Source organism: Haematobia irritans, chromosome 1, assembly GCF_050003625.1.
Source record: "Haematobia irritans isolate KBUSLIRL chromosome 1, ASM5000362v1, whole genome shotgun sequence".
NCBI classification, from domain to species: Eukaryota; Metazoa; Arthropoda; class Insecta; order Diptera; family Muscidae; genus Haematobia; species Haematobia irritans.
In genome coordinates, this window is record NC_134397.1 from 85,753,425 (window position 1) to 85,825,513 (window position 72,089).

General features: G+C 35.9%; 1 protein-coding gene and 1 long non-coding RNA gene across 2 annotated transcripts; one reads left to right on the forward strand and one right to left on the reverse strand.

Annotated features, from left to right (window-relative positions):
- Positions 1–8,972: 8,972 nt before the first annotated feature.
- On the reverse strand, positions 8,973–58,337 carry Ythdf (YTH domain-containing family protein). The gene is made up of 6 exons (XM_075297520.1): positions 58,220–58,337; positions 55,220–55,347; positions 55,002–55,157; positions 54,258–54,940; positions 44,971–45,880; positions 8,973–9,613 (listed from the first exon to the last, which is right to left on the reverse strand). Exons 1-6 carry the CDS (start codon positions 58,335–58,337, stop codon positions 9,566–9,568), a joined length of 2,043 nt encoding a protein of 680 aa, XP_075153635.1. The 3' UTR covers positions 8,973–9,565.
- Positions 58,338–60,844: 2,507 nt separating this feature from the next.
- On the forward strand, positions 60,845–62,001 carry LOC142221342 (uncharacterized). Its single transcript, XR_012717998.1, has 2 exons — positions 60,845–61,033; positions 61,100–62,001. It is a non-coding gene; the product is annotated as an uncharacterized LOC142221342 (long non-coding RNA).
- Positions 62,002–72,089: the final 10,088 nt, after the last annotated feature.

The window sequence follows — 72,089 nt, forward strand, 5'->3', positions numbered from 1 at the left end:
TTTATGCGTTTTTTTTAAAAAAAAAGTTATCAAGCTCTTAACAAATCACCCTTTACTAAAAGATCAACTATACAACAACTAAAAAAATTGTATTTCTATAGAATTTTTTTTTCAAAATATATCTATAAAAAATATTCTCAAAGTGTTATTTCTATGGAATCTCAAAATTTTATTTCTATAGAATTTATTATCAAAATTTTATTTCTATAGAAAAATTTCTCAAACAAATTTGTTTGCAGAAACTTTTTCCAAAATGTTATTCCTATAGAGATTTTAACAAAAAAAAAATACTAATTTTGGTAGAATTCTACAAACTGTGGCAACCGTGGTTATATACGTTGCATTTTCATGTTTTAAATTTAACGAAAAATATTGTAGGGAAAATTGTTTGGGAATGTATGGGAAATTAGGGAACTTTTTTGCCCTTGTAGGGTAAACCGAACATTTTCCCTGGCAACACTGACTATGACCTATAGTCAGATTGAGACAATGCACCCATAAACATGTACCCCTTAATTTTATTAAATATGCAACTGCGGTTTATCTCCCATACCTATATCAATGTAACCCCAAAAATGCTTATGATTACTAATTCAGTAAGGGAGATTTAGGGTATGATATCGTCGGCCCCGCCCGACTTTCTACTTTACTTACATGTTTTAATTGGTTTTTATTCGGATTTGATTAAATAATTAATTGAATCAATTAACATGTTAATTGAATCCGTTTCTAAATTCAATTAAGTGTTTAATTGGAAAAATTTCGGTGATAAAATTTTGTATGTAGTGTTTCAACTTTCTCAACGCGTTCTTTCATGTTTTTGAGTTCACATCGAAAGTCACTGATTCTCTTATCAATCTCATTTAACAAACGTGACTCATTATCTTTAATCAGAGCTTTAATAAATTCGTTTAAATTGTAATTTATTCATTTCTACTAGTCCATGAAAATAAAAATAAATAAAATAATAATATAATAAATAAAATAAGATAAATGTTTTACGTAGATTATTTTTGGTATAAACGTGGGTATTGCACACGTAAAATTTTTTTCTGATTCAATGACGAAATTAATTGATCCAATTAATTTTTTAATTGAAATGTATTCAATCACAGAAATGATATTATCAGTTAAAAAATTAATTGAAAGTCAATTAAAAATTAACTGATCCAATTAAAAAATTAATTGATACATAAATTTTTGTAATTGATTTTTGTTTCAATTGAAAAATTTGTTGAATCAATTAAATTTTAAAATTTTTTAAAACTCAAGATTTTAATTGGACAATTTTTCGTGATTTTTTTTCTGTGTAAGTTCGAATTTAGCCGCTAAAATTGGAAAGATATCAACAAAAAGAATATAAAATTATATGTTATATGGGGAATACTATAAAGCAACTTTTACAAAGTTTATATTCTTTATAGTGGATTATTAAAGAAAAGTAATAGCGAAAAATCTCGAACTTAATACCCACCTTAATGGTGGTTAAAATGTTAACAGGGAATGTAGTGAAACAAAAAGTACATCCGTACTTTCCCCACCATAACAGGTTGGCTGATAAGTCCCCGGTCTGACACATAGATGGCGTCGCTGGTATTAAATGCATATTATTTTTATATTATTTTTATATAGTACCAACCTTCAAACGATCCGTGTCAAAATTGAACGTCTGTAAGTCAATAAGTTTGTGAGATACAGCGTCTTTTGTGAAGCAACTTTTGTTATTGTGAAAAAAATGGAAAAAAGGGAATTTCGTGTTTTGGTAAAATACTGATTTCTGAAGAGAAAAAATACGGTGGAAGCAAAAACTTAACTTGGTTATGAGTTTCCGGACTCTGCCCCAAGGAAATCAACAATAATTGGTATGCAAAATTCAAGCGTGGTGAAATGAGCACGGAGGACGGTGAACGCAGTGGACGCCCGAAAGAGGTGGTTACCGACGAAAACATCAAAAAAATCCACAAAATGATTTTGAATGGCCGTAAAATGAAGTTGATCGAGATAGCAGAGGCCTTAAAGATATCAAAGGAACGTGTTGGTCATATCATTCATCAATATTTCGATATGCGGAAGCTCTGTGCAAAATGGGTGCGAGCTCACATTTGACCAAAAACAACAACGTGTTGATGATTCTGAGCGGGGTTTGCAGCTGTTAACTCGTAATACACCCGAGTTTTTCCGTCGAAAAAATGTGACAATGGATGAAACATGGGTCCATCACTACACTCCTGAGTCCAATCGACAGTCGGCTGAGTGGACAGCGACCGGTGAACCGTCTCCGAAGCGTGGAAAGACTCAAATGTCCGCTGGCAAAGTAATGGCCTCTGTTTTTTGGGATGCGCATGGAATAATTTTTATCGATTATCTTGAGAAGGGAAAAACCATCAACAGTGACTATTATATGGCGTTATTGGAGCGTTTGAAGGTCGAAATCGCGGCAAAAAGGTCCCATATGAAAAGAAAAAAGTGTTGTTCCACCAAGACAACGCACCGTGCCACAAGTCATTGAGAACGATTGCAAAAATTCATGAATTGGGCTTCGAATTTATTCCCCACACACCGTATTCTCAAGATCTGGCCCCCAGCGACTTTTTCTTGTTCTCAGACCTCAAAAGAATGCTCGCAGGGAAAAAAATTGCCTGCAATGAAGAGGTGATCGCCGAAACTGAGGCCTATTTTGAGGCAAACCCGAAGGAGTACTACCAAAATGGTATCAAAAAATTGGAAGGTCGTTATAATCGTTGTATCGCTCTTGAAGGGAACTATGTTGAATAATAAAAACGAATTTTGTCAAAAAAATGTGTTTTTTTTTGTTAGACCGGGGACTTATCAGCCAACCTGTTAAATGTGTACGAAGAAATCTTTACGAGAGGCGGTAATTCCTTTTGAATTTACTTTGTAAGAAGTCTAAAACCACCATAGAACTCAATCGAAGAATACAAGTTGATACTAGTGTTCAATGAACGAAAGCAATTCCGCTAAAGGATCACAACGCGGCAAAAACACACCACATTTATAGCCTAGAAATAAATGTGATAATTGCATCATATACACAAAGAATTTACATACATGTTTTTGAACATTGTCACTGATGTTAAATGGAGCATCTTCTTCATCCTGTATATTTTTATCTGGTCTCCCCACCGACATTGTATTATCAAGAATGGTTGTGGTGATTTCGTATTCATTATTCGCCTCTGATATATTAAGTTGAGCTGCAGCTACAGATAGTTGATTTGAATTTTCCTTGGCATACGAGTTCTAAAAGTACAATATTTTTAGTAACTGGATATATTTCCACTTTTATAATTGATATCAGTATTTCTCGCCAAAAAAGGCATTCCAGCCACGGTTGCCATAGTTGGAGGAATTCTACCAAAAATAATATACTTTTTACTGTTTGGAAAATTGGTACAATTCTTCATGTTTTGGTAGATTTTGCAAAATATTCCTCTCCAGCTAAACGTACCAAATTTTCTATAGAAATAAAATGTTGACAAAATATTTTATAGAAATAAAATTTAGACAAAATTTTCTTTATAAATAAAGATTTGACTAAATTTTCTATAAAAATACAATTTTTACAAAATTTACTATAAAAATAAAATTTTGACAAACTTTTCTATAAAAATAAAATGTTGACAAAATTTACTACAGAAATAAAATTTTGACAAAATTTTCTATAAAAATAAAAAAATAATTATTTGTTTGGTAGGTTTTTGGTTTTACCAAAAACTTTTAGTTTCTCCAAATTTTGGTAGATTATTTTTAGCTCGATTGGCAACCGTGATTGCAGCCGATCGCATATGAGATAAGTTAAATACAGCCGCGAGAAAATTAGGCATATCCATAAAGTCAATTTACTTACGTTCAAGTTAATACGTTGATCTATAAACGATGGCATTCAGTTAAAGTTTTGGTATATCAAAATCCTCAACAGTTACAAGCGGCTCCAAACGTCCTGACGGACTTGTACTTAGATTGGTATAGTTTAGAGAGGCGTCCTGCACCTTTTTCAATGCACACATTTTCTTTATGCCAGACCAGAAGGTGAGTTATTGAAACCAATAAAATAATTTGTGTCCCATAGTTGAATTTAAGGACGTGAAATTCGTGTCCGCTCATTTGAGTTGAACGGAGTAAACGGCGATTGGATTAGGTAGGTGAACCATTGTGTCTCCTGTAGACGTATTGGAAATATCACCTTCCTTCTCAGAAAATAATGACTTACGGCTAACTGGGGTAGTTCGGACATTATCAGTACATATAGCAGGTTTGGCTTGTGTGCATCGCGATTCGGCTCCAGCAACAATTACCGAAGGTATATCATCACTGTATGGTGCTTGATAACACTATTCCTAATCTAAAATATATTACTTTATACCTAGGAATCTGTTGAAAGTATTACTACTATTTCATGTTTTCGTATCAATCAATGACAGACGTGATGGCCCATGATGGCCATCTTGCATTTCCAATTTTATTGGCGGCGTTGAAACATATTTCGGTAGCAGCGTATTCTCTATACCAAGTTTGGTTTATTTTTCCTTGAGTTAATAACCATCAGGAAATCTGTGAATTGTTTTTCAACTTGCTCCAAGTCTTTTCGAACATCGGAAATTCTTGTTTTCACTAGCCCAGTTTAGGCCGTTTATTAGCAACGGACAATTTCGCTTGTAATGTCGATGATATAGAATTAAACGCTTTAATCACTGTATTGATGTTGGCACCTTCATTGTTTATAATAGAAGCTAGAGAGAAGAATCAAATCATTTTATCGTAGAAGATAAATAAAGGCTCCAGAAAATTGATATTTGCTCAACGATATCATGAGAATGTAGTGCGACCATAATTCATAAGATGTTTGAATTATTTGGTGACCATAATTATAGTACTTACCTTCCAATAAATCCACGGAAAAAATTATCTCGAATTATCCGTAATTGCTGAGTTATCTTCTGCTCGTGGCATCTAAATTCACTGCCACAAAAACTATCCATACTTTCCTTCATTTAAAAATTTTGCTGCTCCATTTCTTTAATCATTCGCGTCCTTTCCCTTAAGCTCCTCTCAATTAATTTTTCATTGCTATCATCAAAGTCACTGAAAAATTTATCATCGACCAATAAGTATGTGGGCAATGACGTCTTATTGACCAACTCACTCAAAAGATGTATCAACATTTGAATTTGTTCATTGTATCGCTCATTGTATGATATCAACGCTTTCCAGCCATGTGGATGCCATCTCCTTCAAACAAGTATCCTTTCTACATAACATTCGCAGTTACAATCCCAACATATTGTGCAGAGTCTACATTCAATTGTTTTTCTTTTTTGCTTGATGAGTTCTTGTATGATGAAATGAAGCAAATCCAGTAGAAAACATGCATTTCATACCACCGGGCATTACAACAAAATGTAGCTTGCGCCATTGTGATGGATACAATGTGCTGCGTAAGGATCGCACTAAAAATGGAGGTGGTGGCCTGGCTTTCATATTATACCGTTCCGTGCAGTATAGGCCTATCCCGCTTGTGCCAGACACTATTGACACCTACATGGAATGTACGGTGGTAGCAGTCAAGTCTGGGGATGCCGAGAAAGAGCTATACAATGTGTATACACCGCCGGTTGGTAGATGTGCTCCAGGTTACAGCCCAAACATTGAGCGACTGTTGTGCGGGCATAACCGATTGGTTCTAGGAGACTTTAATGCCAACCACGAACTTTGGCATTCTCTCCTGGGTAATGACCAGAGAGGTATAGCTTTGGCAGAGCAGGTAGATGACTCCACATTTTGCACGGTGGACGAAGAGGCCCCCACGAGAATTATGGGTGACTGCAGCAGTTCGCCAGATTTATCTTTAGCATCGCCTGGTCTGATAAATGGCAGTTCCTGGCAACCCGTCATTTCCTTGGGTTCAGACCACCACCCCATAATTCTCACCATTAACCGACCCTCCGATTTCATAAGCTCTGAACGCCGGACGTTTAGAAACCAAAAGAAAGCCAATTGGGAAAGCTTCAGAGAATATACAGACCGCTGCTTCAGTGAGCTCTCGTCTCCCTCTCATGTTCATTTTGCCCAGAGGGCGTTCCGGGACATCATCAACGCAGCAGCCGCTCGCTTCATTCCAGCTGGTCGAATTGCCCAAGTGAGGCCCAGCTTCCCAGCCGAAGCGGCGGGACTTGCAGACGAGCGTGATGAATGCCGTCGTGCTTACCCTGCTGACCCTAGAATCAGGGAACTGAATCTAGAGATTAGTAAGAAAGTCGACGGGCACTGTGACTGATCCGAAGAGATTCGCTAAATACTTCAACCGACAGTTTGTCCCGAGAGAGACAGAGCGAAAAGGAGAGCCCCTCGTCACATACGTGGTCTCCGAGCGGATGACACACCACAATTCACCACAGCCGAAGTTACCAATGTCATCAACAGCGCGAAACCATCCAAAGCGCTGCGCCCCGACGGAATTTCAAAGTAAATGCAGAAGCATGTAGGAATTCTGAGAGATGAGTACCTGACCAGACTTCTCAATATGTCCTTGGAATCACTAATTATACCCGATGTCTAGAAGATGGGTAGGGTGTTTCCACTACTGAAGTCAGGCAAAGATTCGAGTAAAGGTGAATCGTACAGACCGATATCCCTTCTCTCGCCAGTAGCCTTGGACACTTGAGGCACTACTCCTCCCCAGCCTTTTGGAGAATTTTCCAGCTGCCCACCATCAACATGGATTCCGTAAGGTACATCGTACGACGACAGTCTTGCATGCCATTTCGACACATATTAATAATGGACTTAATCAGCCCAAGCCGTGTCAAAGGACGGTCCTCGTGGCGCTTGACATCGGGGACATCGAGAATAAAGGCCGAAACACAATGAAAAAAAGCAGGCGTATGCTTTAGCTTTTTTCTTTGCTTTAAAGCTGCTTTATTTTTTCCAACACACATAGAAAAGCGCAAAGCTCGCTTCATAAACATAAACAAATTTATATTTTCAATTACAAACCTGGAAGCAACAAATGTTTTTAAAGTCAAAACCAAAACAGCCTACCAAAGCCCAAAAAGTTAAAATATTTTAAACTTTTTTTGAAGCTTTGACGCCAAGCTTACATTTATTGTGTGCAGGCTCATATAATTATGTGTGCTTCAACTTTTTTCAAAGCAAAGAATATAGCGAAGAATTAAGCGACGTGTTCATTGTGTGTCGGCCTTAAGTGCCTACCGGCAGGAACGAAGCGTTGGGTGCTGAATTATATGTGCGGACGCCAGTCGTACGTGCAATTCAGGGACAAGAAGTCGAAACCCGGTAGAGTTAAACAGGGAGTTCCCCAGGGTGGGGTGATATCTCCGGCACAGTTTAATCTCTACCTGTCCTCGATTCCACCTCCTCTTGCCGGCGTCGAGATTGTATCATATACGGACGACTGTACAATCATGACATCCGGGCCCATTGTTGATGACATATGCGACCATTTAAACGTCTACATTGCTGATCTTACCGGTTATTTCACTGCTAGGAATTTGAGGATATCTGCCACCAAATCCTCAGCCACACTGTTCACTACATGGACGGCGGAAGTACGTAGGCAGTTGAATGTTAGAGTCGATGGCGAAATAATTCCGACAGTAAACTACCCCAAGATACTCGGGGTAACATTCGACAGCCTGTTTAAGTCGTCTTCCCATGCCACTGCAATTTATAACAAATTCCGCGTTAGAAACAAGGTATTCAAGTCGCTTGCCGGCATCACTTGGGGTGCGGACAAAGAAACCTTGTTGACTACTTATAAGGCAATTGGCCGGTCAGTGTAAACTATGCAGCGCCAGTGTGGACACCTCAAACAAGCGACACGCAGTGGAATAACATCCAAACCTGTCAGAACGCTGTCCTTAGAACTGCAACAGGATATCTCCGGAGTACACCCTTGGATCACCTTTATGCGGTGACCAAGATCATCCCAGTGCGTCGACACAATTACATGTTGTCAAAGCAGTACCTCTTGGGTTGCTTTCGAATCTGTCTTCCAAATCACCATCTTGTGCACCCAGAGAAGGAATATGATCCCGTCAACCATGTTTCGAGAGCAAAATGTTATTTTTGGACGGAGAAATTGTAACATGTTTGCAGCAACCATGTTATTTTCTCAAAATGCATATGTCTTATTTTGGTAACCATATATATGTTTGCCGAAAAAACAACATTTTTGCGATAAAAATGTCCCATGGTCACCGTTCAAAAATAACCTTTTGCTCTTAAAACATGTTTGGGGTGATCATATTCCTTCTCTGCGTGTGGATAGGCAACCTCCTCCCAGGAATGCAAGGGTTGATCTTCACCTTCTAGAGCGCGAGATCCAGCGTTATAAAAGTAAGGCTCTAGATCAGGCAGCATATCAGACAGGTCTGAACAGGATTCATGAGGATACAGTAGCTGAAGCGGAGAGAAACTACAAGGTTAATCCTGTTCTCGAAGTCCGACCACCGCCCATAGCACCGGAGAAAAGAGACATCCACGGCAGACAAGGGTGCTTTTAGCACAGCCGCCTCAATTTCTACTTATCAGTGATTGATAGCAGCGTAGCTGACGTGTGTCCCATCTGTAACCAAGGGCCACCTGTCACCTTTTCGCTTGCTCACCTAAACCTACCCGACTCACCACCAGATCACTCTGCACGCACCCACCCTTGTCGCAGAGTTCATAGATCTGGACACCAGTTGAAGTACCAAATCATAGAACAAAATGGATGAAATTGCATTAAAAAACTACAAAATGAACATATCGTCTTTTGGTGGGTTCAACGGTGACAGTGAAATAAATTTTTGATTTGTGTGGTACCGCAATGACTAACATGTCCTTACGCCTGATTTTTTCCAATTCTACTTCCGTTTTAATTTTACCCATACATGACCTATAAAGTGATTTCTTCGCAGAGATATACGGTATCTATAATAATAATAATTGAATCTGTTTTCACATATTTTTATTTATTTCTTTTCTTGGTAATTATATAAGATGAAATTAATATACATAATTAAATGATATCGAAGTCAGTTCAATCATATTGTGGATTGTATTTATTTGAACTGTGAATAGATGTACATGTAAGTGATTTAGGGATTTTCTATTTACTTATAACAGTGCAACTACAAGGCATCGCTTTAACAGCAAACCTTTATTATCTTGTCAATTAGTTGGGCAATACGTCATTACATGAAATCTTATAAGAATTACAATTACATACTAGTAAATAATTATGTAAAAATATCGTTAGTTTCGTTTTGTGTTTTGTTATTTTTCAATAATATATCCTACATATTTTCATCGTACATACTTAATTGCGTTATTTTGAAGTAAAAATAAGATTTTCAAACCCATACAAAAATCCCTATGAGGGAGTAAAGGTTTGGGCATACATAGTAAATAATCATTTTGTTATCATGCATGTGTATGGAGAATCCTACATATTGATTCTTGTCATTGCCGGAGACACCACAAGTTATTGAAACTGCTCGCCCGGTTTTGGCTAATAATCTTAAAATCTTGCAATGCATATCGATCAATAGCCATTGCCTCGATTACGATCCATATTAGAATATTCGTTGTCCTAAAAATAAAAAAAAAGTTTACAAATATTACATAATAGTTTAGAAATAAAAGTAACGATTTAATTAATATATGTACACGGACAAAATAAAATTGTGTTTTTCCTATACATGTACAGTACTGTTCAAAACATTGACAACCACGTAATAATGAAAATAAAAATATTAAAACCTAAGCTTTAACGCAATGATATTGCTTATAATGTCGGTATTAAATATTGTTACGAATTTGATAATTATAGATATAAGTTTATTTAAATTAGTTTCCGTTAATTTAAAATTTCAAATTGTAACGATAAAATTTCGCTATCACTTGTTGGAATCATCTATTCATTTTCTAGTATTTTCCTGAATTTCTTTTATGTTCTTTTGTTTGCTTATCGAAATGTTAGTTCTTACTCTCTCATAGAATAACAACCCCTTTGCTTTGTTATTTTGCATTCTCATTTCATCTCATTGTCTATTGTCATTATTGTTGTTTTTGTAGTAATGCGAGCATATATCTATGTGAGTGTGTATGTGTTTGGCAGCCACCAGATGAATAACTTAATAGTCGTAGATCCTTCTAGGATTGTCTAAGAATGTTCTGGCGTTGCCAGAATATTGTAGTGCTACCAGAATGTTCTCGTATTGCAACACCGTCATATATAAAAACGTAACAATTGGTGTCGGAAGTGAAATAACGGAAAAAAAATCTACAATGAAGTTTAATGAGCTTCGTGTGGAAGATTTAAAAAAGGAATTGAGCAAACTGGAGCTGCCGACAACAGGCAATAAGGCCCAGCTTCAAAAGCGTCTACTGGAAGAGTTTGAACGGCGTAATATGGACATTGCGACGCATGAGTTTGATTATAAGGAAGAAATTGATGAATCAATACTCGTCAATACAAGCAGCGTAGAAACTCCATCTGTGGCTTCGAGTGTTGTGGATTACACATCAATGCTCAATGTTTTGAGCAAAATGACGGAAGAAAATTCTAGAAAAATGGAAGAAAATTCTAGAAAAATGGAAGAAAATTCTAGAAAATTGCTGGAAGAAAACGCTCTAAAAATGCAAGAAAATTCTATAAAAATGATGGAAGAAAATTCTCTTCTTTTGGTGGAGAAATTTGACGAAAATTCTAGAAATCTTAATGAAAAGTTACAACAAATTTCGGAAGGTATGGAGAAACGCGTAGACCACATTGAAAGTCAAATTGTGGAATTGGATAAGAAATTTGTGGTTCACGATGAAAAATTTCTACACCTTGAGAAAAAAATGTCAGAACTAGAAATGAAAGGTGGTCCAGTGCGCGTAATCGAGGGCCCAAAAATCAAAACTCCTGTTTTTGATGGCTCATCTTCATTTGATGTTTTCAAATTCCAATTTGAGACGGTGGCATCCAGAAACATGTGGAATGACAACGACAGAGCAATTGAACTTCTGTTGGCATTGAAGGGTAATGCTGCCGATGTAATACAAAGTATCCCAACTTCTTCCAGAAATAACTATAACGAAGTAATAGCTGCACTACAACGCAAGTATGGTGGAGAACATAAGCAAGACATATTTAGAATGGAATTAAGAGGTAGAGTCCAGAAATCAAACGAGACTCTACAAGACTTTGCAACAGAAGTTGAGCGGTTGGTGCTACTGACATACCCAGGAGAGACTCACCCACTTGTGGACCGCATCAAGATTGAGACTTTTGTGAATGGCATTCGAGACCCTGAGATAAAATGTGCAACAAATGCCGCACAAAAAGCTACATTCACAAAAACAGTAACATTTGCACTTGTACAAGAGACTGCGAGATTGCTGGCACGGACTCAAATTCACAAAGTACGCAGAGTAGAGACCGAGTGTGAAGAATCGAAATCGGTCATTGAATTGGTAAAAGAGGCTCTAAAGCAGATAATGCAAGAAATGAAGCAGCAGGCAAATAAATCTAGAATAAAATGCTATAACTGTGATAAGGCTGGACATCTTTCCCGGGAATGTAAAGCGTGGCGTAAAACGTCGGGCTCAATCTCGCCATCTCCATTAAACAATAATCAGAAGAAGGCGACCACAAACCCAAGCGACTCAAATTCAAATTTTGCGGATAATAGAAAAGGTGGCAAACAAGTTATTGATCAAGCCTTGACACGACGACATTGCAATGTAGAAAACAGACGCTACTCGAAAGCTGAACCAAAGGAGACAGTTGTAAATGTCAGGCAGTTACACATCGAATCTGGCACAGACTGGTCAACAGAGCAACGTAAAGATCCCATTCTGAGAAAAATTATTTCGGCAAAACAAGAAAATAAGAAACCCAGCAAGAAGGACATCGCAGCCGAAAGTCCACTTATGAAAGCATACTGGGCTCAATGGGATAGTTTAGTTCTAGTCAATGGATCCCTGCAACGTAAATGGGAAAGCGAAGATGGCAAGAGCAGCCGAAATTTGATCATCGTTCCAGATTCCAAAATAAGAGACGTTTTGGTGGAGTTCCATAATGGTCCCAGTGGAGGTCATCTGGGAATAACCAAAACTGCCGAGAAAGTGAAGCAACGATTCTTCTGGGTTGGATGCCAGAAATCAATTGCTGAATGGGTAGCCAATTGCGAGAAGTGCATGAAGGCGAAAGGTCCAACAAGGAAAAGTCGAGGTCCTATACAAGAATATAGACCAGGAGCCCCGTTTGAAAGAATAGCAATGGACGTTGCAGGCCCTTTCCCAGTAAGTGATTCTGGAAACCGTTATGTCCTTGTGGTCATGGATTACTTCAGCAAATGGCCGGAGGTGTATGCAATTCCAAAGAGGCAAAAACGATTGTGGATGTTGTCAACAAAAACTGGATATGTCGCTACGGTGTGCCGTCCGAGATTCACTCAGACCGGGGAAGAAATTTTGAATCGGCCATATTCAAAGAGATGTGTGAATCCCTTGGTATCAAGAAAACGAGGACTACAAAATTACATCCGCAATCCGATGGCATGGTAGAAAGGTTTAATCGCACTCTGGAAGAACATCTTCGAAAAGTAGTGGACAACGGCCAGAGGGACTGGGACGAGCATATACCAAAGTTTTTGCTGTCGTATAGATCTGCCATTCATGATTCCACCTCTCGAACACCGGCCAATATTCTATTCGGAACTGAGTTGAAGTTGCCTGGATATCTGATATTCGGTGCTAAACCTAATGAGCTCGCCATGGAAGAAAACAGAAACGACATCCCAAACACTTTCGGTGAAGTTTACGAATCAGTGCGAAACAAAATAAAAATGGTCAGCAACAGAATGAAGGCGAGATACGATCGTGCTGTAAATACTGAGGGCTTCAAAGAAGAAGAATTGGTTCTGCTATTTAACCCGCAACGAAAGAAAGGATTGTGTCCTAAACTGCAAACACAGTGGGATGGCCCATACAAAGTCATCAAGAAGATCAATGATGTTGTATACCGGATTCAGAAGGACAGCCCTAGATCAAAGATGAAAGTTGTACATCTGGAACGATTGGCTCCTTACGGAACAGGTTCTGTGCCTGTTCGGGACGAACAGGCTTAAGCGGGAGGCAGTGTTACGAATTTGATAATTATAGATATAAGTTTATTTAAATTAGTTTCCGTTAATTTAAAATTTCAAATTGTAACGATAAAATTTCGCTATCACTTGTTGGAATCATCTATTCATTTTCTAGTATTTTCCTGAATTTCTTTTATGTTCTTTTGTTTGCTTATCGAAATGTTAGTTCTTACTCTCTCATAGAATAACAACCCCTTTGCTTTGTTATTTTGCATTCTCATTTCATCTCATTGTCTATTGTCATTATTGTTGTTTTTGTAGTAATGCGAGCATATATCTATGTGAGTGTGTATGTGTTTGGCAGCCACCAGATGAATAACTTAATAGTCGTAAATCCTTCTAGGATTGTCTAAGAATGTTCTGGCGTTGCCAGAATATTGTAGTGCTACCAGAATGTTCTCGTATTGCAACACCGTCATATATAAAAGCGCTCGCATGCTGCTAACGAGTCAGTCTTAACAGTGTTGCCAACTCCCCAAGGCCAAAAAGCACCAAAAATATTTTATAAATTCTAACATACCACCTTCCACCACAAAATCGAAAATTAAATGCTCTACTAAAAAAAAAAAAAAAAAAAAAAAGTTCCGAAGATGAATTATGAATTGAATTTTAAGAAGTTAAGGTGGGTATTAAGATCGAGTTTAGCTGCTAAAATAGTCATTTTTCAACAATTACTTTTCTTTAATAATTCATTTTAAGGAATACAAACTTTGTGGCTATTCCCCATTATAATAAAATTTGCAGCAAATATGCATAATTTTATACCGTTTTTACTGATATAGTTTTCACTTTAGCGGCAAAACTCGAACTTAGTACTCACCATTATGAACCGCTATTCATTTTGATCAGTCATGTTTTTCAACTTTCAAAATATTAATATATGGAAGAAGTCTATTGCTTATTCCAATTCTGCGTGCTTTTGTGAATTTAATACAACGTTTTTAATGACATCTTTACCAAATTAAAAAATTCGGCACTCATCGTTCGACTTTCCTACAGAATACCCTAAATAACAATATTAATTAAAAAATAATCAATACCAACTTCATAACAATCAAATTCTATATTTGGCAATAAATTTGAGTTTCTTCGGCTCTTGAAAGTCTAATCAAAATTTTTGTATCAATTAAACTTAATACTGTTCAAAATAAAAAAGCACCAAAAGCACTAAATGAAAATGCCAGAAAGCACCAAGTTGGTGCTTTTTTTGAAAAGGCACCAAAAAGGCAATTTGGTGCTTTTTAGAAATCAAAAAGCACTAAATTTGGTGCTAAAAGCACCAAATTGGCAACACTGAGTCTTAATTAAGCGTCAAACGAATAACTTCAGTGTGAACGAATTGTAAAGTGTGAAGTCATAGTAAATAAATTGTTGATTGTCGTTATTTAAAAGAACTGTGTTTTAATTGTCGGGTAATTAAAAACGCCTAAATATAAAAACGTAACAATATTTTACAGCATAAGGAAACTAAATTGGGATTTTACTCTGTAAATAAATGTAAATACTATTGTAATTGAAAATATAAATTTGTTTATGTTTATGAGGCGTGTTGTTGGAAAAAATAAAGCCGGTTTAAAGCAAAGAAAAAAGCTAAAGCATACGCCTGCTTTTTTCATTGTGTTTCGGCCTTAAGTGTCTCATATATTTAAACAAACTGTTTGTTACTTTTAACGATAAATGTTAATAGTTGATATAGCTATACCGTTTGATGACTTCTGTACATGTTCTTGGTTAATGATATAATTGAAGGCGCGCTAATCTATTTTTCTTGGAAATAAGTGCTTTACTAACATTTTTATATGCACGAAGTCTGACTTCTAAATCTCTTGCACATCCAGATTAAGTTAACTTTAGATTTCTTTATATAATATTTGAGGGAATTGTTGTATAATTCTTTTAAATATACCATTTTCTTGTGGCGTAGTCTTAAGACTTCTGCTACCTCTGTGCACAGTTTTGATGTTTCCACTATATATGACTAGGGACACAGATGATTTGTGAACATTGTTCTCTTCCGAAATTATGCAATGAACTAAACGATATTCCCTAGATTCAATTATTGTTAGGGTTTTCTTTTTCCCGGATTTTGCCATTCCCGGTAAAGGGGGTTTTTTCGAATTTCCCAGGATGTCGGTCAAAGGGAAGCCTGCTTTGATGTGGCATATGTTTAGACATTTGAATAAATTAGAAATCGCCTAAAGCTACGGTTATACGGCGCTGTCTGGACAACTTACAATATATATTATGTTGATCTCTTACATCAGCCATATATCTAAATATACGAAATATTTTGTAATAAACAAATTTTACAATGTTTAAAAGACAATCTCTTTCGGTATAGTTTTCGGAAGAACACTATTAATAAAGTGGGATTTTTTGGAACATTAAAAAATTGGTTGGAAATGAAAGATACTTATTTCTATTTCATCATCGAAAAACGGGGTCACTATATTCGGTCAAAATTCCCAAAAGGGAAACACTATCATGTAATACCTCACTCACATTACACTTCCAAAATCCACTTTAACTAGATTTCAACTGTCATTTGCCTTATAAATAAGGGATTTAAAATCCACTTTTAATAGATTTCGAGCCTAATGTGTACGAGGTATAAATTTGAAATTAAAGTAACTATCTCAATAAAGGTTGGAATTTACATATTTCATAACAAAATACTTGCAAAAATTATGAACTTTTGAAATTATACAATTTCAAACGTGAGATAAAAAAAGGTAAAATATCCTGTTGTTTATAAAGGTTTACTCAGTCTACGATTGCGATAGACTGCAATGTTGGTTTACGGAAATATGACAATCATAAATTTAGAAGTGCAATCTTCTTTTTAACAATTGGGAGCCCGTTAGAATCTGGGCTAGAACCCACGGCTATGTATGTCCCACAAGGCAACTACTACTTGGTACCATATTCATACACATTACATTTCCAAAGTCCACTTTAACTAGATTTCATCTGTCATTTGCCATATAAAACCCTCTATTATGTATAAAATATTGTAAAGAAAATTTCCTGGGAATTCCAGCACTTCAAACGGGAGCGAAAAAATATCAAATTCCCGGGATTCAGTTCCCGAAAAAAACCCTAATTATTGTACGTTTAATATAAACAGAAAAAAGTAGCTCGTAATTTATAATAAGTTTTGAAATTCAATTTAGTTAATAGTTTTTGAAGGTGCATCTTTCTGTGTTTACAGATTTTTATATCTGTCCTAGATCGGAAATACAGAATCGTGCAAACAACATAAGTCGCGAATTTTAAACAAACAGATAAAACAACATATCTCATCATATGTTGTAAAATAAAATCGAAATACTTGTATGATACTTTTGACAAAGCAAAATAAGTCCACATAAGGATTGCGTAATTGATCGATTTTTTTTTTACGAAACAACATATTACGAGTCATGGCGTTTTGACGAATAGATAAAAGTAAATGCACATTTAACTTCAGTTGTGTTGGTTTTTAGTCAGTATATGATCGGGATGCAATGCGACAAGACACTATAACTAGAGGTATGCTATTTTCATTTTTACTACCATTTAAGAAAAACAGTCAATTGTTTCTATAAAATTGAATTGACTGGTATGAAAATATTTTGGAATATGTGTAAATATAAATGTCGTTACTGCCACGAAAAACTGACCAAATATTTTTAATTTCAAACTATGTCATAGTACCCAACTTTAAGTAAAATGTTTAACTAATTTTAAGTAGTCGCATGAACTTCAAAAGAGTTCAAAATAATAATTATTACGAGATTTTCATAAAATTCTTGAAATTTGAACAATCTAGGTAGAAGTGCGATTAATTTAATTGAAGTTCAAAACTTGTTATAAATTACGAGCTACTTTTTTCTGTGTAGCGATAGAAATGCAAAAAATAAGTCATTAAAGAAGAAAATAATACTTGGTGTTATTTGCAATTGATTTGAACCGGTCGAACCATACGATTTTTTACCTCTTAGGGAATACCAACATATTCATTTACCGAATCAGAATTTGGAAATCCACTCCATAAAAATTATTTTGTAATTGGCTTGTAAACTATAAAATTGTTATTATGGGAGTTATTACGTTGATTAAGTTCATGGTAGGGTTCGTTGCAAATCTTTTGGGATTATCCCCACTAGTAAAATTAAATGGCGCTTTGCCGAACGTGGCTAATAAAAAGGGCATTGGAAAAGATGGAGACGTATCTGCAGCCGGTGCAAAGTTCTTAACCCTCTCACGACGAATAGGGTTAGGTTACGTCAAGTTAGGTGGCAGCCCGATATATCAGGCTCACTTAGACTATTCAGTCCATTGTGATACCACATTGGTGAACTTCTCTCTTATCACTGAGTGCTGTCCGATTCCATGTTAAGCTCAATGACAAGGGACCTCCTTTTTATAGCCGAGTCCGAACGGCGTTCCACATTGCAGTGAAACCACTTAGATAAGCTTTGAAACCCTAAGAAATGTCACTAGCATTACTGAGGTGGGATAATCCACCGCTGAAAAATTTTTTGGTGTTCGGTCGAAGCAGGAATCGAACCCACGACCTTGTGTATTCATGGCGGGCATGCTAACCATTGCACCACGGTGGCTCACGACGAATGGGACATATATGCCCCATTTCGTATTTCCGTTGTAAAATCTTCATTCATCAACCAATTTTCAAAAAAATAGATTCTATCGACGCAGAACACATGTAGCTATGAAGTTGTAAATTTATGTTGGGGTATTTGTGCATACTTTGTGTGTGGAAAAATTATAAACATGAAAAATCTGGAATTTTTTCACAATTTTTTTTTTTATATTTCAAGTATTGGTTGTCTGAGGTGGCTATATTTTTGGTTTAATGTGTATCAACTCATCCTCTATCGATAACGGTTTAAATGAACTAATTCGGCTTCCTAGTTTTTTCCAAAAAAGTACCGACACTAATGGGATATATGTGTCCCATTCATCGTCTAGGGTAAGAAAAATGATCAACCAAAACAATGTGGGGATTGTATGGATACTCATTACTATTATTAATCCAAAAAATGTCTAAACTCTTCTTGGCTTAACGGAAAAATAACAAGCATGCACGCACGTTTTTTTCGTGCGAAAATGTGATCTTAGTACTAGGCTTAAAGGGTTAAAGAAGTCATAAACATATTTGAAGAACGCATATGTCCAAAGTTCATATATTTCATCAAAACGGAAGAGGAAAAAAGAAAATTTCATGTTGACGGGACGCATGTCCGTTTATTGTACCTATATTATAACTGGAAGGAGTACTATAATTTAAATGTAAAGCTTTTATTTTATTTTCTAAATATGCAAGAATTTTTAATATATGTACAGATCTGTGACCATGAGATAAGGATTCGGTACGTGGATGCATCCCATTCTGGAGCATGGCACGACTCTTTCATTTTTTTCTTTTTTATTTGAGGTTTTTGACTTGAAATTACAGAGAAATGAATGGAATAGGGAAAAATTCCCACGAACTTGTTATTCAGAATTGGGCCTTTATGAACCCCTTAACTTTTAATATCAGCTATTGGGATTGTGCAGGAGCCAAAAATAAAAAAACGGGCGGATTCAATGTAAAAACTGTAATAGCAACTTTTCTTTACACTTTAAGCACATTTTTGGACATGACCTGTATAAAGGAGTATCTTTTAGTCCTTCACGGCTTAGGGTATCCAGTACTAAAAGAAAGCAAGCCTATTCATAACTTACTGTTTGCTATTTCAGCAGATTTTACTGTTGTGTCTATGTTACCCTGCCAGCATTTCAAAGTTCGATTTCGTCTCCATCTCTACCGTAGACTCGTAAGTGGCACTAACATACAACAAACGACAAGCATTAAAGCATTTTGCCATTATTGTTTTTGCAAGACCCATTTTAATATTTTATGGAACACCAAGCGCAATTAGCTGCTTATAAATTATTTGAATAAAAACAAAAATTAAGTGCTGAAAACATAGTTATTACGCTTAAAATTTTGAAAAGTATATTGGTGAAAATTTTTCGACATTCCAAATGACATGCTGGCAGAAAGACACTGACAGCAACAACAACAACAGAAATTGTAGCCAAAGTGCATGATATGGTATTAAATGATCGATGAATAAAAGTGCATGAAATTGCTAATATCATGGGCATCTCAAATAATAATAAAATTGATTTTAAGCGTCGTTTCATAAATGTTGATGAGACATGGATCCACTGCTATACTCCAGAGACAAAAGAACAATCCAAAAAATGGACTGAAGCTGGAGGAAGGCAAAAACAATTCAATCGGCTGGTAAGGTTATGCCACAGGTTTTTTTTGGACATCAAAGGTATTTTATTGATTGACTATCTGCAAAAGGGTAAAACAATAAATTCAGAGTACTATTGCAACGAATTAAAGTACGAGTTGCTTGACCACCCACCTTATTCTCCTGATTTAGCTCCCAGTGACTTTTACTTGTTCCCAAATCTAAAAAAGTTCCTCCTTGCTGGCAAGCGTTTTACCTCAAATGAAGATGCAATTACAGTTGTAAACCACTATTTTGAAGACCTTGAGGAAAACTATTTTAATCAAGGGATAGAATTGCTAGAAAAGCGTTGTATTGAAGTTTCAGGAGATTATATTGAAAAATAAAAATATTTTTGAAAAACTAATTAACTAAACTAAACTAAACTAAACTAACTTTCATTGATAAGCTAAGAAGTTTCCGAGCCGCCCTCGTATAAGTTGAAATTCTGCTATATTCGGCTGATGCTCCAACGTTTATCAGTGTTTATTGATGGAGGCAGCGTGTCTGGAAAAATATCGGAAAAGCCATCACTTCATTCCATTTGGAAATCGAAAATTTTTCACCAATATACCTTTCACAATTTTAAACGTAATAACTATGTTTCCAGCACTTTATTTTCGTTTTTATTTAAATAATTTATAATAATCTAGTTGCGCTTGGTGTTTCACAAAATATAAAGTGGCGTTTGTGACAATAGTTATGGCAAAATACTTTCATGTAAATACGTTTCACCCATCACAGTTGGCGATTGTCACTTACGAGTCTCTTGTAGCGATGAGGATGAAATGGAACTTTGAAATGCTGGCGTGGCAATCGTGTTGACTTGACCACAATTATTCTTTTAACCCTGGACAGTCATCCTTCGTCAAAATGACGACGCGTAATTTCATTTTCGATTTAAAATGCATTTTAGTCGATTAGGAAATGATAAATTTAAGTAATACTAATTCAACAATTTTATGAGTTTTTGTTTTATACTAATTAAAAACAAATTGAATAAGAAAATAAACTCAATTTTGGTTGTCATTTTTGCTTACGATGTAAATTATAGCGTCTTGAAATAAGCCGTAGTCAAAATGACGAAGGATGACGTTTGTGTACAAAAAATAAGGATGACTTTCCAGGGTTAAACTATCTTAACCCATTACCGCACTCTGTCCCCATATGAGCACACCTGTTTAAAGTCAAACAACTATGAGCTACCCCTTATTTTCGTAATTTTAAATACATGTATGACAGCTTTATAATGCATTCGATGCAATAAACAAAGACACTCGGTCGTTTTTGATAAACATATTCAGTGCGTTATATTCTTGTTATTATTCGGATAACTTTCGCAAAATACTTTCAATAGTTTTATGTGTCAAATCTATAATTCTTCGCATATAATATCTCCATTGTGTGCAGATAAAACTGTAGAGTTTATTGTAATAAATAGTTAAAAATTGTACTATCAGGTAATGGAAATTTCATACTTAATCCGCCCAATGTCCCCACGTGGGGACATCCTATTTTTCTATGAAGTGTCAGATTTTTTATTTAAATCTTTTTATTTAGTCACTACTGAGTTAATTAAAACCCATAATACCATTTTTTGTCCAGCAGTTTCAATTTGGGTGTTAATGGGTTAAAATCCACTTTGTTTGAAGGGACTATTATTGGTTACGTTCTAAATTTATCCTAATAATTACACCCATAGTTAGGTTAGGCTAAAGTGGCAGCCCGATTAAATTTCAGGCTCACTTAGACTATTCGGTCCATTGTGATGCCACATTAACTAAAAGTACCTATTACTTATGGGCACTTCTAGTTTTAACCGCTGAACCTTCTCGATTATTTGTTCTGTTGAACCAACCAGATTGTTCCAAAAACATTAGCAGACTGCTTAGATCAACGTTTTCCAGGTCCGCCAGTAATCTAAAGCTATATGCCACTAAAATTCGCTTATGCCTTACACAAAATACAGCACAGTCACAAAAGAGGTGTTTAATCGATTCCTTTCATGACAGCTCATACAGTGATCATTATACTTCGCGCCAATAGTTTTTGCAAAATCGCCTATCAGGCAGCGACCCGTTATAGCAGATATCAGGAGTGATATCTGACGTCTTGAGAACACTAGCATATCTAGTGTGCGGTTTAAGTTTAAATGGGGCCATATTTGCTTGGCGTCGTTACAACCCTTGCAATTCTCCCGTCGAACGCAATAAGAGCATGCAAGCAGCCATAGGCATACCAACAGATTTTAGTTCTCCTGGAATATGTAAGGTAGATCAACATTTGTTGGAACATTAATTCTCAGCCAATATGACACCTCTTTTATTGCTAATATTTCAGCCTAAAAAACACTACAGTCATTAGGTAATCTTTTCGCTATTCGAAGTTCCATCCAATTTGGAGCCATCAGTGTAGAAATATATATATCGTTTATTCCCCGGCACCTGTGTGCACCACGCCTCACTGTTGGGAGTTAGAGTTTCAAACATTTTGTCGAGAACTGGTTTCGCCAGAGTGTAATCCACTACGTTTGGCACATATGGTATTATTTTGAAGACCGAACTACCGCACAACCGTTGTTTCAGTTGACTGTTTAGCCAAAATGTCTAAAGTCAATAGATGCAGCATGTCATTAAGGGAATTTGTTCCTGTCTTACTGAATGCGCCTGAGATACACAAGCACGCCATACGCTGTCTAAACTTGTCGTCTGCTGAAGTGCCGGCCACCAGACTACAACACGATATAGCATTATAGGTCTAACCACCGCCGTGTATAGCCAATGCACAATTTTCGGTTTTAGTCTCCACTTTTTTCCTATTGCCTTTTTGCACGAGTACAACGCTACCGCGGCTTTTCTCGCCCTTTACTCAATATTAATCTTAAAGTTCAGCTTCTAAAATAACGACAAGGAATTTTGCACACTCACCAAAAGGAACTTCAATACCCCCTAAGGATATGGGCTTAACCGTGGGAGTTTTTCGATCTTTGCAGTACATTACTAGTTCTGTCTTTGCATGATTTAGCCCAAGACCATTCTCTTTCGCCCATTTCTCAGTCATCCGAAGGGCTCTCTCTGATTGTGGATGGGAATTTTCCCCTGACTGCTAGAGCGACTTCATCTGCGTATGCCACCACTTTTATCCTTTTTTTTGGGAAACCAGAAGGTTGTTTATAGCAACATTCCAAAGAAGAGGTGATAGAACTCCTCCTTGGGGAGTGCCTCTGTTCACATACCTTTGCTTGTCCTAGTGTAACTGAAATACGTCTCCTCATTAGAAGTTCGTTTAACAGCCTAAATATACCTGGATCAACATTCAGTCAGTCATGTCTAGAAACGCCACGATTGTGTATTGATTGAACGATAGTGATCTTTCAATAAATCTGACTAGTTCATGCAATGCGGTCTCAGTAGACTTGCCCTTCGAGTATGCATGCAGTCGTTTCGAGACCAAACTTGAATCGACGCTAGTTCTAAGATAAATATCTATCATCCTCTCCAGAGTCTTAAGTAGGAATGAATAAGCTGTTTGGTCGGAAATCCTTCGCACTCGAGTGAGAGGCATTTCCCGCTTTTGGTTTGAAATTGACTTTTGTTTCCCTCCACTTTCCTGGAATATATGCAAAGTTGATACATCCTGTATATATCGCCGACAACAGGGGATAATTCTGTCAGTCACTGCTTGTAACTCCGCCGAAGTAATTCCATCTGGTCCGGCGGATTTGAATGGTCCAAAACTATTTTACGACCATTTTATTCTAGATTCCGATAAGATATCCTCGATAGGAAGTGACCGCTGTGGCACCGCCAGGACATTGTTCAACCGTCTGATTTCCAGGAAAATGTGTGTCTAATTGCTCTCAGGTGTTTTAATGAAACCTGGAGCGGAGTTAATGGATGCTAGTACCTTCCGTAGTCTGGAAGCCTCAGACGTATTCTCAATATTGCTGTAATAATCATTCCAAAAGTTATGCTGAGCCTTTCTCTGTTCTCGATTGTATCCTCTTACCCTGCCAACATTTTTTGAATTTGTGAATTTGACGGCGCTTCTGAGAATCCCATCCACGTCGAAAACGGTCGTATACGATATCCAAAACTCCTCGTAAAAGTGCCGTCACTATTGAGAAGTTATACCACGCCAAGTTACTACAAAAAAGTATCGCATGAGTGCAATTATTATGTGCCTTTTTAGATAAATTTAGAACGGCGCCAATAAGAGACCCTTCCAACTATCAGAAAAAGTGATTTTTAAGATGGTTGTAAAAGAATCATTGTGGTCAAAAACAACACGATTATTTAGATGTTTTTTAATTTCATTAAACATTTATAAATTTTTATAAATATTACATTTATACGTCTATCACAACACATTTAACATAATATTTTGCATTAATAAAAGAATGATGTTTAGTTACAGGTTATATTATATAGTATATTCTCGATGGAAGCAGCGTGTTTGGAAAAATATATGGAAAACTATCACTTTATTCCATTTGGAAGTTCACCAATATACCTTTCACAATTTTAAGCGAAATAACTATGTTTTCAGCACATCATTTCGATTTTATTTAAATAAATTATAATAAGCTACAAGGCATATTAATATGCCTTGAATAAGTTAGTTGCGCTTGGTGTTTCACAAAATATAAAATGGATCTTGTAACAATAGTGATGGCAAAATACTTTCATGTATATTTCCTACTTTTTCATACGTTTCACCCAACATAGTTTCGCGATTGTTGTAGTGTCACTTACGAGTTTGTAGTAGCAATGAGGATGAAATGGAACTTTGAAATGCTGACAGGCAGATTCTTCTTGTAAGCGTCCCAATCCTCCGGAGCTATGGTGGACTTTGCTTTGTTAAAGAGCTTCCTGCAGGATTTCCTCATATTACTTAACTCCGTAGACCACCATGGCGGCCGATTTTCCCCCTTGGCTTCCCTCTAGGGCATATAGATTTCAGTGAGATGTTGAAGGCCTTAGTAATCCGCTTCACTGAGTTTTCTATATCTTGTACAGTGCTCATATTTGTCTGTGGTATTTCCGGTATCATCATATCGAACGATTCCCTATACCTATTCCAATCAGCTTTCCTAACATTTGGCGGAAATATGTTCTTGGTGGTATGAACATCAAATTTGAAACTGATGTAGCGATGCACTCAAAGTAACTTGGTGTGGAACAACTTCTCAACATTAACGGCACTTTCGCGACGAGTTTTGGATATTGTATAGGACTGTTTTGGACGTGGTGGGGACTCTCAGAAGTACCGTAAAATTCAAAAAATGTTGGCGGGGACCCTAAACCGCGACGGATCTAAAGAAAACAGAGTACTCGCTTATCCAGGACATCTATATGCAACACATAGACCAATAAATATATAGATGTCTCAAGTCCATTCACATCGTTGTAGTTTGTCTGCACACCGTACACGCAGAGAAGGAATATGATCACCTCAAACATGTTTCAAGAGCAAAATGTTATTTTTATATGGTGACCATGTAACATGTTTGTCACTAAAATTTTGTTTTCTCGTCAAATATAACCTGCTTGCCGAAATCAGATACATGATTTCCGAGAAAATAACATGGTTGCGAAAACCATGTTACATGGTCACCACCCAAAATAACATTTTACTCTTAAAACATGTTTGAGGTGATCATATTCCTTCTCTGGGTGTAGATGCAATTTTTCGTCTGCAAATGAGTAATTTTTTAATTTGAATTTAATTTGTTTCCTTTCCTTTGTTCTTTTCATGGAATACCAAATATTGTAAAAGCATATAAATTTCTGTACATCCACACCTTTTTAATGCAAATTGACATATTTGTACGGCAATTCTCGTTTTCCAAAAAGAAATTGAGTCACTTGACTGCGCACTGCAAATAAACAAAACCATGCTGAATTATCAAGGTATGTCTCTATTTTAATTGGTCTATGGACACTACTTCTTTGTTTTATCACGGTTGAGACATTTGTAGCATACTTGAAAAACATAACATAAATAAACACTAACAAGTAATATGCGTTGCTACACGCACAGAAAAAACATGTTTGGACATGGTTGCCGCATGGTGGATTGTCCCACCTCAGTAATACCGGTGACATTTCTGAGGGTTTCAAAGCTTCTCTAAGTGGTTTCACTCCAATGTGGAACGCCGTTCGGACTCGGCTATAAAAAGGAGGTCCCTTGTCATTGAGCTTAACATGGAATCGGGCAGCACTCAGTGATAAGAGAGAAATTCACCAAAGTCATAATGGACTGAATAGTCTAAGTGAGCCTGATACATCGGGCTGCCACCTAACCTATGGTTGCCGCATCCATTTAATGCTTATTTAGAGTATGTAATTGTCGCGAAAACCATGTATTTTGTCTTTGTGAAAAAAACTTTCGACCATTAATTTTTTTGGATTTTTTGCAGAGAAAAAGTATTTTTATAGTTTACGTATAGACATGTCTACAACCATTACATGGCCATAAAGACCATGTACATTGTTTTCGTGACCATTTAATTTTTTTGCAGCGACAAGAATTTTATAAAAACATTGAGCAGGTACACACGATTTTCATTTTGCGCGTCAGTCGTGTGTTGATTGTTTCTTGGAATGGACGGAGAATACGGAATTATTGTGTTTTGTGTTAATTATTTATTCAGAAATGGCACGTGGTTTTATGTGAATATAAAAAAGGAAAGTGTAATTGAAACAAATGTACCTGGTTTTTGTTCTGCATTTTGACATATGGTATAATTTATTTTTATTTGCTGTTATATGATGTCTGTGTTTGTACATTTGATGGGCACGAAGTAAATATGGAATGATTTCTTATTGTTGAAATTGAACCAAACTAGAGTGTGTAAAAATATGTGATGTTTGCTTGCACGACATTATAAATACAAATAAACAATGAATTAGTTTATAAATAAATAAAAACAAATAAATAAAGTTGATTTTGTGTTTTCTTTTCTAAAGTGGCGTCCTTTTTTCGACGACGAAAAAAGTTTTTTCATAAAAATCAAAACATTTTAGGTTGTGACCATGTTCTTTTAACTAGAAGAAAAACATTTTTGACGAATAACATAACATTTTAGATCGTGACCATTGTCTTTTAATGGAAACAAAATTCTTTTTATCAATATAATAACATTTTAGATGAGGACAATTGTATTTTTCTTAGAACCATGTTCACTGAGCCAACATGGTTGCAGGTTAAAATGTTACATGGTCGCCGCAAAAATAGCTGCTATCATATTATTTTGCTCTTCGAATATGATTGTGACAATAATGTTTCTTCTCTACGTGTAGGTAATAAACTTGAAAAACATGAACAAAAAAGTCTTCTTCATTGTTTGAGAAACCACTTGTTGGAGTAAGAACTTGTGTTTGATAACATTCAACTTGACATTTAGAGAATAGAAAATAAATGTTTTTGTAGAACAGAGACTACCTCTCTTATTCTATCACGGTCGCATCCATTGCTAAAAGAAAACAGGCCTTCAGTTGACGTTCCTGTTGATAAGTGTTACCGTTGATAATTTCTAAAAAGTATTACTTGCACACTTTTCCATAAAGAAAAAAAAAAAAAATAACAAGTAAACGCATATGCAGTATGTCAAGAATGACCTTTCACAACTTAAATAAATTGATATTTTTAACTTCGTATTCAACAAAAAAAAACACATTTGTATTTCCTTTAAATTATTTTTTCTTGTTTTATTATGCTTATATGTAGCTACATCAATGTTGGAAACTAAAAAATAAATATTTCCTAAAAAAGAGAAAGCCAAAATAAAATTTTACCCATTTTTTACTCCGTCAAGAATCACTTTTCACAAAAAGAAAAAAAAAAAACTAAGAAATACTTTCTAAAATCAATATTCGTATTTTTTACCTGTTTTAGTGTTTGGTATGGCCACTAGGGCTGTCACCCAAGATAAATGTCGGGATTTCGGGACGGATTAGTCCCGAATTCCGGGATTTCTCGGGATCCCGAAAAAATAATTCCAATTTGTTAAATTTGTTGCTTTTTAGCATTATTTGTTAATAAATCTTTATTCAGTGAAAACGGCCTTAGATTTCATACCTGACAAATTGAGTTAATAAACACCTTGAGTAACAATATAATTTCATCAAACCCCGAAGTAAACGAAGTACAAAAGGATGGGATCGGCGAAATAAACCAAGAAATTAATGAAATTGACTTTGAGATGTTCTCAGCTGGCTGTTGTTTTAGGCATTCTAAAGATAAAATTTTAAATGCAAAAGGCAAGAAACTAATAGAACTGTGTTCAAACCATAATTTGTTCATATTAAACGGAGTGACTAGAGGTGATGTAGATGGAGAGTTCACATATATAAGCTCGATCGGAAACTCTGTAAATGACATTTGCACTATCTCACAGGACTTATTGCCTTATGTACAATCATTTCAGGTCGATTTGAAATCCTGGTCAGACCATTTGCCAATTTTGTTGAAGTTAACTCTGGTAACAGAAGGACACACAAAGAAGTTAAACCTTTTACCAAAACTCTTTTGGCGAGATTCCATGAAGCAAAGATACAAATTAAGATTAGACCGAGCTCTACATGAAATTTTGAGCGACAATTCAGAACCGAAAATAGCTGATCTCAGCAAAATTATCAAACGATCCGCAACCACAACGCAACCTCATGCAGTCGACTTCCAGGCTAAGCAACCATGGTACAATGGAAACTGTAACAAAGCACGAAATAAAAGCTTTGATTTACTCAAAAACTTCCGTAGGTCGAACTATCCACAGGATAAAACAAATTACCTGAACGCTTTGAGTGAATATAAAGATGCATGTAGAAGGGCCAAAACGAGCTACTATAACGGACTGATTGTGAGACTAAATTTCATTAATGATAGTAAAAGCTGGTGGAAACTTGCTCGTGAACTTCGTGGACAAAGCTTCAAAATAAGCAGTCATATTGATGCAGTCGAGTTCAAATCCTATTTTGAAAACCTGTTAAACCCTAGCCGAATTGTTGAACCAATATTATATGCACCTATGTTAAACATAGATGAAGATTTGGACGCACCAATTACGGTGAGGGAATTGAGAAAAGTACTGGATAATGTGAAAGCAAATAAAGCGCCAGGAGAGGATCGAATCCCTTACGAATATATTGCAAATGCTTCAGATTTATTTCATGAGTTATTAGTTAAATCTTATAATTGTATCCTAAATGGAGGATCTATTGAAGAAGCTTTTTGCAAAACAATCATATTCCCTATCCATAAAAAGGGAGATATTAATCAACCACAAAACTATAGGGGGATATCATTTATGAATTGTATAGCTAAAACAATGATGGGAATACTAAATGATAGATTATGCAAATGGACTGAGAAGTTTCAAGTTCTACTGGAGTACCAGGCTGGATTTCGACGAAATTACTCTACTGCTGATAATATATATAATTTGGCAGCTATAGTTAATATCAAGCTAGCAGAAAAAAGAAAAGTTTATGCGTTCTTCGTCGACTTTAAAGCAGCGTTCGACAAAATTTCCAGATCAGCTCTAATATACAAATTACACGCAATAGGCATCTCATCTAAGTTCGTGCAGGTAATCAAAAATATATATAGTAACACAATTTCTGCGGTGTGGACTGGAGATGAAATTTCAGAATATTTTCAAACAAAAGCAGGAGTTAAACAAGGGTGTCTTCTTTCTCCGTTGCTCTTCGCACTTTACATAAATGACCTGCATGAAATGCTAGGTGGAGGAATAACAATAGAGGGTCACACTATACGATTGTTACTCTATGCAGATGATATAGTGATACTGGCGGATGATGTGAAAATTATGCAGATGATGATAAATAATTTAGAGCAGTATTGCGAAATGTGGAACTTAGAGGTAAATACAACAAAGTCTGAGATAATGGTTTTCCGAAATGGTGGAGCACTCCGCAGAGATGAAAAATGGATATATAAAGGAACTGAAGTTAAAATAACAAACAAATATAACTACTTAGGAGTAATACTTACACCAAAATTGAGTTTCAGGCAACATATCGAAAATAGAAATAATCAATCAAAAAATGCCATAAATTGTACATGGAGGAATTTCTTGGGAAAAAGAGAAGTGCAATTGAGGATGAAATGGAATATCTACTTAGCAGTATGTAGATCAGTACAATCTTATGCGGCCCAAGTGTGGGGATTCAGTCAATTTGAAGAAGTTCACTCCTTGTTGAGATATTTTCTTAAAAAAGTATTAGAACTACCAAGTCATACTCCAAATTATGCCCTCATGTTGGAAACAGGTGTAGACGATGGTCACCAATACACATTAGGTCTACATCTTTCATATATCGGAAAAACTTTATATTTATATAACGATAGTAGACTTCCAAATAAGTTCACTAAACTGCTTTTGCAAAGGGAATTATTTTGGGTTAAGGAAATAAAACTACATGCTGCTAGAATGGGCGTTGAATGGCCAGGTCAAAATATTACGTACAATGAATGGAAACGATTCAGTAGAAATTTGCTGGCAAAAACCAAAGAACAGTCTCATAACACATATTTACAACAGAAGGAATCTAGCCAATCGAGAATATATCGGCATCTCAATCACAACCGAGCACAATATTATATGAACGAGACATATTCACAAGACTGCGTTTCAATAATACTAAAGGCCAGAGCCGGTGTAATAAGCTTAAATGCTAATAAATTTGGTGCAACAGAAGAAGACAGAAAATGCAAGCTTTGTAATCTAAATGAATTGGAGAACATTAATCACCTAATTGGACGTTGTCCTGTAATGAATGAAAACAGAGTTAGCATTTTTGGAAAGTCATTGCTTTCAGATAGAGAAGTAATTGATATTTTGGATGGTCAAGAAGTTGAACACTGGAATAAATTAGCTCTTTATCTTAAATACACTCTAAGATACAGAAAATTTTTGATATCAGAATATAACTAAGATATATTATATATTAAATTTAAAGACAGACGTTACCATGTAGCATTGTCGTTACAAACAATATGTTTTGCACTTCTTTATGGCATACTTTTTAAATTTTTCAAATTGTAATAACAAAAAATGTAATGTATTGTAATGAATTCAATAAAGAAGAACTACTACTACTACTACTACTACTACAAAAGGATTAACACAAGTGTACGAAAATATACCTAATCTAATCAAAATCCTTAAAATGTTCTGTTAAGTAAGATAATTTTTGGTTCTCTAATTTTCATATTTTTAGTTGGCCTTGTTTTTTTTAATTTACTCTTATGCTTTTTTTTGTTTAAATTGAATTAAACCAAATTGGTTTTGGCGTTACATTTAAAGAATCCCGAAAATACCTGAAAATCTCGAGATTCTATATTTTGAAATCCCGAATCCCGGGATTTATAAAAATCGATCCCGAATGACAATCCTAATGGTCACCCTTTGCATCTAGAACGTATTGCAACCGTTTTTTTTTATAGAATGCTCCAATTTCCATGTCATACTGGCTAGCTATTTTATTCCATTATTTAACAGTTGTTGTAAGCCACCTTCTTCGTCAAATAGGACCATAAGACCAATACGATTAGGGTTCTGTGCTGGTGTATCAATAAATTTACGGCAGTTATAAAGAGGCCAAATACGCGCAATATGCGATTTGTGTTTAGGATCGTTATCCTATCCCACAAACTTTCTCAAGGACACTTGCAAGGGAGTTTGAGGAGGAGTCCGTGATTTCTGTTTCGCATGAAACTGTTCCCCATTTATGCATAACGAATATTTTTCCAGATGTTACAGTTGGAATTATATTACAACTTTTCCATATCCTACACATCGTTGTAGTACAACATAATTTTTGGTCTGAGGAACAGTTTCATGCGAAACAGCAATCACGGACTCTTCAAACTCCCTGGCAAGTGTCTTGGTGAAAGTTTGCGGATTTTGGTTAAGTTTTCTAATCAGAACACGTTCAGCGCATTTGGTAATCTTAGGTTTTGGACCACCTACACGGATTTATTGTCCGTATTGGTTATTGATACACCAGCACAGAGCCCCAATCTAAACCCTATTGAAAATTTATGGGCCTAATTGAAAAAGAAGGTGGAGAAATAGCAACCCATAAACATGGCAGCTCTTAAAACAGCAACTGTCAAAGAATGACATAAAATACCTAGCACGTATGACATGAAAAAGCGGTTGCAGTGCGATCTAGATGCAAATATACGAATTTGGATTTTAGAAAATATTGCTTTTGTTTTTTTCTTTTTGTGAAAAGTTCTTCACAGTAAAAAATGGGTAAAATTTTATTTTGGCTCTAACAGGAAAAAAATTAAAATAAATACAAATGTATTTTTATTGACATACTGTATATTGGAATTTTATATATAATTGTGAAATATTATTTTTTTTGATTTTTTAGATCCTCACTAAAGGTAAGTACTATGTTCGCTTTGAAGTTTTCGCGGCTACTTTATTAAAACAGTTCAATATAAAGCAGATAGATTAACTCAACTGACGTGCAATTTCTTGTTCCTCTAGATTTCGACAAGACATTACAGGAATATGTCTGTTTCATTTATGAATTTGATTTTTTTCAGAAAAAGTAATCGCGAAAATAAAGTGATTTTCAACTCGAAAATCTAATATTGTACACACCTTAAACTAACAATCATGTTAGTGCCTGTTCTGGTACACACCTGTATAATTTTTGTGTGGTGTCACTTAAAATGTGTTCTGGACTACACTTTACATTGTCACAGACCTGAAACATGTACACGAGCATTCATTCTGTGTAGGCTTATTTTACGGCGATCATATAAGTTAATACGAAATATATTGTACGTAAACATAATTAATTGTCTTTCCTAAATTCATAGAATTTCATTTTCATTTGCTTCACCCATGCCCCATGCAAGTGTTGCAAAACTAAAAATTTCGTTTCTCATGTTGAATCTTTGAAATTCCGGGAATATTGCAACCCTAGAGCAACTCCTCGTTGCAGCTGCAATAGTGCCAACATCGCACTTTTAGCGTGCGAATCACAAATAGATCAGACAAGGCATCTTTTATCAAACATTTTGTATTTCAGTTTTTAATTAAATGTCATTCAATAAAGAACGCTCGCGCGTTGTCTTTTTTTAAAAACATTAAATTGTTTTAATTGACGCCCAACATGGGGCCCGCGCGGAACAGTCCTACCGTAGTAAGCAGACCGCAGTAAGCCGATCATTCACAATATAGTGACCAGAAAGTGACCGCTGTAAGCCGACTCAACGGTGTCAAAAAAGGAAAAAACCTGCTGTTCCCGTAGCAAAGCGTAAAAGCGGACCCCGTAAAAATGTTAATGACGTGCGTAGATAATACCACACGACATTAATTTAACTATAAGTAAAATAGCTCACCTAACAATAACATACCAACTGGGCCCATAGTAAGTCTTGAAAGTCACAAATGGTCAACCTCATTGGTATGGTTAGGCATCATTTAAAAATAATCTTAAACTCATAAATACCGAAATTAAGAAGTACAAAACATACAAAATTACATTGAAAACGAAAAGTTACTAAAATAAGATTTTTTTTACAAATTAAGAAAATGATTAAAGAATATTGACAAAAAAGAAAAAAAAATATTTTTTTAACATAACAGTTAGAAATATTGATGAAAATTGAAAAAAAAATATGTATATGAATATAAAAAAAAATCAGAAATGGAAAAATATTTAAATATGAAAAGTTTAGAAAATGAAATAAAAAAATTGGAAAATAGAGGAAAAATAATGATAACACTGTGAACTAAAAGTGAAAAGAGATTGAAAACCATGAAATTTTGTTCAAAAGGAATGTTTTAAAAACAAAAAGTGAACAAAGTCTTTAAGATAAAATTGATAAAGAAAGGAAAAAAATTCTAAGAAATCTAAAGAAACAATCAAAACAATCAAAGTGACTCGTTTAAATGTAAAGAAAAAAGAATCCATTGAATAGAATATTGAAAATATTAAAGAGAAAGAATATTATCAAAATTTATTGAAATAAAAAAAATATTCACATAAAATTGTGTTATTCCCAAATATTTAAATTCAAAGGAATATTTGTAAAGTATAATATAATTTAAGAAAATTTGGAATTAAGAAATGGTATGAATAGAATTAAAAATTTTTTATATGAATTTATGTATCTTCTTACAAATACTAAATTAATAACTTTATTTGAGAAAACAACATTTTAAAAATAATAGAGTTTATAATATTCATTATTTCTTGTGGAAATCGACAGAATTTTGTTAAAGGATCATAATTTTTTCCAAAATTTTTAAATCTTGTACAAAGGTGTCTAATCCCGACAATCTTATTAGACCACCAGTCTTGAACACTGGGAATTCTGATGCGTCTTCCAATTCTCAAAATAGGAACGTCAGTATAGAAGTACAGAATTTTATCGTAGAACAGATCAGGAATGTATACATTCCACAATTGGCGCAAGCTATTGCCCAATATAACACTCAGACAGGACACAATGTAGATCAACCAAATATAGATTTAGGGAGACTGGACCAAGACGATGACAAAATACCTGACATAGTCAAATGTATCAGGGAATTCTTCGGACAACCGGGACAATTTGGGTCCTGGCGGAAGAGTGTGGAACGATTTTTGAATTGTTACGAATCTGTTAAAAATTCTGCAAAATATTATTGTATCATTCATGCAATTAGAAATAAGATTACAGGAGAAGCAGATGCAATTATGGAGTCTTCTAATACTCCACTTGATTGGAGAGAAATCTCTAATTGCTTAATAAACCATTACGCGGAGAAGAGGGATCTCAGAACCCTAGAATATCAAATGGGTTTTTTGAATCAGGGCAATAAATCCGTAATAGAATTTTACCAGCAAGTTTACAGTCACTTATCTCTGATCTTAGAAAAAATATCGTGTATGGATCTATGTAATGACTCCTTGAACTTATTTACATCTTCCTACAGAGACAAGACATTGGATACGTTTATTCGTGGTCTGAAAGGAAATCTTCTGACCTTACTGGGAATAAGCGAACCCAAGGATTTGCCCCAAGCCTTGCAAATTTGCCTAAAACTAGAAAATCAAAACACCAGATCAGACCAATTAGATAATCCAAAGAAATCGAACAATCCAAATAGTTTCGTAAGGAAAAATAACCAATACCAAATGCCACAATCTACGGCTCAATTTTACTATCCTAATCAATATCGATACCACCAATATGGGCTACTACATCAGGTAAATGGTTATCCAAACAATTATCCAAGAAATGGAATCAATTTCAATTCGAATCGTCAGGGTTTCGCTCTTAACAATTATAATAATAACACTCCACCACCTATACCAAGTGCGCCAAAACCTGTGCCACGTCCTAAACCAATGGATATAGACGCCTCAATGAGGTCGCGAAATGTAAATTACATAAACAAACCAAGGGACAATGACATATATTTTGGTAGAAGACCACCACAGGATACTACAGATCAAAACAAAAGACAGAGAAATTATCATATAAATACTGGCGAGATACAAGATTATGAAGAAGAAATTCAAAAATCCGATGAAGACTTCCATCAATCACTCGAAGAATATTTAGACCCATCGATCTTTCCCCGTAATGAAACTAACGAAGAAGAATATCATGACCGCACAAATACAAATTTTTTAGACATAAACGTTCCTCATTGCCCTACATCGAATTGAAATAGGGAACAAAATTATTAAAAATATTGATAGATACCAGGGGGCTAATCACGGCATTCGATATCGAATTCATAATCGTATCGAAAAAATTGTCGATACGATTAAAAGTTTGGATCACGGGATTCGATCGAAATTTGATGCAATTTCTCAAGCGTTGCCAACAGCAAAAAACGAAGTAGAACAAAATGAAATGACAAAATTAAGTTAGCGTCACAAAATAGAATGTAGAAAAAAACATGTTTTTGGAGGTTTCAAAGTAAATTGTATTGCATTATATCTTTTTACATTCCTTCGAATTCCTTCCTAATTGGAGGATGATATGAATATAAAATATTTCGGCGACAAATAAGGAATAAAAGTGCACATTGTTATTGGTGTAAGTACATGGGTTTGAAATGGTGTGCACTGTTATAAAGTCACCTTTTGCAGGCTCAATGGACGATTTCGGCTGACGAAGGAGGCGTTCCAATGGAAAATAATTTTTGGTGGCATGTCAACGTCAATTCTATCACTTTACAATTGTCTGCCGTCTTAAAACTTTTTGCGAGTGGAAGCCTTCATAATTCACTATTCTTATAAGGTGGTCCAGAAGCGTTATGTTGTCACAGAATTGTACGGTATTTGGTTGATCACAATCTCTTGGATATCGATCTAGCATGTTCACTTTATATATGGTTCTTTGGCAAGCTAGGGTACTCGCTGCCGAACTCGACTATGACCATTTTTTGTTTAACTCTTATTGGAGTTGCATTTGTCCTACATATTCAAAATATGTTCATTATATGTAAATTTACTACAAACTAGCAACAATTCGAACTAAAACTAATATATTTACTATTCCTATATGGCGAAAACAATGTAAAAAACAAGTGAAAAATGTTTTACGATTGCAATTTACCAATCGAAAAAATTGTCGATCAAAAAAACTCGATATCGACTCCCGTGATCCGAAAAATTTAGATTTCGATCAAAAGTTCTCGATGTCGAATGACGTGATTAGCCCCCAGATCTAACAAAAATTATATTCAGTCTAGACACGTAAAATATCCAATACCGAATAATTCTGATTTTTACACAGACTCCGCTGGAGGAGAACTTAAAGTTAGTAATCATACATTTGTAGAACTTTTTCATCCTGACAGACCAATGAAATTTTATTTGCTCCCTTCTCATACATCTTTTGATGCAATAATCGGTAATGATACTTTAAGAGATTTGTCTGCTGTAATTTATACTAAATATAATTATATGATCATAAATGATAATGTTAAGGTTGAAATGAAACAAGCTCCTTTTGTGAATGTTAATTCAACTATATTGAGAAACCACCACATGACATCACATCAAATAGAAAAACTGAACAGTTTATCGACTAGAAATGCGTCACTTTTTGCAGACCCAAATGAAAAGTTAACATATAGCACCCAAGTGGTAGCTGAAATTCGAACAAATACAGATTCTCCCATCTTTTCTCATAGCTATTCATATCCTATGTCACTAAAAGATGAGGTTGAGTCGCAAGTTCAAACCCTTCTTCAAGATAGGATAATTAGACCTTCACGATCACCATACAATTCTCCTGTATGGATCGTGCCAAAAAAATTGGACGCGTCTGAAGAAAAAAATGTAGATTATAAAAAATTAAATTTGGTAACGATACCAGATGCCTACCCAATTCCAAATATAAACGATGTCCCAGCTCAATTAGGTGAAAGTAAACTATTTTCTATATTGGACTTAAAAAGAGGATTCCACCAAATTCCTCTCAAGGAAACTGATATAGAAAAAACCGCTTTTTCCATTAATAATGGCAAATACGAGTTCACTCGTCTTCCATTCGGGCTCAAAAACGCGCCAGCAATGTTTCAAAGAGCTCTCGACGATATATTACGAGAACACATCGGAAAAAGGTGTTTCGTCTACATAGACGACATTATAATTTTTAGTAAAGATGAAGAGACACATTTCAAGGACATTGAAATGATATTCAAAACACTCCACACAGCCAATATGAAATTTCAAATAGATAAATGCGAATTTTTGAAATCTGAAGTTGAATTTTTAGGATTCGCAGGTATCAAAAGATATCCTAAGCGGGTCGAAGCAATATCGCAAATTCCTCCACCCAAAACCTTGAAACAACTAAGAACATTTTTAGGTATGACTAATTTCTACAGAAATTTTATACAAGATTACGCAAAACTCGCAAAGCCACTAACCAAACCGAAGAATAGTTCCACAAAAATTTTTATTAAACTGAATGATAATGCGTTGAGTGCATTTTTCAAACTGCGTAGGACTCTCATGAATGAAGTAATCTTGGCGTACCCCGATTACACAAAGGAATTCCAACTTACCACCGATGCCTCCAAATACACTATTGGGGCGATATTATAATATAATTACGAAATGCAATATAAACCGAGACTACCGCAGGTAAATCAGATGAATATGCTTTCCGATACGATACATAGTGAAGATAGTTCTCCGGAACGGCTCATATAAATTGCAAATGAACCCATTAACGTGTTTAAAAATCAAATATTTCTCAAAATAGGCGAATCGTCTTCATATCAGTTTCAAATAATTTTGCCTACATACCATAGACATATAATAACAGAAAGAGATTTTACTGATCAAATCATTATAGACATATTCAAAAGATATTTAAATCCTTCAGTAATAAATGGACTAAATACCGAGGAATCAATTTTGGGGAAAAAATACAGGAAATTTATCCAATACATTTCTCCAATTATAGAATCCGTTTTGCTAGAAATTTTATGACCGATTTAACGGATCAGATTGAACAAGAATCAGAAGTCATTAATGAACACAGAAGGGCACATAGAAACTCCAGAGAAAATAAATACCAATTATTGAGAAGTCTATTTCCCAAAAATGCAGGAAAAAATAGAGCGAGTGGTAAAACGGTGTACGATTTGCAAAGAACAAAAGTATGATAGACACCCTAACAATCCTATTTTACAAAATACCATTGTATCCTGGACATATAGTTCACATTGATATTCATCACTCAAATAGGAGAGTAATACTCACCGCGATTGATAAATTATCAAAATATGCAGGCAAAGATTATTAACTCCAGGGCAACGGAGGACATACGTCAACCATAACGAGAAATCTTAATTAATTTCGGAGTTCCCGAAAAAATAGTTGTGCACAATGAAAAGTCGTTAAGTTCCGCACCTGTTCTACACATGTTACAGGACCAATTGGGTATAGAAATTTTTAAGGCTCCACCATACTCCAGCACCGTTAATGGTCAAATTGAAAGATTCCACTCGACACTATCTGAAATAATTAGATGTGTAAAGAGTGAGAGGATTCACTATTCTTTCGAGGATCTTATTGATAGATCGATTTTAAAATACAACTATTCTATACACTCTACTACAAAATGAAGACCCGTAGACCTATTTTTTGGTAGAGAGGTTTCAACTGACCCGGACAAACTAAATAATATACGAACTGAAACGATAAAAAGACAAAGACAAACAGGACTCCGACCTACAATATCACAACAAGACAAAAAAACCTTTCAAACAGTATATGGCTGGGGATATCATTTATGTAGACAAATAAAAGAATCGGAAATAAATTATCTCCAAGATATAGGAAAGAGGTTGTAAGAGAAAATAAATCTAGTACAATAATTACAGAAAGCGGACGGATAATTCATAAAAAATTAATAAGAAATTGAATTTTTGTTTTCAGATTACTCTTTATCACGATAACGATATGTACTGCTGAAATTCAGATAATGGAGTATTCAAACAGTAAACTAATAACTATAGACGATGGGGAAGCATTTATAGAGGACGGAATATTTCGACTAATCCATGTAATAGATATCGACAAATACGAGACATTGATACGAATGACTGAAAGAGACATAAAAAGACAGGATCTATCCAAACAACATGCTCTTGCCAATAGTTCAATACGAACTAGCGCAATCATTAAAGTCAGTAGAAAGATTAAGGACAACCCATAAATCCAAAAGATCAATTGACTTATTAGGAACGGCATGGAAATGGATCGCCGGTTCCCCTGATCACTTACTACTTACAGACAAAATCAATAATGCATTGACGAATAACAACAATCAAGTAATATTAAACGGAGCAATATTTGACAAACTAAAAGGCGTGACAGACAGGATTAATTCCATTTCGAACATTACTGCAGAAGAGGACCGAAACATTTTGGCATTGGACTTAAAATATCGACTTGAAATTATAAATAAGGAACTCACAAACATAGAATACGCAATACAATGGGCAAAATCAAACATTCCAAATTAATTCTTACTTTCGAACTCTGAAATGTATAGGATTAAAGATGTGTTAGACACAGGATTAAAGATGTGTTAGAAGAAGTATTAGAGTTTGCACACGTCAAAATCGCATCAAATGGTAGTAATATTCTCTACATTATCAATTTTCCAACCGTTTCGAAAACCCCGTACAAAAAAATTTGATTCTTCCAGTAAAAATATTTGACACAATAACTAAACTTGATTTTAATTATGTATTACAAAATAAAATGTATGGTATAAACCCTATTTGTGAAAATCATAATAAAATAACTATATGTAAAAAAGATAGCTTGACTGATCTAAGAAACGAAACTTGCGTATATGCGTTATTAAATAACAAAATTCCAAAATGTTCTCTAATAAACCATCAACATATTCCAGAAGTGAAGGAAATAAATCCAAATTTATTATATTTAAACCAACTCCAAGGACAATTAATTGTGAATGGACAGAATGTCCCACTAAACGGAACTTTTTTGGTCAAACATAATAATATTTCGATACAAATTTAAGATAAAACATATTTTTCTAAAGAAATTTCCTACTCTACCCCCACTTTTTCAATTTAAAATAAACCCTATGAATACAAAACAAATACTTTCATTACAAATGATAAAACAACTTCAAAATAATAACACAGATCAAATAAAATTACGCAAGTCAGATGGATACATCTTTTTCAATTATTTTTCATTAATTTTATTACTCTTAAATTTTGAGCTAAATCACTTATATATGGCACAAAACACGATTTAAAAATCCATCTACAATTTGAAACAAAATTTCTTCTCACTGGTGTGTAAATTTAGGGGTTGTTTTTTAGTGTGTTCGAAACTGTAATGTTGCCCCACCTATTGACGCAGTTTCGTCCTCTTGTATTTTTATTCTCTCTGCAAAGTGCTCTCGGCAGAGCTAATGAACAAAAGCTAACGCATCCAATATCTTTCTGTTGATGTGAGCCGTCGCTATCAAAAACTTTTTGCAACATTATTACAAATATTTTAGAAGTAAAAAGGTGTGAAATCACAAATAAAACTGTCATTTTGATCATTACACATAAATGCCCGGACACAAAAGACATAAAGAATGTAAAAAATATTTCCGTCGTCAAAAATGAATGAGCGGCACGACGAGTGACTTCGCAGATTACGCATGTTGAAGTGGAAAAAGAGTTCCGCTTGAAAGTATTCAAAGGAAATTTTCTACAGTAGATACATTTCCCCTCACAGACGGGAAAATTTTTCACGGATTCTTTTTTAATGAAACCTTTATTTCCAAAAAGAATGATTTGAAACCGAAGTAAATCTTTCGGCATGTTCTGGGTTTCACATGAAAGACTTGCGGGAAAATTTCCCTAGGGGTTGTTCTGTGAGCTACTTTCCCCCTCACAGACGGGAAAAATTTTAACGGATTTTTGTTAACGGAATCTATCTTATTTCCAAAAAGAAGTATTTGAATCCGAAGTAAATCTTTTGTTTCAATTTTTCATATATTTTCTGCATCCTTGATAAGTATTGGGTGATACAATAGCATGAAAGCCCTTTAAAAACCAGATTTAAAAATATACCACAAATTGACCAAGATTTCCCTTTCTCTTGTTGCAAAAAAAAAAATCCGGTTGCTTAAAAGCAGCTGATTATGTCTGTTCGAGAGTGTTGCAAGATTTTGAGAAAACACATTGAAACTTCTGTAATTGCAAATATGTGTGCTTTTTAGATTACAACGAAGTATTTATAAATATGATTATGCTTACATTTTAAATAAAAACAAATACATTTTTGACCCAGATAAAACAAATTAAAACAATATTTTTGATCACAAAATTGTTATAAACAATTGGCCAACTTAACTTCTGCAAAGCGTCTCACGCAAGAGTCAGTCACTTATAATAAACTGCGTTAAGAGTCGTCGCCATCGGGAGAAAAAAAAATTCATAGAAGCATGAAATAAAAAATAATCAGCAATTTTGGATTTAAAGACGATGAAAATTCACAAATTACATTTGCAATATATTTTAGTACGAATATCAATATTTTTTCTAAAGGCGTTAAATATTTTGCGTGCAGTCCTAGCTTCTCAAAATTGAAGCTTGGCTCTCAACTCTTACAATAGTAAACAAAAGATAAGTGGCCAAACAGTGTAAGAACGATTTCATGGTTTTTACAAGTATTTTACAATTCGGTAGTTTTCCTATAAGATGAGTATTAAGTTCGAGTTTAGCCGCTAAAATCACTAAAGTGAAAACTAAATCAGTAAGAAAAATGCATGAAATTATACGTATTTGTTGCAAATTTTATTATAACTTGAGAGGGAAAAGCCCAAAGCAAATTTTCACAAAGTTTGTATTCCTTAAAATGGATTACTAAAGAAAAGTAATCGTGAAAAATTACGTTTTTAGCTTCTGCAAATCATATTATTAGCAGATTTTTATTTTTCGGCAAGCGATTTCGAAAAATCTTGTTTCACGGGAACTCCCGACAACCAAAAATTTTTGTGGGAAATCTATTTGAAGGAAATCCAGAATATACCCGAACAGGTTATGCCAGTTTTACACGATTACTTTTCTTTAATAATCTATTATAAATAATATAAACTTTGTGAAAAGTTGCTTTGGGGCATTCCCCACCAAGTTTTACTAAAATTGACATCAAAGAGATATAATTTTATACTTTTTTTTAATGATTTGTTTTCGATTTTAGCGATTTTAATTGATCCTCACATAAGAATATGTTTTAGTGCAAAAGATATATGGAGTGCATTGGTACTCTACGAAGACAACGGTCTGGTAATAAGAGTTGGTTCAATTCAAAAATTCTGCTCAACAAAATTGAACGTTGAAGAATAATAATCAACTCGGCGCACAAATTACGAGGGCAGTTAAGAAACTTCTTAACCTAGAACAAAAAGCGCGGTATAAACAGAAAAAGTTAAGTGTTTTGGAAACTTCCATCTCTGTTATGAACACATGTTAAATTTTGTTTCTATCTGGCAACTACTTCATATAGAAACAGGTGTTCAAAAAACACGCATCCGCAATTTTTTTACAATGTAAAATTAGAAATGCGCGCTGTCATTAAATATTTACATAAAAAAGGTTTATCGGGACAAGAAATTCATTATTATATGGTGAATGTGTTAGGAGAAAGTGCTTCTTCATATGCAACAGTAAAAAATTGGGTTGCTGAATTTAAACGTGGTCGTACAAGCATTGAAGATGAACCACGTAGTGGACGTCCAAAAACAGCAACCACAACAGTAATTGTAGCCAAAGTGCATGATATGGTATTAAATGATCGACGAATAAAAGTGCGACGAATAAATTGCTAATATCATGGGCATCTCAAATGATCGAGTCCATTTAATTTTGCATGAAGAACTACATATGAAAAACCTTTCTGCAAGATGGGTGCCGCATTTGTTAACAGTGGATCAAAAACGAATAAGAATGCACATTTCTCAAGCTTGTTTGGATCGTTTTAAGCGAAATAAAATGGATTTTAAGCGCCTTTCATAACTGTTGATGAGACATGGATCCACCACTATACTCCAGAGACAAAAGAACAATCCAAACAATGGACTGGAACTGGAGGAAGTGCCCCAAAGAAGGCAAAAACAAATCAATCGGCTGGTAAGGTTATGGCAACGGTTTTTTGGGACTTCAAAGGTATTTTATTGATTGACTATCTGCAAAAGGGTAAAACAATAAATTCAGAGTACTATTGCAACCTTTTGGATCAACTACAATGTACAAATTCGAGAAAAACGTCCTGGCTTACAACACAAAAAAATAATTTTTCATCAAGACAACGCACCAGCGTACAAGAGTGTTTTAACAATGGCTAAAATCAACGAATTAAAGTACGAGTTGTTTGACCACCCACCTTATTCTCCTGATTTAGCTCCCAGTGACTTTTACTTGTTCCCAAATCTAAAAAAAATTCCTTGCTGGCAAGCGTTTTACCTCAAATGAAGATGGAACTGCAATTTGTAATAAGCTCCGTGGTATAAACAAGGTCCTCAAATCACTTGCCGACAGTACTTGGAAAGCGGACAAATAAACCTTGATAACTACCTATAAGGCAATTGACCGGTCAGTGGTAAACTATGCAGCTCCAGCGTGGATACCGCAGACTAGTGATACGCAGTGGAATAACTCCGGAGCGCACCCCTGGATCACCTTCATGTGGAGATAAAGATCATCCGTGAAGCGGTGAAGCGCTATAATATTAGTGAAACCTTCAAAAGCAAAGCATCCCATAAACTAAGTAAAAACCTCTTCATGTACAAGTATGTAGTTAAAAAGTGTCAGGCAAATCAAGTGAGTTAATGGCATCACGAAGCTTTCTTTTTCTATCCTTTGGGCATTGTTACGTTCTTCAGCAACTTGGCAGTAAACATTTTTCACGTTTTTCGCGTTTAACTCAATTTTTACATCCCCTTACTGCTTAAAATAGGAGGATTTTAGTCCCGGGGAAAATGAATTCTCAGGGAACACATTCTCCAGGGAATATTCAGAATTGGGCTATACGTTACATTTTGCACAGTGGGTAGTATTAACATTGTAACTAGGCATGCCAAATTTGGTTGAAATCGGTCCAGATTTAGATATATCTCGTTTAAAACTTACTTAAATTTTCCTATATTTCTAATACATATCTATGGACTGATAAATCATAAATACACTTTTGCGATGTTCCCTAACTAGTGCTTCAGATTTAAATGTTTCCCAGGACATTAGCCGACTTAAATTTTAAGTCTATAGATTTAGGGGAAGTCTAGAAAATTTTGTTCAGATCGAGTCAGATTTATATGTATGTATTTGAGACAAAAACCTTTATATATAGCACCCAACACATTTGACGTATTTGATATGGAATCGATAATGTGGATCTACAAAGTGATGCAGGGTATAATATAGTCGGCCCTGTCAGACTTTAGACTTTCCTTACTTGTTTAATTTGGCACAGTGTATTTGAAATGTAAAAATTACAACAAAAAATATTATTTACTTAATTACTGCACTCGAATGTACGCGATTATCTCTGATTTCGATGATATCCTCAGAAATCTTTTATGAACACTACAGCTTAAAGGTGAGTACTAAGTTCGAGTTTAGCCGCTAAAGTGAAAACTATATCAGCAAAACAGGCGTAAAAGTATACAATTTTGTTGCAAATTTTATTATAACTTGATGGGGAATAGCTCAAAGCAAATTTTCACAAAGTTTGTATTCCTTAAAATGGATTATTAAAGAAAAGTAATCGTGAAAAAATTACGATTTTAGCGGCTAAACTCCAACTTAGTACCCACCTTAATATCTTAATGTAGTTATTTCTAGCGAAATGATGATTTTGTACACTTCGTCTTTATATGCACTCCACAATTATTTTTCGCATAAAGTTTTCTGTAACATAAACATGCACACTAGTATTTTTAAGTTAAAAACTAGGATTGATAATGACTTTTTGGGTTTCTCTTGCTCCACCACGAATTCGCGGATTTTCGTTTTTTGAATTTTGTTCATCTGGAAAATCCCTCTCTCTGTTACTGTGTTTAAACGACCCTCTGTCGTCACCTCTCCGACTGTAGTCGTATTTAGACATATGTCTACCGGAATTATTATATTCATTGTTTTCTCTGTCAGCTTCATTATCACCACGTTCACCACGTTCACCGCTTCGATTGCTGTCAAAACGACGATGGTCATTATAAGAGTTATAGCCTCCACTTCGATAAGAACTGTTTCTGTCGCGGAAGGCAGAGCCGCCACTAAAATATTTTGGTGGAAAATTGCTAGAGCCTCCTCGATCACGCTCTCGGTCGCGATCATCATTTTGACGTGCGTTATAATGAGGTCTAGGAGGTCCATCATAACCACCTAATGGTTTCCTTGAGGACACTTCTTCTTCTTGTTTTTTCTCGTAATGGTAGAAGTCGTCAAATATAGACGTAACATGCTTATAGGAATGGAGTATTTGTAAAACTTCTATTCCCTTTGAATTTGGTACTTCCTGGGTGTCACGAGAATTGGTCACAGGCTTATTTTCATTATTTTCCAATGTTATATGACGCAGCTGGGTATTGGGTACATCTTTTACATATATCCATTTAACCTTGAATTTCCCCTTCCATTTGTCTTGAGACCAAACACTGGAAGTGGAATTATAGTCGACCGGAGTCATCATTTGCGCCATCCCGCAAAAATGGCCAGATCCATTGACTGAAAAAAACAGTAGTATATTTCCACCTTCCTTATGACGTTCTTTGAAAGCGTCATCAAGTCTTTTATTTCCGTGATCTGTTGAGCACCATATTTCATACTTTATACTACGATGAATATCATCCTCAGAATACGATTTAATAACGAAAAATCTGAAAATAGAAATGTACACACAAGATAATTATAAGTACAAACGGAAGAGGAATTTACTTTTTCACAATTTACTTGTATAGCAATTGATTCAATTATAAGTTTATCTCTCATTAGTTCAACGTCTACATCTAAAGATATAAAGTTCACCTAACCCATCAAACAAATTGTCTATGACAATTAAAAGATCGACTTTTTCAAATTTTTAAGACACCAAAACGTCATTTTTTAGTTTTGAAAAAAGTTTGATTCTGACTACAGTCCCTAATCATGACTTCACATACGCTTTAGCACGAGTGGTGCCAGAAGTAACGTTTTATTGTCATTTTGACAATTTTTGAGTCAAAATGTAAGAATAACGATATGGCATTTCTTGCCCTGATTTTCACGAATGTCCAGATGTCGCAATTTCGAATATAAAAATTTTAACTAATTTCAAGGTAGAACGGCTTTAAACCCATATTAAATATAAACGTTGAGGTTTTTATACTCTTCTCCATCATTGTGTTCTATCATAGACCAAGAAATGTATAGACGTCTGCCATCATTTCAAAGTTCCGTTTCATCCTCATCGCTACTCGCAAGTGACACTGCAACAATTGCCAACTGTGATGGGTGAAGCATATCAAAAGTACGAAATGTACATGAAAGTACCTTGCCATCACTATTTTTACAAGAGCCATTTTATATTTTGTGAAACGCCAAGCGCAACTAGCTTATTATAAATTATTAAAAAAAAAACGAAAATGAATGCTCCATCAAGAATAAAAACACTGGCTGATAGACGCTGCAACGTGTAACTTGCTACTTGTAACTCATCATCATTCTTTTATTAATGCAAAAAATTGTGTTGAATGTGTTGTGGTAGTCGTAAAAATGTTATATTATATACTCTATTAGATGTTTCATCAAAAGAACAAAGGAAAGAAAAAAATTTTAAAAATCACTCATTTGTAGGTGGAAAAGTGTCATCTACGGTCTGCAGAAAACTACAGCGCTGATAATGGACTTGAGACCTCTTATCTTTCTTGGTCTATGGTTACATTTGGTGTATTTTCATGATGTTGTTGTTGTCACAGTTTTTAATGTAAATTCATCCAATTTGTTCAATGCTTTGGTACTTCAGCTGGTGTCCAGATCTAGGAACTCTGCGACAAGGGTGGGGTGCGTCCAGAGTAATCTGGTGGTGAGTCGGGTAGGTTTAGCTGGGCAAGCGAAAAGGTGACGAGTGTTATGTGGCCCTTGGTTACAGATGAGACACACGTCAGCTACGATGCTATCAATCACTGATAGGTAGGAATTGAGGCGGCTGCACTTGCCTGATCTTAATTGGGCTAAAACCACCCTAGTCTGCCTTAGGGGGTCTCTTTCCTCTCGGAGTGGTGGCCGGACTCCGAGAACAGGATTAACCTTGTAGCTTCTCACCGCTTCAGCTACTGTATCCTCATGAATCCTGTTCAGACCTGTCTGATATGCTGCCTGATCTAGATGCTTACTTTTGTAACGCTGGATCTCGCGCTCTAGAAGGTGAAGATCAAGCCTTACATTCCTGGGTGGAGGTTGCCTATCCACAAGATGGTGATTTGGATGACAACATCGATAGCAACCCAGAAGGTACTGCTTTAACAACATATAATTGCGTCGGCGCACGGGGATGATCTTGGTCTCCGCCAGGATTGTACAGTCGTCCGCGTATGATACAATCTCGACGCCGTTAGGAGGGTGTGGAATTGAGGACAGGCAGGACGTATTCTCGATGTCGAAATGTCAAGCGCCACGAGGACCGTCCTGTGACACGGCTTGGGCTAATTGAGTCCCATATTAATGTGTGCTGAAATGGCATGCAAGGCTGTCGTCGTAGTATGAACCTTGAGGAATCAATGTTGATGGTCGGCAAATTCTCCACAAGGCTGGGGAGGAGTAGTGCCTCAATTGTCTTGGCTACTGGCGAGAGAATGGATGTCGGTCTGTACGATTCATCCTTGCTCGAGTCTTTGTCTGTCTTTCAGTAGTGGAATCACTCTACCCATTATCCAGAAATCTCTTCTCGTCGCCAAAGGTGACTGAAATACCAACATCCCTCGTAGCGGGGTTCGAGAGGTCTCTCACAGTTGATCACAATTTACCTGTTCCTGTGCTTAGCTTACATTGCTTCAGGTGCTCTAACCATGTGATCCGCTTGTGCTCGTCGACTATCTTACTAATATCTAGATTCAGTTCCCTGATTCTAGGGTCAGCGGGGTTAGCGCGACGGCGTTCATCACACTCGTTTCCTAGTCCAGCCACTTCAGCTGGGAAGTTGGGCTTCACTTGGGCAATTCGACCAGCTGGTATAAAGCGAGCGGCTGCTGCGTTGATGATGTCCAGGAACACCCTCTGGGCAACATGAACATCAGAGAGAGAGACGGGTGCTCACTGAAGCGGCGATCTGTATATTCTCTGAAGCCTTCCCAGTTGGCTTTCTTTTGGTTTATAAACGTCCAGCGTTCAGCGGTTAATGGTGAGAATTATGGGGAAGTGGTCTGGTTGCCAGGAAACGTCATTTATAATTCTCGTGGGGGCCTCTTCGTTTACCGTGCAAAATGTGGAGTCATCTATCAGCTCTGCCAAAGCTATACCTCTCTGGTCATTACCCAGGGGAGAATGCCAAAGTTCATGGTGGGCATTAAAGTCTCCCAGAACCAATCGATTTTGCCCGCACAACAGCTACTCAATGTTTGGGTTATAACCTGGAGCACAGCTACCAACCGGCGGTATATACACATTTTATAGCTCTATCTCGGCAGCCCCCAGATTTGACTGCTATCCCCATACATTCCATGTAGGGGTAAGACACTAGTGACCCCTACATGGAATGTACGGGATAGGCCTATACTTCACGGAACGGTGTAATATGAAACCCAGGCCACCACCTCCACTTCTAGTGCGATCCTTACGCAGCAAATTGTATCCATCACAATGGCGCAAGCTACAGGTCTCATTTAGTTTCGTCTCTTGGATCGCCGCGACCCTGATCCTCTTCCGATTCATAAAATCTACTATTTCGCTAATCTTACCACGGAGCCCGTTGCAATTAAATTGAAAAAATGATGCACTTTCAGGAACTGGTACACCAATATTGGGTGTCAGATGCTGCGGCGGAGAATATTGTTGTGCGGGAGATGTCGGGGACACTTCTAATTTTAACCGCTGAACCGTCTCGATTATTTTCTTCTGTTGAACCAACCAGATTGTTTCAAAACCATTAGCAGACTGCTAATGGTGTACCGGAACTGGTACACCAATATTGGGTGTCAGATGCTGCGGCGGAGAATATTGTTGTGCGGGAGATGTCGGGAGGGTCGCATAGTCTGATGACCCACTGCTGCTATCACTGGCACAGTATGCTGCCACGTAGTCAGTATGACTATACTCCCGTAGCGATGTTAAGCCGGAACAGTTCCGGAAGTGCACCCATTCCAAGCACCGGTTACACCTCACCGAAACCGAACGATGGTGAATTTGGTTTCGGCAGACTGAACAGTACCATGGTCCGGGGTTTTCCTCTATCCCGGCTCGGACCAGAAGCAAACGGAGAAGGCTCTCCGGGATGCACCTTCTCCAACACAAAAAACGGACGAAACAACACGTACACTTATGTGGCAGCCGCTGGCCGGGAATAAAATCCAAAGAACCCGCCGTCGTGGGATTGGTATTTTCATGTAACTATATTCTCAAAACCCCGATTGATTTAATTCATATTTAGATATAGCTGTCATATACGTATGCTTTATGAATAAGTTGGTAGATGTTTCTTCACGTAAGGGCAAGGTCAGGTCTCATTAGGCAAATATTTGACTAACATGAGTGATCGACATTTTTAAATGTTATATATCCAATATGTGCTAAACAAGTTTGCTGGTTTAACTATGGCGACGATTTCTAATTTGATTTCTGTATAATATTTGTTCAGTGTGACCATACCGTAGGCAGTATCTAAACTTAGCCAAATTTTTTCCAAAAGCGATAGCGTTCGTCCCAAACGTTGCCCATATCTAATTTCATAACATTCTCTTTATAATTCAATCAATCAGTAAATATAAAACAAGTAAGGAAATTCTAAAGTCGGGCGGGTCCGACTATATTATACGCTGCTCCACTTTGTAGGTGTATATTTTCGATACCATCTCAAATCCTTTATGTTTGTCGGGTGCGATAAATAAAGGTTTATGTCCGGGTGGACAAACATTTTTAGACTTCAGCAAATTCTCCAGACACAAAATTTAAATCCGCTGACGATCGGAAATTCTATTTTTATTCTTTTTTATTTTGGCTATATTAGCCAAATTCGGAAGAATATAAGTATGGGAACTGTATCAAAATCTGAAACGATTGCAAACAAATTTAGCACTCTTGACGATACTACTAAATCGAAAGATATATGAGATTTTTATCTAAATATGAACCGATTTCAAGCACTAAGTGTTCTCCTTGAGCAACATTTCAAACAAATCAGGGTAAAACTTTAGTTTTTCCGTGCACATCGGGCGAAAGATTTTTATGGGAGCTATATCTAAATGTGAACCGATTTCTTCCAAAATCAATAGGGTTCTATTCTGACCCAAAACAGAAACTAGTGCCAAATAGCGCATGAACTAAAACTGCGACCAGGACTTTGATTACAAAAATGTATTCACAGACAGACCGACGGACGGGCATGGCTAATCGATTCAGGGACCGGCCTGAGCAATATTGCCAAAGACAACATGTGTCTATCTCGTCTCCTTCTGGGTGTTGCAAACATATGCACTAAATTATAATGCCCTGTTCCACAGTGTGGCGCAGAGTATAATGACACATTTTCATGCGGCATAGTTATGAAGGGTATACAAAGATTGTTTGTTTGGTGTTGAGAAGGGACTAGACCGGAGTAACTGACCGTATGCGAATTAGTCCGTATTAGAGCGTTGCATCGGTCATATATTTTTGTGTTCGGCAACTCGAAGCCCAACAAGTATGTTAGGGATTTGTAGTTGTTCCCGATTGGATCGATGTTTTTACGTTCAAATAAAACCATAACTCGTTCCCGTTTGTGTTGTATGAAACGGTCAATCAAACAACTTCAGTCTTCGGGATCAAACACAACGATTCAAATTGTTTTCGAAAACAGAGTGAAAGAAATGAGGATTTCGATTCTTTTTTTTCCTTCACGTAATGGGTTAGGTGGCAGCTAGAGTGATCAAAACCCCGTTTTTTGTTAAGTCGGGTTTTCTCGGTTCTAAAAAACCGGACCTTTTAAAACCGGCGGCGGTGTTTTAAAAATTAAATAACCGGCATAAACGGTCCAACCGGTTTTTTTAATGTTTTAATGTAAAAATTGAATTCCTTGGTTGTAATTGCAGTTACACGATAAATATTAAAATGTTGGATTGTTTGGTTCCATTTGCTTTTTGTGAATATTTCTAAAGAAAACCAACGTATGTTATTTGACATCTTGGCCGAATACTTGGAAGTGTTCAGAAACGCAGAAAATACATTCAAGACGTTTTCTTGCTTTATACAAAACCGACAATCAATGCAAAACGAAAATCCGGTCCATCGGTTTTCACCGACCGGTTTTTATCACTCTATTGGCAGCCCGATGTATAAAAACAAAAATAAATTTACTTTTGCTAGTTACATTTATTACACATTTATAGCTGAAGCAACACTAAATAAATGACTTCTTTTCTCATTAAGCATGATTCCACTTCTTGTTATAACATACTCGAGAACTTTGCAAATACCCAAAACTCCCGTTATATGTTCGAGTATTCTCGAATTTTTTAAATTGAATGAGATGGATTTAAAAACAATACAATTATCACAATAGAGTTAAATTGTCCCATACACTCGTTGGTGCGGATTACTTATCAAGTTTAGGATTTTTATAAAAACAAATTATTTATATTTATTAAATTATTTATATCACATTAAAGGAATACAAACATTGATATGTCGCACAACATATGCATTTTAACCCCGTGTTGTTTGGTGAGGAAATTACAAAGACTAATGCGATTGGCAGAGAAATAATTTATCTGAAATTCAGTTTCTTTGGAGTTAATATCGCTATATTTGGGATTATTGGATAATTTTATTGGCCCTTAAAGAAATTCCGATTTTTTAGAGTGATTGTGTTCAATTTATTTTCGGTTGATATGGGTTCATTGGAAGATTTTCTTAGTTTATGTGGGGAAGTTTCATTGTATGAAGCTAGAATGAACAAGTATATACAGCCGTAAGTTCGACCTTTTTTAAACAACAAAGGTAAGTAACTATTGAGTTTTGCAGAGAAAATTGTTTTAAAAAATATTGCTGAATATACTATTCCAAAAATTCGTATCAGGAATCCCCAAAATCCCCAAAGTGGGGACATATGTTAAAAAAAACGTTTTTTTTTAGTAATTTGCATATATCTCAGCTGTTTACCGGTAGGATGTTGAAACCTTTTACAGTTAGTTAGTGGGCATATGGGGCTTTTTGGAAAAGAGGTAGGCGTAACAATCGGTGCTTTGCCAAATGAGAATTTTTGAAAACAAAATATTTCATTTTTAAAAAATGCCGGTTTTGGGATGAGAAGAACTCATACACTACATGGCCAAAATAACCGATAAAAGTTTAAAACGTATCTTTATTTGGTGTTTTATAAGAAACAAACAAAAAAAGATTCGAAAATATATACAAAAAAATTACGACAGAAAGAATGTAGGTGCCTTTTTCGATAAAATTGGTCAAAATTTTTTATTTTTTGAAATTCTAAATTGTGGAGTTTACAACTTTTAATCTAAAGCACATAGGTACACAATTTTTTGTTTATATATTCGTAAATTTCGTATGGATTGCAGTTAATAAAAGAAAACAACGAAAACCCTGTAGGTTCAAAATACTGACCCAAACTTTTTAAAATTTTGCAAAAAATAAATTGTGAGGCCCATATCTCGCAAACTATAAAATATATTCGCACACATTCCCGATCTTTTTTGAAGGTTTTTACAAGTTCTATACAGCAAAGAAAAAATCATCGAAATCGGTTAACAATTGCGGATTTGATAGCTAAAACAAACTTTCAACACCTACAGGTCAACCCACTAGGGACTCACAAACTTGCAAACTTAAAGAAAAACACCTCAGCATTCACACAAAGAAAAAATTAAGTTGATATATTTGTCCGTTCAAAAGTTGCAGAATTATTTCCCAAAAAAGCGATTTGGAACCACTGTGCGGCGGTTGGAAGATCTGGGTTACATTCCTTTAGTCTGTATAATATTGACTCAGGATGTGCTCTAGGTTTAGCCGGTATGTCTTTTTTCTCGACTAACTCCAAAGCGACTCCTTCCCAAACTTCACCAATTAGCATCAAAGCAGCTTTAAAGCAATCCATAGACCTCTGGTCCACAAATGCAATTAACTTAAATCGTCCTTCATACCATCCACCATCTTGACGTCGAGGACTTGGTCCGGGAAAATTTTTTTCGCACCTCTGAGTAGACAACGCGTTCTCAATTTCCCCCATTTTTGCTTTGGAACCATACCGTCCAATGCTGCTTTATTAATGATAGCCATCACAAGGCTGTTTTTTGCAACTAAGACAAACGAACTTTGATCTCTTTTGGAGGATGGCAGCTCATCCGGTGGTCGTTCCCTTTATCCAGCTTCAAGAACTCCTTGAGCCCATTTTAAGGAATCGCTTTGCTTAGCCGAAAACTAGCTTGGGTCGATTGATGCTTTGGAACCATACCATCACTGCTGATTTATTAATGATAGCCATCACAAGGCTGTCTTTTGCAACTGAGACAAACGAACTTTGATCTCTTTTGGAGGATGGCAGTGGTCATCCAGAGGTCGTTCCCTTTTTCCAGCTTCAAGAAATCCTTGGGCCCATTTTAAGGAATCGCTTTGCTTAGCCGACAACGTGCTTGGGTCGACTGATCCTAATATCTTTAGGATAAACAAAGCATTTCTGCGTTCGACAGGTCGACTAATTGGGCCTAACTCTTCGTTATTGTCCAAATTTATAACATCAGTCGATACCCGTCCATTGGGCCCTGAAGTTGGCATCCCAGTGCATGACTTTGAATTTCGCTACTTAATTTACCACCACACTTGAAATTCGTAATAAGTTGTTATTACGATGAAATAATTAAAATCACGTCCGTTTAGTTCGGCGGTTGAATGACGAATACAAAACAGCATATAAAAAACTAGCCAAAACAACAAAGAGGTTAACAATGTCTAACAATGTCTTCGAGAGTAGCCTAAATAAAAATATGGTACAGTAAAATGATATTGATAGTAATATGAACAAAACGTATAGAGAGATAGCAAACATTAAAACAAAATATTGGAATTAACTTTTACCTTGCTGAAGCGACATTTTCGAAATCAATCTCTGTTGGATTGTAATTGTTCTTATCTCGCAATTCTTCTAACACGGCTTGAGGCGATTCCACGGGTCTATCTTTGTCATCTTCAGTATTTTTTTCAACACTTTCATTATGATAATCTCCAGCTTCAGTGTCATGATCATTTTTAGAGGGTATATAATGAACTTTCCTATCTCCATAACGACCAGAACTAGTGTTGACATCAGCACCGCCGAAATTACTAAATATTCCGCCACCACTAGACGTTTTACCGTCAGCGTGGCGATGACTCCCTTGTTGTTTTCCACTTTGGTGTTGGTGCAAGGGATGTTGGGTAGACCAATTTTTCCGTAAATGTCCGTTCGGGGAGCTCCTTACACGACCAAAATTGTTGCCATAACTGCTTTTGTTTTCATCCCTAACATTTTCTTGTGATTTATTTTCACCACCTTTTTCTGATCGAGAAACTAACTCAAAATCCGATCCTACTCCAGGTGAAAAATCAGAATTCAATTCGCTTGCGCCTAAATCAATCGGTGGCGGAGGCGATGGCACTGGTGGTGGATTATTGTTCGGCATATCCCAAATATTAACATCCAAATTATGTTTTCCTGGTACCATTGGAGGCGGTGGCATTCCTGGCCCTTTCTTTTTATGACTTGAAGTGGTTAATGTAGTCTGAAATAAAATATCGTGTATTGTTCGCATTTATTATTATTTTTTTTTTAATAATACATACTCTAGATGTCAGCTTAGCCGGTTGTGAGGCTATCGAAGCCCATGTAGTTTTCTTGGGCGCAGTAGAAATACTTTTTTTTTCATCGGACGCACATGTCCTATTGTCCAACTTTTCCACGCCGTAGTTATCCTGTTTATTTTCATCATACCTACTTCCCTGAATAATAAATGCACATATATATAATAACATTATAGTCCATGGATCCGCTACGTACATACCTTTCCATAATTTCCAAAAGAGCTTTCAGATGCCGGACCTCTTCTCGAGTTTGAGCCCCAAGCAACTTGATGGTAATCGTCCCTTTTATTGTTATAAAATGTTGGCTTATTATATCTCTTATTTCCATCTGAAATTTAAAAATGAAATATAATTTTGCATTATGTATTATTCGGAGGAAAAAATTCTAAAGAGAAACAGGCGCTGCGAAATAGATATTTCATATACTTCGATTGCTGGTTAAAATCTCTATTGTAGCCGTGATTCGAAATTTCACAAATTGTGGTGTTTTCATACCAAACAATCACAGAACAAGTTTAGGTTTTATCGCTCTCTGCATGTGCTCTGCAATCTCCCAACAAAATTCAATCAATTAAGAAGCGTAGTCGCTGTCGTGTACAGTTGAATCTCAGTGCATTTGCGGTAACGTGAATTAATTAAAACCAAGAGAGTTCACGCACACAAAAAATTTTTTCTGATTCAATCACGAACTTAATTGATCCAATTAATTTTTAATTGAAATGTCTTCAATCACAGAAATGATAGTATCAATTAAAAAATTAATTGAATGTCAATTAAAAAGTTAATTGATCCAATTAAAAAATTAATTGATACTATTATTTTCGTGATTGATTTTTGTTTCAATTAAAGAATTTGTTGAATCAATTAAATTTTTAATTGAATATTTTTTAAAACTCAATAAAAATTTTAATTGGAAAAATTTTCGTGAAATTTTTTTTGTATACGTTAGCGAACTTCAGCGAATTTCAGAACAAAACATATCCATATTCTGGAGTTTTATCTAAATCACCAAAAAAGTTCCGTAAGTGTATTTGAATTAGTATTTTTGTGAATCTGCCTTTAATGCCAAATTTCATGTTTCAGCGTTAAGGTAAGTACTATGTTCGCTTTTCGAGTTGAAATTTTCACGGTTACTTTATTAAAACAGTTCAATATAAAGCAAATAAATTAATTCAATTAATGCGCAGTTTCTTGTTCATCTAAATTTCGGTAAGACTTTACAGGAATAATTTTGTTTTCATTTATAATTTTGATTATTTAAGGAAAAGTAATCGCGAAAACAAAGTGGTTTTCAGCTCGAAAACCGAACATAGTACCCACCTTAATGTGTTGAATTCTACTGTTGAGGCAAATGACTGTTTTTGTTGAGAACGCGGGTTTCTCAATAATTTCTCAACGTGTATCCCCTAATTCTTTAAAAAATGATGGAAAAATTGTTGAAATTTAACATTTTACAAACGTTTGGCTTATTGGGTTAACTCGAAAACCGCCATCGACTACCGCTGAGCAGTACACCTAATATGGATACCTGGTAATAGGAACATATAGGAACATACCAGGACTCAATTAGCAAAGTTAGGGAATAACTTACATATTCCAGGGAACTAGAATCTGTTGATATGCCTCTGGCTACCTGCAAGCTCATACTGCGTGAGAAGGCTGTGACACTAAGCAAATAGATGATTTATTCAATAAAATAGATTTTTGTTTGCCTTTTTCATTCGCGGTATCCAACCAGCGGTGCCAACTCTGACGATTTTTCGTCATTTTGACGATTTTTGATGGTAAATTTGGCCTCTGACGATTTGACGACGATTTTAAACAACTTAGTTATGAGATGACGATTTTTTTAAATGCTCGACTCAAGTGTTTCCTTTTAAGGGTTTTTGACGATTTTTCAAAGAGATGTAGTTATAAGTTGACGATTTTCATAAGTTGTAATGTAAACATGTTATTTTGGATCTCAATAATATGACAATTTATATGTAGCTTGCTCCCAGCCGTCTCCAATGTAGAAAGAAATTTCAAAGCAATCAATATAAATAAACCTAAAATTCGAAATCCCTTTGAAACTTAAACATTGCAAGGTATTCTTTTGTCTATAAACTATTTAAAGCGAAATAATTTTGATTGCTATGGAGCCAGTTTAGTTAAATTCAATTTATTTATTTATTCATTACCGATAATAGTAATAATAAAAAAAATTATACATGAGCAAGTAATAAGGATTTAAATTCGCTTGGAGAATAGGAAATTTTTCTGTCAAGAAAATTTTGTTAAGCAATGTAGTACATATGGTCACAATCAGATATATAGTAATTTAAATTAATTAAACATTTATTTCAATTAATCGTCGTTTAAAAAACTGGAAACTATATGACTTACTTAGAGATTTAAATGGCATTATTCATATAACTAAAATGAATAAACCCCTTTTTTAATAACAGCTTTATTGTGTATACAATATATGGATGCCTCAGATGTTTGAATAAAATTTTTATTTTGTTCCTAAATCCTTTTTTTTTTAGCTGTTTTATGAGTGACGATTTTTTGACGAATTCTTTGGGATGAATTAACGATTTTGACGAAAAATATTTTTAAAATTGACGATTTTCAGCCCAAAACAATTGGCACCACTGTATCCAACTGCTATTCACAGGAGAAGTGTAGCATATTGATGTCCTTCAGGCTAAAATTAACTTTGTCATGAAATCCCTATTCGATTGGATGAATTCTAATCATTTGAAATCAACATGAAATTACGTAATTTGTATAACTCGGATCCAATGTTACCTTACTTGGTGATACATGCATTAGTTATGCCCCACTGCAATGTGGAACGCCGTTCGGACTATGGAAAGCAGGTCCCTTATCATTGAGCTCAACATGGAATCGGGTAGCACTCAGAGAAGTTCACCACTGTGGTATCACAATGGACTAAATAGTCTAAGTGAGCCTGATACATCCGGCTGCCACCTAACCTAACCCCCACTTACTTTATTGTGTTGAGAAAGGTAAAACTAGCAGTGAATGGCGTAGTACGTTATCTATATTCGCTTGGACGTTTTGATCATGTCCCGGACTATGTTTGACGCTTTTTAGGATGTTCCTTCTCGGAATTTATTGGTTTTAGAACACTGTTGTTGTTTTACAAGAATTTTTAAGACACAAGCTCCTCTTTTTCTCGCCAACTTGTTTACTTTTGGACGCTCTCGTCTCAATCAATTGATTATTCCAACTGCTAGTCGATACATGAATAAATCCTTTCATGTGAAAATTGGTAGATTGTATAATAGTTTTCCGAATACGTTGAAGCATTTTGATCTATCCTACAACACCCACCGAAAGAACCTTCTTCAATATATTATTTATTTATTTTATTTCATTTATTTCATATAATACCCAAAGCCTACAAGGCAAATACATTAATATTATATATTTACTTAACAATAGTTGATAATTGGACAGAAAACATTCCATGCCATATATCAAGTTGTTTTATTTGTATCTTTTTTCCTTTTGTGATGCCCAGTCAGCAACAATATGTTACACTTATCCAAATAAAAATGACTAATAGTTCAATTATGAGAGTAGTAACCATACGACGAAATTGTCCGTATGAATGTGAAAATGAACGTAATTCTTGTGGAAGTGTACTACATATTCGAGTCAGCCGAACCAAAAAAGATCGTTTATAGAATTGAGAGAACATCAACGGAACTAACAGTTGGGAATTCTGGTTGTTCTGCAGAAGACAAAATTTTCACGCGTGATCATAACATCGAAAATTATACACATATACCAACTCAATTCCATAAAGAATACACACACAAAATTGTCACCGAAATTTGTATACCCTCCACCATATGGGGGGGTATATTAAATTTGTCATTCCGTTTGTAAGACATCGAAATATTGCTCTAAGATCCCATAAAGTATTTATATTCTGGGTCGTGGTGAAATTCTGAGTCGATCTGAGCATGTCCGTCCGTCTGTTGAAATCCCGCTAACTTCCGAACGAAACAAACTATCGACTTGAAACTTGGCACAAGTAGTTGTTATTGATGTAGGTCGGATGGTATTGCAAATGGGCAATGAGGCTCCGAAAGCTAAATCGAAAGCCCCGATTTGGCTTTCGGAGCCTCTAAGAGAAGCAAATTTCATCCGATCCGGCTGAAATTTGGTAAATAGAGTTAGTTTTTGGTCTCTAACAATCATGCAAAAATTGGTCCACATCGGTTCATAATTATATATATCCCCCATATAAACCGATCCCCCGATTTGGCTTGCAGAGCCTCTAAGAGAAGCAAATTTCATCCGATCCGGCTGAAATTTGGTACATTGTGTACGTATATGGTCTCTAATGACCGTGCAAAATTGGTCCACATCGGTCCATAATTACATATAGCCCCCATATAAACCAATCACCAGATTTGACCTCCGGATCCTCTTGGTAGAACAAAATGCATCTGATTCAGTTGAAATTTGGTACGTGATGTTGGTATATGGTATCCAACAACCATGCAGGAATTGGTTCATATCAGTTCATAATTATATATAGCCCCATATAAACCGATCCCCATATTTGACCTTCGGTGCCCTTTTGGAGAAGCAAAATTCATCCGATCTGGTTGACATTTGGTACGTGGTGGTAGTATATGATATTTAACAACCATGCCAAAAGTGGTCCATATCAGTCCATAATCATATATATAGCCCCCATATAAACCGATCCCGAGATTTGGTTTTGGAACCTCTTGGAGGAGTAAATTTCATCCGAGTCAGTTGATATTTGGTACATTGTGCTAGTATATGGCCGTTAACAACCATGCCTAACTAGGTCCATATCGGTCTATAGTTACATATAGCCCTCAGATAAATCGATCCCCAATCACACAAAATTTGGTCCATATCAAGTTCATATTTGTATATACCCCCCATATTTCAATTCTGACTCTCTGCGTACCGTGCAAAAGTCCATATCGATTCGTAATTATTTGTAGACTTACCTATACATACCTTCTTTGTCTAATATATACCACACAATTTAGAAAACAATGTTAAGAAGTTTTAAGATACCACAACCCAAGTAATTCGATTGTAAGTAAGATTCGGCCTGGCCGAACTTACGGCCGTATATACTTGTTTCAATTAAACTCTTAATTGAATTTGGAAACGGATTCAATTAATATGTTAATTGATTCAATTATTTATTTAATCAAATCCGTTTAAAAAACAATTAAAAAATGCTTGATATTTGTTACGTTTCCAATTAAAATATTAATTGATTCAATTAATTTGCTAATCAATTCGGAAATAATTTTCAATTACCCACGTGATTGAAAATTTGTCCGTTCCCAATTAAACATGTGATTGATTCAATCACCGTTGTGATTGAAATTGAACAAGCCATACAAAAGGGTTGAAATAAATAAAGTGTGCAACAACAAATGGCCATGCGGTAAAGTGCTGAAAAAATATATGACAGCATGCATTTTTATTTCTCCAAATTGTATGATTTTTGATTAAAATGATAGAGGTATTTTAATCAAAAATCATCTAGTATACAGAATAGATGTGCAATCAAAAGGTGGATACCGCATGGATGTTTTAAACTGTAACATTTTCTTGAGTTTTCTTAAAAGCAAGAGCGGTATGGATGCGTTGGAGGACGAATTAACGTTGGCAAACAAAGTTCTATTTTTGTTTTACCAGTTTGTTTTTTCAGTTTGAACGCAAAATATGAAAAATATCCGAAAATCGCAATAAATGTGTATAATAAAAAATATGAATTTTTCATATATGTTTTTTATTTGCAGAATTTGCAATGTATCAATATAATTCCAAATATTATATTGCTTTGCCATTATTTTTGTCTCTGATTGGTTCAAATTTTAATCAATGTGTGGAAATTTAGAAAAGGAATTGCTACTAAAATCAAACTTGCCGAGCCCCTCAATACGCCTTTTTATCCCGAACCTGAAACAAAGAATTCAACTTGATATTCTATGCTGGTAATGTTTAACAAAATTAACTTTTAATGTAAAAAAATAAGTTCTATTTATTCTGTTTACTTTCAGAGAAATAAATTTAGCTTACAGACTGCTGATTTATTGGAAATCTAGGCGCATCTATATGAACCAATTATCAGAATAAATTCGGGTAATTCACTCAACCCAAAGTGAACTACACTTGAACCCTCCGAAAAATGGTTTGATAGTCGGCTACTGCCTAAACAAATTTGCAAGCCTACCTCTTTTCCTTTGCTAAACTCAAATCATCGATTTGAATGTAGTTGGCTGGGTTTGTTTTTGAGCGTGCTTCCTCTATCTTCATTCGTTTTGTTTGTTATTGTTGGTTTCTCTTCAATTATTATTGTTGTTTTTGATTTCAGCTTAAAACCATGCATTGACTAAACTACAAGTGTAGCTTAACCAACAGAGGAAAAGTATGCTTGTCAAATTTAAATGATTGATTCCGCGATATTCGTGATTGAAATAAAAAAAAATTATGTGTAGGAGACATAAGTAATGCCCAAGCAATCTTAGACCGAATATGTTGTGGATGAAGGGTGTTAGTCGAGTTAACCCTACGCAGAGTAACTATGATCCTAGAAGTTATGTATTTTATGTGCGAAGTCCTCCTTGTTGTCCAGGATTACCCCAAGACAACTCTCATCCACTAAGAAAAATTGTTTAGGTCGTGCAAATCATGTCTCTGAGATCTAAAACACAATTTACTTTCGAAACATTATTCAATAATTATAGTGTCGCTAATGGACATGGCAACCTTGTTATTCTATGTAATAGTATCTTGTATCTGTTACTAACAGAACCCGTATTTACACTCGTTACTTTTTATTCTCTCACTATAATGTAATCTTTTATCATGGAATATTCATTCGTATCCAATACTTCAATTGTATAACATCATTCCATTGTAACCATTATTGAATAAATAATTAATATTATCGTTAATCTTATTTAACGCGTTTTATATTCAATTTCAATACACAACAAAGAATTGGCGACGAGGATAAAGCTCAATTTTATCAAACTGTGAATAAGAGTTTTCCTGTAATTAATCAATTTATAAATTCAATTGCCATAACCTAAAATGGATGCGAATCAATTAGCGGCATTATTGGAAGCTATCAACACTATGGCGACAGCCATGAAAAATCAACAGGCAACAATTTCAACACCGGCAACCGCCACCACCACAAGCGTTAACGTTATAACTAATTTCGATGTCTTCGACCCAAAAACAGAAAATTTCAAGACGTATAAAGAGCGATTGGAACTTCACTTTCAACTCAAAAATGTTTTTGATGACAAAAGTACCTGTGCAAAGCTTTTGTTACAATACATTGGATCACCAACATATTCAGTACTTTCCAACATAGCTGCACCTAAAAACGTCAGTGAATTGCAGTATGAGGAAATTATTAAGCTATTGGAATCTCATTTCTGCCCGAGAAAAAATATTCTGGTAGAACAACACAAGTTTCTGAGCGAACTTCAAAATGAAAATCAATCCGTATCAGATTTTGTCTCTGTTTTACAACAACGTTCAGCTGACTGTGGGTTTGTGTGTGTTTGTGAAAAATCAGTTGCTGATATCTTTCTTCGAGCCCAGTTTATTAGAGGTATTCGTGATGGCCATATTCGTGAACAACTGTTGCAAACCCCTAATGCATCATTCAGATAAATTGTAGAAAAAGCTACAGCATTAGAGGCCGCAAAAGTGGACAATAAAGCAATGTCATATGGTCCATCAACATCATCATCTTCTGCAGAAATCAATCGCATACAAAAACAAACCAGCAATCGAAGAGGAAGAAGTAGACATCGTAGTCAAGACCGTGGTAGATCATCAAAGTCATCAGTAAAATCGATTATAATCAATTAGGATTAAAAGGTATGTGTTTGCGTTGTGGTCGTACTAACCACCTTTCAAATGATTGCAGGATCAAAAAAGCCAGCCTACAGTGTCAATCGTGTGGCAAGATTGGCCATGTTCAGCGAGTATGTATTAAGCAAAAGCTCAAACATTCAACCACACATGCAATCGATAGCGACTCAGAAAATTCTTATGATGGAACATACCCCACCGATAACTTTTATAGTGTAAACAATGTTATCGATATCTATCAAAAGCAAAGCCAAATATCAACGGTGGATACACAAAAATTCTATACAACTATTTCGATCGAAGGAAAAAATCAAGTCTTTGAAGTTGATTCTGAAGCGGGGTATACGCTCATACCGCAAAGCGAGTTCGACAAATTACATCTGAAAATGCCTTTAAGGAAAGCAAACATTTCTTTCAGAACATATACCGGCGATGTGTTCCAGCCTGTTGGAGTTGTGGACGTGAATGTTAAATATAAAAACAACACATCAAAGGAAGAATTGTACGTGGTTTCATCAAAGCACACAGCATTGTTAGGGCGAGTGTGGATTCGCCACTTAAACATAAATCTAAATGATATCGACTTGGAACGTTCTGGCAATGGCAATGGGAAATATATGGTAAATTCGATTGACAAAATTATGGAAAAGTTCGGCGAAATTTTTGAAGAAAGAGTGGGCTGTATTCCCGATGCAGTATGCTCTTTAAAGCTTATGGGAAGCCCAAAATCCGCGACGGAATACCGTGGCGGCTAGCGGCGTGTCGCTAAATTAAATCTTATTCTAACTCCTTGGCGAAAACTGGTATAGTGTTGCCATCGCTTATCAATTTTTTTTAACTCACCACTAGGAATTGTTGTTGCCTGGACACGTGTAGATTATTTTTTCTTGAAATAACTCAACAAATAACAAGCCATTGTATGTTTTTATTCAACTTCATTGTTTAATATTGTCAAAGCATGCTGTATTGACAAAAAACGCTAGGAAACGAGAAAAAGGGAATTATTCGCCGTCAAGCAAAGATGACGAGAGCAAAGTGATACAAGCAATTTCAACGCATAGAGGTGTATACCGTATGAATCGATTGTCTTTTGGCATAAAAACGGCTCCGAGTGAGTTCAACCGTATTTTAGACCAAATCCTCCAAGGTTTAGGGGGGACTATTTCCTACTTTGACGTTATTATAATACATGGAGAATCATTAGAACAGTGTGAGAATCGATTGGTCAAGTGTTTGGAGAGGCTAAAGGCGAATAATCTTCATGTAAATAAAAATAAATGTGAATATTTCAAAACAAAACTAAAATACTTAGGATATATTGTGAGTTACAACAAAATTTCAAAATGCCCAAACAAAATGAAAGCTATTGTCGAACTTCCAAAACCTCAAAATGTAAACGAATTACGCCGTTTTCTGGGAATGGTCACTTATTATTCAAAATTTATTCCTGACGCCTCTACAATAACAACGCCGTTACGAAAACTTTTAGAAGAAGGAAGAAAATTCAATTGGACACCACAGTGTGAAAATGCATTTAACAAAGTCAAGGAAGAAATCGTTGCTGATAGGGTTTTGGTACCGTACAACGAATCCTTGCCTCTCACTCTTGCCTGTGACGCCAGTCCAACTGGAATAGCTGCAGTGTTATCACATATTGTGAATGGAGAGGAGCAACCCATCGCATTTATTTCCAGATCTTTAACCAAAGCCGAACAAAACTATAGTCAGCTCGATCGAGAAGCATTGGCAATAATTTTTGGTGTTGACAAATTTTTCAATTATCTACATGGGAGAGAATTTACCCTCATAACAAACAATCGTCCACTGTCTCGAATTTTTCACCAACATGCAAAAACTCCAGCGATGACGTCATCAAGGTTACTTCGATACGCTTCATTTCTTCAAAATTTTAACTACAAAGTAGTGCATCGCAGAGGTGAACACAATACCAACGCGGATTGTCTGTCGAGAGCACCAATCGAAAGTTAATCAAAATTCAACCACTTTTTGGATGAAGAAGTGAAGAACATCCAAGATCAAACTATCAATCAAATTTCTTCTACTACGGTGACAGCCGCAACCATAGCAAAAGAAACGGATCGAGACCCTGAACTTTTACAGTTGAAGAAGAACCTCCTGAGCGGAAAGAATGTGGATCCAAGTTATTCACTGCAAGATGGAATTGTATTCCGGGGCGATCGTGTTGTAATACCTCTCAATCTTCGTTCAATTATTCTCAGCGAACTTCACCATACGCATTCTGGCATAGTCAAAATGAAACAATTGGCCAGAAGGTTTTGCTTTTGGAAAGGCATAGATGCCGAAACTGAAAATTTGGTGAAATCTTGCCCAAATTGCGCAATGGTGAAGAAGAATCCAGCCAAAGTAATCACACATCAATGGGAAGAACCAGGTGAGAATTTCCAAAAGGTGCACATTGATTATGCTGGCCCTTTTCAAAATCATTACTTTTTTGTATTGGTGGATGCTAAGTCAAAATGGCCGGAAGTAAGAGTGATTAGAGAAGCTCCAACCACTGAAAAAACTATAATTCTTTTTATATTTTCGCCACTCATGGTTTACCCCAAATTTTGGTTTCGGATAACGCCACAATATTTTCAAGTAAAATATTCAAAGATTTTTGTAACCGGAATGGTATTATCCAAAAATTCATTGCGCCTGGCCATCCGGCGACTAATGGACTTGCGGAAAGATACGTCCAAACGTTGAAATACAAACTGAAAGCGATGGAGAATGATAAAGCCACTATATTTGAAAAAGTTCAAGAAATTGTTTATCGTTACAGAGCAACACCTTTAGCAGATGGTAAGAGTCCAGCTTTATTATACCTTGGTAGGGAATTACGAATTAAATTAGACGCTATTCGTCCATGGAATAAAATAAAATCTTCTCCTTCACCTATTAAAGTGCGCCAATTAAGCCTGGGAGACAGGGTGCAAGTACGGTGGTACGATAAAAATAAACCTTCATGGAAATTTGGAAGTGTAAAGGCAAAGTTTGGAAATCTTCATTACCAAATAAAACTCGACAATTGATATGAACTCAAACGCCACATCAACCAAATTTACAAATCCAACGTGGAAAAGCCAACTAAAACCGTAACGTTTGACTTGCCGCCTAAACCAAAGCCTGTTGCTGAGGAAGTCCGAATTGAATGTCGTGTGACAAATCCTGCCAATGTTCCACTTACACCAGCTACAAATTCACAGCAACAAACACCTGGAGTATCCACACCACTAAGAAGATCGAGCCGCATAAGAAGACCTCCAGCTCATTTTTCAGACCACATCCGTTTTTAGCCTGGGAGACTATAGGTCGCTAATAGACATGGCAACCTTGTTATTCTATGTAATAGTATCTTGTATCTGTTACTAACAGAACCCGTATTTACACTCGTTACTCTCACTATAATGTAATCTTTTATCATGGAATATTCATTCGTATCCAATACTTCAATTGTATAACATCATTCCATTGTAACCATTATTGAATAAATAATTAATATTATCGTTAATCTTATTTAACGCGTTTTATATTCAATTTCAATACACAACAATAATCCTTTGTCAGCTAGCCAAGAGTCAATACTTCCTAACGTCGTATTAATGGACGCAGTCAAAGTACTGACATTGCTACCAAAGAAGACAATGTGTATAGATAGGGGATGCTATTCGGATCTATAATTCCGTCAACTACACCATTAATATATAAGTTGAATAGCAACGGTCCTAATGTGGACCCTTGCGGAACCCCACATTCAACAGGACGAACACCAGAACTGACGCCATTCAAAGAAACGTACTGAGACCCATTAGAAAGGTAAGAATCCAAGAGCCTACATGCTGTGCTAGAAGAGTTGAAGTACATAGAAAGCTTACTGAGACCGATTAGAAAGGTAAGAATCCAAGAGCCTACATGCCGTGTGTTAAGTATTCAATAGAGTGGGATACTCTCTTTATTTAGTAATTTAATATTTTAATGATGAAACGAACAATTCAGTATAAAATGAATTTCACAATGAATGAATAATATATAGAGTTGCCATGTATGTTCATTTTCCTTTCAGAGTTGCCATTATCCATATATAACACTCTTCCCCTTACGGAGAGAACAAGACCCTAGGTCTCCGTACTCTTGTGGATCGCCTGACATCCTCAATTGGCACCGCTACCTCAAAGTTAGATCTCTGAAACGGCGATTCTGTGTCACTCTGCCTCGTTGATACCGCTGGGGTAAAACCTCTGAAGTCCGTAGAGCTCGATGGGGTAGAGTAATACACACTATCCTCTTCCTCTCTCTCTGGCGAGCCTCCGGGCTCACTACGAAAATCCCGTGATGGTGAATTTGTGTTTGCGGAATTCAAATCTGTATTCGCCCTCATCCTATTGTTCATTATCGGGGCCTCTCGTTTGCCCACACTACGAATTTGATCCACATGCCGCTTGTAACTTCTGCCATCACAAGATATTTCATAGTGCAAGTCGCCTAACTTCTTCTTGATCTTGCCTCTTATCCATTTGCTTTGTCGCGGGTTTTCCGAAAGGAAATATACTTGTTCATTTATCCCAAATTGTCTAAAGGCAGTTGTGGATTTTACATATTGCGCCGAGCTCACTTTCGTGCTGATGTGCTCTGGTCTCAATAAGTCCAGCCGGGTTCGAAGTTGTCGGCCTAAGAATAGTTGGGCTGGTGATTGACCAGTGGTATAGTGAGGCGCATTTCTATACTGCCGTAAGAATTCGTTTAAGTTCTCTCTTAACGTCTCCTTCGTTGCACACATCGCCTTGAGTGCGTGTTTCACTGTTTGCACGTTGCGTTCAGCCTGGCCGTTCGTGGCTGGATTATAAGGCGCCGTGTATTTGTGGTATTTCACGCCAACTCGCGTCAAAAATTTGTTAAACTCCGCAGAAGCAAAGTTGGTACCGTTATCGGATACCACCATCAACGGAACGCCATACGCCGCAAACACCTCGTCCAAAAGCATAATCGTCGCCGCTGCAGTCATAGACTTCGTGACCTTAACTTCTAGCCACTTTGAATACGCATCCGTAATGATGAGAATCATCATGCCCTCAATCGGCCCGGCATAGTCAATATGAATGCGCTCCCATGGCGCTTTGGGGTATTCCCAATGGTGCTCCTTGAACTTGGCTGGCTTATTTGCATTCTCGGCACAGATCTCGCACTTTTTTGCCGCTAATTCGATATCTTTGTCCACTCCTGGCCAATATACAAAAGAGCGGGCTAGGCCCTTCATTTTTACCACCCCCAAATGCGAACCGTGCAGTTCATCCAAAATTTGCTGTCTATACTTGGGAGGGATGACAATACGGTGCTCAAAAGTTAAACATCCCGATGAACATTTGTAGTTTGACTCTAGTGCCTTATAGCCATAATTTGCCAAACACTTACCGCTTTCTAGCAATTGTAGTATCTTGCCCAGATGTTCGTCTCTTTTCGTCTCAATGGCCACATTCTTCGCCGTCAGTACTAGTTGGTTGATTTGCCTGATAACAAACTCGTCGAACGCATCCATCTCATCGATTTCTTGCTTCTGAATGTTGTCATTTCCTGTTGAAACTTGGTTCTTTACGGCTGCTCGCGATAGAAAATCTGCATTTGCGTTTTCCTTTGAAGATCTATATTTCACCTCATAATCGAAATTAGCTAGGAAATCTGCGTAGTTCGCCATACGTGAAATGCAAAGCACTGGAAGTGATTTATCAGGTTGCAGGATTTGCACTAACGGCTTGTGATCGGTGATATTATTCAACCGTCGAACGGAACGGACGTGTTTTTTAATAGCGGATAAAATCATCGTAATAAGTACCTACTACGAATTTCAAGTGTGGTGGGATATTAGGCCACCATGCAGAGAAATTCAAAGACATCCACTGGGTTGCTAACTTCAGGGCCCAGTGGACGGGTATCGACTGGAGTTATAAATTTGGGCAATGACCAAGAGTTAGGCCCAATTAGTCGACCTGTAGACGGGTCGACAGGTGGCGACAATTTGACAAGTCGAACTTTTCCAAGGTAACGGCATCAAAAGGAGGTAATCCCTCACGAAAGAGATTCAAGGAACGCAGAAATGCTTTGTTTATCCTAAAGAAATTAGGATCGTTGTCGGCTAAACAAAGCGATTCCTTAAAATGGGCTCAAGGAATTCTTGAGGCTGGAAAAAGGGAACGATCACCGGATGAGCTGCCATCCTCCAAAAGGGATCAACGATCGTTTGCCTCAGTTGCTAAAGACAGCCTTGTGATGGCTATCATAAATAAAGGAGCATTGGACGGTATGGTTCCAAAGCAAAAATGGGGGGAAATTGAGAATGCTTTGTCTGGCGTCTACTCACAGGTGCTGGAAAAGTTTCCCGGCCCAGATCCTCGACACCAAGAGGCTGGTTGGTATCAAGGACGATTTAAGCTAGTCGCATTTGAGGACCAGAGGTCTATAGAATGTTTTAAAGCTGCTCTGATACTAATTGGTGAAGTTTGGGAAGGAGCTGCTCTAGAGTTAGTCGAGAAGAAAGACATACCGGCTAGACCAAGAGCACATGCGTGGATACCTGCAAACCCTCCTGACCCTGAATCTATTTTAAATAGACTGAAACAATGCAATCCAGATCTTCCAACAGCTGATTGGAAGGTTGGCAGTTTGGATGAAGTGGATGGGCCAAGACGGCATGCAGTGTTTATATTGAACACTCAGTCTTTGCCACATCTAGCAAAGTCTCAGGGCCGTGTATGTTATGGCTTTCATTATATCCAAATGAAGGTGTATAAAAACGATCAGCTAAAGGATTCAGAAGTGGACAAGCCTCTGTCTGAATCAGAAGTAAGCGGATCCTCTTGCGAAGTCGAGGGAGATACCAAAGTTGAAGACATGGATAGATACCGTATGCGTGAGGAGGCTTCTACTCAGCGTTGCCAATTTAGCTTTTTTCCCGCTAGATTTGGCTTTTTTTGAAGACGTTTAGCGGGAAAAAAATGCATTTAGCTTTTAGCTTTTTTTCTGGCTTTTTTTCATGACCCTTTTAGCTATTTTTGGCTTTTTTTATTTTCGACATGTTTCTATAAAAATACGGATAAATCGGCGTTTTTATCTAAAGGGCACCTTATACGGTCGGATAAACCCTGCGACACAACACGTTGCGGCGACAAATCCGGTAGTATAAGGCCATGTTCGCGTGTTGCGGGGACGTGTTGGTATAAAATCAAAACAACTTTGATTTTTTCCGGTTGGGAGGCACAAATCTTCACGTGTAAGGGGATGTTCGCCAAACATTAGCAAAAACAAATTTATTTTCATAATTAAAACAAGCATTTCTGGGATGAAATTAATGAGGGATCGCTAATTAGGCTTGGAATTTTTATTGTTTCTTCCATTTTTACTAAAAAATGGCTTTACACCTAACTTTTCGTCCATCTTCATTGTTTGTGTTTATGCTTCTTCTTATTTCTTCATGTTGTTATCATAATTGTTCGTACAGTGTGAGGGTAAAACTTGAACGAACACACAACAAATAGGCGAACCTCTGTCGTAGTGTTTATCCGACCGTCTACACGGTTGAAAAAGACTGTTTTTCATATGTTTGGCTATAAACATTATATGTTTGGAACACAAATTTTTAAACACAATATTTTTGAGTGCAAGCATATAATGTTCATAAACTAGCATAACATGTTTGGGACATATATGTTAATATGTTAGAACATATTATGTTTGGGACATAAAATGTTTGTAAATATAAAATGTTTGGATGCAAACATATATTAATTTAGAAATAGCCTATAAACATATATGTGTTTAGTAGCTTGGAGCGCTATTTAACAGGGAGCGATATTGAATTAAGTTGGTGGTTGTGGCTTGTTATTACAAAATTAACATTTTATTTTTCCTTGGGCAATTGATCAGCTACTTCTTTGATCCTTACAAACTGTGTGGTCCGCTGTTCGAATCCCCGTCCGGCAAAAAGTAAAATTAAAAAAAAAAAAATATAAAATATAACAATTTCTTCTACAATGTTTGCATTGCAGAAAAAGGTGCTAAGAACTAAAAAATCTCGTGGAAGTGAGAAAGATGTGGAGGAATATACAATTAGGCAGAAACAACATTTTGAGCATTCAGATCGAAAACCTATGTTGTTAGCACCTATATTACCTGTTTATTTTCATAATTCATTATGATTGTAAATATATTTATATATAAATAAATAAATAAATAAATAAAATTTTGAGCACAATATTGTTTGGGAGAAATTTTTTTAAGCATATAATATTTTTGGGTGCAAAATGCTACCAAACATATTATATGTTCACATAATAACATATTGTTTTTTGGAAGACAACATTATTGAATTTGGATGCAAAAATACAAAATGTTTGGAACTTAGACTACCCAAACATATATTGTTTAGACCAATATGCTTTCAAACATATTATATATTGGAAGAGATCAAACATATAAATGTTTGTGCAATACCCAAAAATGTATATGCTTGAAGCAAAATATGTTTAGGAGTATATGTTACAGAAGCGATTTTTTGTGAGCGTGTAAGGTCCGCTTAAGCCTTGCTGCAAGTATAAGGGTTTCCACATATTTCAAAGCTCAGTTGAAACATTAATAATGAGTCCAGCCATTATGCGGGCATTTTTGTAGCAAATACACCTTGTTGTAAAGTTTTTTCATTATATACATAAAAGTTATCGTAAACTTTAAATCTACTATTACCATACAAATTTGTTAGATACTCTGTCAGTAAATTATTGGGAATATTATCATTTGAGTCGTTTATCCTTTTTATGTTATTATAATATTCTAAAGTTATTACGATATTACTAAATTAAAATAGTAGATGTGAATAGCTTTGTGCACTGAAAAAAATATTGTCGTCTCCTTAAAATACGAACGCGAATTTTGGTTATAATAGCATTTGTGAATTTCTTTTATATAAACTGTTTTCCTTGTCCAAAAGACGATAAAGTCGTTTTGTCTTTATAATTAAGTGATTCAACTTAAAAATGGGTATGTTTTCATGAAAGAAGGAAGAATTAATGAAATAGTCTTTAAATGTGAGGAGTTTTTGCATCTTAACCACAAACCAAAATAGCGTTCAAAAATAGAAGATTTTTT

What these genes read in the sequence shown, in the direction of transcription:
- Ythdf (XM_075297520.1), bottom strand. Translation starts at nt 58,337, where the DNA reads ATGCTTCAACGTATTCGGAAAACTATTATACAATCTACCAATTTTCAC. An exon ending in TGAGACGAGAGCGTCCAAAA is followed by an intron (nt 55,348 to 58,219) that starts GTAAACAAGTTG and finishes TTTAAATTTCAG; the next exon opens with ATGGAAATAAGAGATATAAT. An exon ending in GAAAATGTCGCTTCAGCAAG is followed by an intron (nt 45,881 to 54,257) that starts GTAAAAGTTAAT and finishes TTCTATTTTCAG; the next exon opens with ATTTTTCGTTATTAAATCGT.